Source organism: Rattus rattus, chromosome 3 (genome assembly GCF_011064425.1).
Source record: "Rattus rattus isolate New Zealand chromosome 3, Rrattus_CSIRO_v1, whole genome shotgun sequence".
NCBI lineage: Eukaryota > Metazoa > Chordata > Mammalia > Rodentia > Muridae > Rattus > Rattus rattus.
In genome coordinates, this window is record NC_046156.1 from 159,470,918 (window position 1) to 159,543,006 (window position 72,089).

The following is a 72,089-nucleotide window of genomic DNA, read 5'->3' on the forward strand; positions in this document are numbered from 1 at the left end:
CTTTCCATTGGGAAGGAAGTGAGTGCTAGCTTCATGTTATGAACTATGAACAACTCGAAAATATCCATTGAATACATGCCATTGATTTTATAACTGAGTTCCCTTGAATAAGAAAAATCAAAATGTTCGTTATTCAAACTATTTGCAGTTGCAGTTACTCCTATTCAAAGTTGAATAGAAAGAAAAATAAATCAAAATGAAAGCTTTTTAGATTTCTGCAAAGCAAATATAAATTCCTGTCTTATCATTGCATATAATTCAAAGGGAAAAGGAAATATTGTCTAGAATATTTGAGGGAAATAAAGTTCTTAAACTTCGTAATTGTACAGCTTGGAAAATGCCATAAATACTAGGGTCTCAGTTCATCAGCTTAAAAATTGACAGTACATCCAAGAGTCATGAGCACAATTAAGTGGGATGGAAACTACAGAGCAAAAACCAGTGTCCAACATAAAAGAGCCTAACAACAAATGTCATGTATGTTAAACTAGTCTCCTTTGTAAAATTAGATTTGATTTATTAATTAGAAGATTCCAGACTAAGTCAGAGGAAATACAAATCTTCAAAGAACTCACGAACTGATGAAAAGCAGCCTGACAAACTGATTCTAACTGCTATGCTTTGGTTTTCACAGCAACACTTTGAAATTACAGGCTCCATAAAGAAACATAATATGCTAACTATCCAAGGGAAGCAGAGTAAGCAAGAAAATGTGCGAGGTAGTTGACCGTGACTTTGACTCCTTTTGTAACACCACATATTAAAACTTTAAAAATAAGCCTCTATTTTTAATGAATACAAAAATCTAGAGAGAATAATACTCTTTAGTGTCTGAAGAAGAGTAACAGTGAAGGAATATATTTTTATAACAGCAAGTTAAAATGATGAGTTGGGAATCTTATACACTCTGCCTCCAATTTAGATGTGAATAAATGTTTAAATACACTTTCTTTCTATGGTTAAAAAAGAAAGATCAAACCCTTGAAAGAAAAGCCACTCATGAGGAAAATGAACATAGTGGCTAGTTGGAGTCCTTGCGATGGTCTGCCTTAAATTATGCCATCCTTTCAGTGCAATATTACATACATGTAAACATAGCCATAAATGTATAGTACTAGTATTAAATGGGTCTGTGACTTGTGAATTAGGAAATAATGTAAAAGGTAAGAAACTCAGCAAGGTATTTTCTTCTCTGCTCACTTGAATCCTTTGTTTAAAATTCATGTGAATAGAATAGCATTTGCTTTCAAAGAGCAGAATTTTTAAAAATGCCGATAATTCCAGTGTGTTTCAAGAGAGTGCACTTCACATTAAACAATGTGTGGAATGTTTTATCAATTTAATGGCTTGCAAGTTTTATGTGCTTGAAATTGAGGATAGTGCCAAGATGGCAAGACATACATTTCAAGTTGTTTTAAGTAGTAGTAGTAGTAGTAGTAGTAGTAGTAGTAGTAGTAGTAGTAGTAGCAGTAGCAGTAGTAGTAGTAGTAATAATAATTTTTATTATTCATACTAAACTACCTCACTTTTAGTTATGTCACTGTAACGAAATTCCTGCAATTTGTTTATTTATAAACAATGGTGAAATTTCCTACTTATGAAAGATGAGTAGCCCATGGTAGAGTGATCTGGTGAGAGTCAGCTTGCTGTGTTATCACATGGGGAAAGTTAATGAGAAATTATGCTTATCTCACAGCAAAGGAAAGATCCACATTCACTTTATCAGTAGCCTACACACACACACACACACACACACACACACACACACACACACACACAAACAGAGTAACTAATTCAGACTCTCTCCATTAATCCATTCTTGAGATAGATTATGTATAACCTCCCAATGACATGAAGCTCCTCAAGTCTTCGCAGTGTTAAATTATGGGTTAAACTCTTAGAGCTTGATCCTTAGAATACATTGATCAGAGTAGAGAGTGCTTACCTCTGGAAGTCTGGTATACACAGTAGGCAGAAAATAGTATTTACTTTCTTTCATTTCTCTATACAGTAGTTATTTTCTTAAGATTTGTTTACTTTTTTATATGTGTACCCTGTGGTTGTTATTAGATATACCAGATGAGGGCATCAGATCCCATTACAGATGGTTGTGGTTGTTGGGAATTGAACTCAGGACCTCTGGAGAGCAGTCAATCCTCTTAATCACTGAGCCATCTCCACAGGCCCTACAGTAGATATTATTATGGTAAATTATCTAAATTTGTCTATACTTAAACACTTTAAAGTATGACTATTTTTCCTAGATAATTATTGTTTTTAATAGTTCTTATTATGATTTTTAGCACCAGGTACAATATAAAAAATTTATAACACATACATAAACATTCATTGTGATTTGCAATATCCTCATGATGGAAGAACTAGAAATTAATTCGCTTCCAAAATCATAACAGACCATATTGTTGATATAACTGATATCTGATATAACTCACCATACAGAGAATAGATCAATAGGTGTATTAACTATATTGTGGTATCCCTGATCCTCTTTTGGATGTTTATTGTGGAAGAATTAAAAAAAAATTCTATGACTAGAAAGTAGAATTCTTTCCTTCTTTCTGTTATTATCTCTTGAAAATTTCCATACATTTTTTACAACCATAGACTGTGTCTTCTTTCCTTAGGCTCATATTGCATTATGCTACTGAGATGTAGATTGTATTTATTGAAGATTTATAAGTATCAACTGCTTAGTATTGACAACTTTACCATGCCCAAATAAGGAAGCCAGTGATACCAGAAAAGCTATCCTGAGCACCTCTGTGTGGATTTGAAAATGAAATATGGTGAAGGAAATGAGTGCCAGAGAGGCTGTGGATACAGACGTCTATGTAACCAGAACAAGAGAATGAACAAAGGCATGGAAAGACAAACAGCTCTTGATATGTCTCTTTTCAAGTTACATTGAAAGTTCCAATACTTGCAGTTAAAATATTCAAGTTGTGAATGTTTCTGTGTGATTAAACTAGCAGTGTGGCCTACTGTACCATGAACATCAGAAAAAGCAAGTAGCATGGAATTAAGTATGTTATGCTAAGATTTTCAGAAAACAATACATAAGAAATATCGTTTACATCAAATAGACACTTGGTCCATGATCTCTCCCACCAATTAAAACAGCAATGACAACAACAACAAATCAGAAGATTCCTTTGCATATGACATTAATACCACAACTAATTCAAATATGAACCTTAGGAAAGAAGCCTTTAGATTCCCTCCCATGGGATGGACTCTTCCCAGATGCTATAAATGATAGTCTGCTATACTTGCAGATAGGGGTCTAGCATAACTGTCATCACAGAGGCTTCATGCAGCAGCTGATGAGGCCAGAGAGGCTAAGCAAAATGGAAGATATAAGAGGGAAATGTGGTTCTCCTTGGGAAGGAGAAGTAAAAGAGCAAGTGGGGATGGGAAAAGGAGGAGCTGGTGGTGAAAGTTAAGGAGGAGATTACTGGAAAACAACTGCTATTGAGGAGTGGGGTTTTTCAGAAGGGAGGTAGAAAACTAGTACAATGGAAATTCCAGGCAATCTACAAGGGTGACCCTAGCTAAGACTTTTAGCAATGAGGGATTCCTAAAGGTGGGAGCAGTTGCCATCTCTGCATCTCTGTCTGCCTCCCAGACTGTTTTCCTCCTTTTTGGTTGTCTAATCAACCCGTGATCTGAGAATATGTTCCTGGGTTTATTTTAACTCATTGTGTCCTGTTTGGTTTATGTCCCTGGAATGCCTTCTGTTTTCTGGGGGGGTAGTGAGGGGTGGGTGGATCCAAGGAAAGGGAATGTGAGGGAGAAAGAGACTGGGAGAGGGGAAGGGAGAAAATACTGTCAGATTGTAATATATGAGTAAACAATAAATACAAAAGAAGATGTACGATTAGTGTACTTCCTCTTGTAGAAAGAAAAGGTGGAATGCAGTGCTTATAACAACTTCATCAAGAGAGACAGGGTTTCTAGAAAATGTGTGTGTGTGTGTGTGTGTCTGTGTGTGTGTGTGTGTGTGTGTGTGTGTGTGACAGTGCGCAGGCATGTGTATATTAAAGTTAGCATAGTGAGTAAATTTCCACATTATCTAATTTCTTCAAGAAAGGGAAATTATTATACAGTGATAAAAAGGGCCCTTTACAGAGTTAGTTTTGATCTTCTAATAAATGTGTGTTGGCAACCAAATTACAAGATATCTTTATTCTGCATCTACCTTTCCTGACAAGCATGTTTCAGTATGAATTGGGATCACTAGCCAAGGAACAACAAATTCATTAACAACAAAAGAAGTCAACTAATTGCTGAATCCCAAAATTCAAAGGTGAACATCCTGGCACATCAAGCTGTCTTGACGATTACAGGAGAAACTGCTGTTTACAATGTAGGTGAGCAGGAAGCCATGCAGATAAAAGCATGGAATTAATGAGATCCCATTCAGGGGAGGTCTTAGTGCCTTTTGGAAACAAGACAACGCATTGTTTTTCTTTATGACTTTGGAGTATATGGTCATGATACAGCTTGTCTGGGTAAGAGGGGTATGTTTCAGTGTTATATAAAAGAACAACAATCAGTGAAATCCATTGAAATAAACTGAAAAGATGATACATACTCTAGATAAAGGCAATGGAGGAATTCTACTGAAAAAATATGTATAAGAAAGAGAAAAGTAAAAAAAAAAATGACAATTTGAATGCACATTGCTTATCAATGTAAGAAAACATTCTGAAATGGCCAAACAGATACAATGTTGACTCACATATGTTTTATAACCTCCCTTTCCCCCAATATTCAGAAATAATAGTAATAAATAGAAACCATCCTCCTTAACCCTTCATACTCAAAATGTTATACAAATCAAGAGTCAAGAACACATGATTTGCCCAAACTTTGACTCTGTGTGTGTGTGTGTGTTGTTGTTGTTGTTGTGGGGGGGTGTTTATGTGTGCACAAGTGCTCTTTCTTAGCTAGAGAGTTGTAGTTAAGGTGCAAAATTTATAAAAGTTATGTTAAAACATGATTGCATTTGCTATATAGAAAGACATGATGGGTTAGTGAAGATCTTTCTTCAATCTGCAGGCTGTCATTTTACCCTACTGACAGAGACTTTTGCCTTACAGACAGCTTTCAGTTACATGAGGTCAAATTTATAAAGTCTTCCCCTTGGTGCCTGAGCTGTTAGTGTTCTGTTAAGAAAATTTTCTCCTGTGCAAATGCATTCACTGCTGTTTCCCACTTCCTCTTCTATTAGATTCAGTGTATCTGGCTTTACCATGGGGGGAATTGAGTTTTGTGAGGTGTGATTAATATGGATCTATTGGCATTCAACTACATGTAGACATCCAGTTAGACTAGCACCAATTTTTAAAAATGCTTTCTTTTTTGTACTGTATGGTTTTGGCTTCATTGTCAAAAGTCTAGTGTCTGTGAGTGTGTAAATTTGTTTATGGTCATTAGATTAAATTCCACAGATCTACCTGTTTTTATCTATACCAATAACATGCAGTTTTTATTTCTGTTGCTTTGTAAAATAACTGTAGGTCAAGGATGGTGGTACCTATAGGAATGCTTTTGCTGTTCAGCTCATTTTGGCTGTCCTGGATTATTTGATATTCCATATGAAGTTGAGAACTGTTCTTTCAAGATCAATGTAGAATTGTGTTGGAATTTGTTGGGGATTGTATTGAATCTGCATTAGGTAAGATGGTCATTTTCACTGTTAATTCTACTCATGTATAAGCAGGAGATCTTCATTAAGTCTTCACCTCACAGAGGGTTAATATCCAAAATTTAAAACAAACTCATGAAGATAGACTTCAAAAACCTAAATAACCCAATCAAAACATGGAATATAAAACTAAATAGTGAATTATCAACAGAAAAACCTCAACTTCCCGAGAAGCATTAAAGAAGTGTTAAACATCCTTAGTCATCAAGAACATGCAAATCAAAATGACCCTGAGATTCCACCTTACACCAATCAGAATCTCTAACATAAAAACTCAAGGAACACCACATGCTGGTGAGTATGTAGAGAAAGGGGGAAAGTCTTCCATTGCTGTTGGAATTGCAAACTTGTTTAACTACTCTGGTAATCAACCTGGCTGTTTCTCAGAAAATTGTAAATAGTTCTAACTGAAGACCCAGCAATACCGCTCCTAGGCATATAGCCAAAAGATGTTCCACCATACCTCAAGGACACATGCTTTACTGTGTTCATAGAAACTTTATTTGTAATAGTTAGAAACTGGAAGCAACTGAGATGCCATTTAACTCAAAGTGGATACAGAAAATGTAGTTCACTTACTCACTGGAATAATATTCAGCTATTAAAATACAAGAATATTATGAATTATTAAGGCAAATGGAGAGAACGAGAAAATCATCCTGGGGAAGGTTACCCAGTCTTAAAAAGGATATGTATGGCATGTAGTCATTGATAAGTTTATATTAGCCAAAAAATTCAAAATACCCATGTTACACTTCACAGACCCAAAGAAGTTAAACAAGAAGGAACAACTGTTGACACTTGAATCCCCTTTACTAGGGGGAATACGTAGTCATGGAAGACAGCAGGCAGGATGGATCTGGGTGAGTGAGGAGAGGGCTAGGGGAATAGGAAATCAGGAGACTAGCCTCAGGACAGACAGGGATATGGTGGAATACAATGGGGGCTGTTGCTGCACTCTCAGAGACAAAGGAAAGCGGGTGGGGGGGGGTTGGAGGAAGTAAGTGTGGCAACATATGGGATGTAGACCAATAAATAAGTAAGATAAACTAAGGTAAAGTTTTAACCATGACATTAAACAGCAAAAATTACATGGAGAAGTCATTTTGACTAAAAGGCTACATAAGTGCTTCCTCGTGATAGTACTCTGATAATGTGGTTTTATTATGATTTTAAATCTGACCCTTACCCTTCTCAATACAAAAGATCAGGCTTCTTTGCCATGTGACTCAAGTTTACACAGAATATCCACCTTTAACAAATAATCAGAAGTCAGTTAATGCTCTGATTTCTGCTCTCTTTTTGGTCTCTAATCTTCAGAATGAACTGGTTTATTTTAAAATGAGAATAACACATGGGAAAGCTTTTCATCTTATTGATAAAAGAAAGTGTTTGATCCAACCAGCATTAGAGTTCAAATACACAGATAAAAGATGGAATAAGAGATTATAGAAAAGAAGTTCCAGGCTATGTATTCAGAGCAAGTGAAAACTTGGGAAAAAAAAGATTTTATTATCAGCATATCCAGCATTGGAAATGCACAAAGATTTTAAGATATAATGCTTGAGCTTCTTATTTATTAACCTGAGAGATGTAACACATCGACTGAATTATATATGCCCAATTTTCGAAAGGTAAGTCTGCGTGTATTGTTTCAAAGCTATAAAAAATACATTATAAAAAAAAACTACGACATAATTTCATGACAATTCTTTATGCTTTAGGAAATTTGTTAGAGTCAATAAAGTAAGAATTGTGGTTCTGGTATACAAAAATCTCATTTTTTACTATAAAAGTGCATTGAATAGTTTCAAAGATGTAGCAAAGTTTATCCATGTATATTAAGCATAGGTAAGAAAAGTTTCCTATAGTTTTATCTAAACAGGAAGCCAAAACAGTCAAGTTTCAAAGAAAATAAGGTCTACTGTGGAGATTTTTTCCATGTGATTAGAAAAGTGTTTTTCAAAGTGCAAAACAAGAAAAATAAGAATCTGTTTGCTGCTTATCTACCTTTAACATTATTTTTTCTATTAGACATGTTTGCAATATTGAAGCTAACAAAGGTGACCAAGCTAGACTCTTCAAAAGTGTTTTCTACACAGAATTCTCCAGAGAAAATAACATTCTGTATAAAAATGCTTTGAGGAGGTCTGGTAAATATCATATTACTCATTATCAGCATATTAATAAGAAAATAACTATGATAAATATATATTAATATATTATACTTCCACTAAACCAGACAACATTAAAGAGTATAAGGAAGTTTGATGGTTTGAAAGAAAACGTCCTCCCTAGGCTCACAGAGAATGGCACTGTTAGGAAGTTTGGCCTTGGTGGGGTAGACATGGCCTTGATCTTCAAGCCAGGCCTACTGACTCACAGTCACTTTCTGCTGCATGAGTATCTAGGTGTAGAACTCACAGTTCCTTCTCCAGTTCCATGTTTTCTTGCATGCTGGCATGCTTCTAGCCAGGATGATGACGAAATAAACCTCTGAAACTGTAAGTCTGACCCAACTAAATGTTTTCCATTATAAGAGTTGTCATGGTCATGGTGTCTTTTCACAGCAATAGAAACACAAACTAAAGCAGAAGTTATTGGAAAAAAGAAAAGGGGGGAAGAAACACTGCTTAATGTACATGTATGTAAAGTAATTATTTTAGCTGGCTTCTGTAAAAGACACGGAATCCTGGCATGTTATTTATATGCTCTAAGCCTATTATGAAACCATATGCTCTATTTTACTTGCAGGTTGTGAGTTGTCCTGGCCTGTTCTCAGAACGCACTTCCCTGTGACCTGTCCATGGCCCATCTCCTCTCATGAAAGTCTCCTCCTCTCCCCATTTTCTCTGTCCTCCTCCCTGTGGTTTCTCTAGAGAGCCCTGGCTTGATTGTCTGCTCCAGGCTTCACCATTCTCCTATCACTATTTTTATATTGGAGAGCAAATTTACACAACACAGGGCAGCTCATCTAACTGAATGGCAACCATAGTTTGGGGTTCAGAATTTAGAATTTGTATCCATAGGAACAGACCAAGCCCCAGAATTTTTCCCCTAATTACATTTACTTTACACTGATAAAAGACCCTGGCAGAAGCAACTTACAGGTTAAGGGACACATTTTGACTAGGGCTTCACTCGGAAAAAGGCAGGAGCGAGGAGATAAAACATGGACAGAGCAGAATGATGGCTGGTTACACTGCATCTTCCCTCACACAAGAGTAAGTAGAAAATGGGGTTCTCAAGGCCCACTAGCAGTGGCACACTTCATTGGTATGTAAAGCCAGGATATGTTTCAATGTCATCTCACTAAGAAATGAAAAAGTATACATAGACTACAAGGGAAGAAACGACTTCTGTAGAGGTTTGTCCATTGTCATGTCCTGTAATGCTACAATCTATGCTGGAAGTCCTAGACCAATGAGTGACCTCTCCAATTTACAAGCTTTTATTGTGCAAATCTTGTTCCTTGATTTAAAATGACTGGTTAAATAAAATTGTCTACAGCCCATTACTGGAAAGAATAGAGAGGTATGCGGGTTTGGGGGAGGAGAGATCAGAGAAAAAAGGGAGAAGAACTCAGGAAACCTGGAAAGAGGATAATATTTGAAATGTAAATAAATAAAAACGTAAATAGGAACAGGTGTCCTGGTTTCCTGGGAGTGGGTTGCAGTGGAGGACCATGAATACTTAACCTGGAAAAACAGAAAGTAACTGGGGTACACTTCTGAGGAGGTAGACAGGATAACAGTTACAAGAGTAGATTAGGGATTATCCCCCTGTAATTGCCCAAGCCAAATTAAATAGCCATAGTCAGAGTCTCATTTATTTGTAAACTAGTTGGAAATTAGACTAAATTGGTTTATTAAAGGTAGCAATAGACTTCCTCGGAACTGGACCTTTCATGTTGTAATTTCTTTTTAAACAATCATGCCACTATTGCTGGTTTGCCAACTGCAGCAACAGTGGCAAGATTTTTTTTTAATTATTATATTTTTCATGGAAACCAAATACTCTCTTGTTTGGGTTTAAGTCTTACTTCACAGAAGATAATTTTTTTTTTATGTTGCACTAGTTGTGTTCAAAGTTCTCTGATAGAACCATCAAATAAGACAGAATATATTACTCTTATTTTTCTATGTTTGGCTTGTGTAAATGTCTTCTAAATATTTATATTTACATCAATAGATTTTTTTTCTTCTTCTGACCTCAGTCAGAGAAGCTTGCTTTTGTAATGGAAAGTGGTTAATACAGAGAACAATTATTCTTCAAAGTTTTCAGGAAAAGAAGTTGTGAATGTTTACCCATAGATGCATTTATATGCACTTCCCCCTCCTAAGATTCAGGAAGCTCATGGAAAGGGAGAATAAAGAATTGATGAGCTAGAGCAAGAGTAATTTGTAATAATGTCCTCCGGACACAACATGACTGTTGTACTCATCAATTTACAGCAGCAGTGGTTAGCTCCATAAGACCTGGACAAGATATAAAGAATTAAAATATTACAGCACGGAGTGGGGAGGGGTTATTGGTGCACTACAACTAGCCAAGGAGCTATTAGCAATTGATGGCAGCTAAGGGAAGGAAAGTCGCTTTTCATTGTGAATGATGTCACTGATGAGCTTCTCGTACCTGAGTGAGAAACTCATGTCCATATACATATGGGAAACTCGGTGTCTTAAATAGCAGCAAAATAATTTATTGAAAGGAAGCCATAAGGTGGAAAATGTCAGACAATGGAGTACACTGAATATTGTTGCAAGAGAAGGATCACAGGGGAACATCAAGACACAATGTACACATGTATAAATTTCAAATGATAAAATCAGTTAAGCACAAACAACAGTGAAGAAATTATTTAAAAGTTTACACATCAGGAAAGATAAGCTTTGTTTTAGTTGTTTTGATTTTGTTTTGTTCATTTGATTTTTCTTGATCAAGAAGGGACTTCCAAAACATTTTTTTGTTGTTGTTGTTGTTATTGGCCTAGGTTGACCCAGAGAAGTAGAAGGCGAGTCCCAATATTTCTGATGTAGGTCCTGGAGAACACTGAGCTGGATCTGAGCCTAGAGGACTCTAACTTCCATTGTATTAGAAGATGCCATGAGAACTTCCAGAGGCGGGAAGCAACCAAAGATCCCACTCAGCTCTGATGCCTGTGAAACAATAACAACCGGCATGACACAGTAACCCTCAGAGTGCTGAGGTGGCACATATACTTGGGTGGTAACCAACAGCATTCTACTTGGCCTTAAGACCCACTAAACTTGAGAGACACCATGCCTGGTACTAGAAACCTATCCTACTGCACAGGGCTGTTGAACTCATGATTCTTGGGAAACCTAAAACAGCACAAGCTTTAACTATGTAAAAAATATTTTACTCTCCGATAGTAACAGTCCACATCCCTCATCATGGAGCTTCTCTTTGCAGCTGACAGAAAGAAGTACAGATAAATACAACTAATCAAAGTAGGCTTTCAATATGTGGTTCACGGTTGCTTATGTATCTAGGGGAAATTAAGCGAAAGACTATTATGTGACCATACATATTGCAGGTTTGTTCACATTAAGGAACATATGAAATAAATGTCCATATATAAATGGGTAAAGGACGTGCTTCATAAAATACAGAATGGAATGTTACTAAGCCAGAATGGGTCTCTCTTATGTTGTTGTTAAAAATACACACCAAAATAATTATAAAGTAAGGTTATATTTTTTTTAATACAACATCACTGTAACATAAGCTTGGTAATTGCCTAAACTCATTCAGCATACAAGTTAATAAAATCAACATGACATTCTATTCTGTAAATCCATGGAATTTTATGGTGATATAAAAACTTAAACAAAAACTCAAATTTAACAAATTACAAAATCTACTTCTTTATGAAGTTGAAATGGAAAAGGAAAATGCTCTCAATACCTACCAATAAAAGACAACACTGATATCTCACATTAATATACACAAGGGAAAGCAAATTAAGACTGAGGAGGGGTTTTATTTGGTAATTTTTTTCCATAGAGGTACAAGCACTTCTCTATGAATCTCCTTAAAAACTCATGTAACGTCAGTTGTTGTTTCATGAAATTATAGTTCCAGTTCTTTCTAATGGAAGGGTAGATGAAATATATAGACAGAAGAATTGCTGGATGCTTCTGAGCCAGCCAGATTGACATTTGCTGTAGAAAAAATAAGTAAACCATGTCTCCAACAATGTAGAAGGAGAAGATTGACAAAAGTATTCACTCGCTCACAATTACATGTAAGTTATGCTCCCATGCATATGCATGTACATGTGCATGGACGCCTAAAATCACATTGCAGACATAAACCGATTAATTACAACAAAGGTAAAACATTAATTAAAAGAAAATAAAATAAGATATATGATAATATATGATATATTCTGTTATATATTTTATTTTAGCTTCTGAGGGAAAGAAACATTTCATATATTTTTATAGCCAACCATACTGTTGTTTGTAAATACTTGAAAGAAACAAAATTAAACCTTAAATTTCACAAGTGTAAAATGTACTCCAATTTCTAGATTCAGTATAAAAAAGTTCTTCCTCATAACATAAGCTCAGGAAGATATTCACTTTTCATTTTAATCTCCACCATCTGCTGACTGAGAATAAAATGGCGGTTATGGAAAAGCTCTTAAGCAGTCTCTTCACTTGCAGGTACCCTCGCATCTGTGCCTCAGTTGCATCATGCTTTCCCTGGCCACACTTATCCTAGTCTTTGTCATGAAAATTCTGAGATGACTCATCTGAAAGGAGTTCCTTAGAACTTACACACCACAAGGGCAGGAAGCAGAGTTATCAAAAGTAAGTTTTATACCCGAGTCACTGAGAATATTATTCATCTTTGAGGCCTCCTTTCACAAAAGTTTTAATGGGATTTAATGAAAGTGGATATATGAACAAGAAGAAAGTGGATCTGATTCATGCCTATACTAGAAGATGTTAAAAAGGATTTTAAAATATATGTCACACCTGGGATCTTATATCACCTTTTTGGATATTTTATTTATTTACATTTCAAATGTTATCCCCTTTCCGGTTTCCCCTTGTGAAATCCCCTATCCCATCCCACCTCCCCCACCCACACACCCACTCCAGCCTCACCCCCTGGCATTCCCCTACACTGGGGCATTGATCCTTCACAGAACCAAGGACCTCTCTTTCCACTGATGTCCAATAAAGATGTTTCCCATAATTTCTTTTAGCATTACAAGACACCTCGGGCCATATCTTCCTCAACTTGTATTATCTAACACGTTACTCAACTTCCTTATGTACATTTGCCTGTCTCATGTTTATCATTGAATATTTTGTTTCCTTCTATTAGAATATGAACTCTGTAAAAGAGGAGACATTGTACTCACTCTCAAATTCTTATTCTCAGAAAATACAATTTTGTGAATAAATTCCTGAAAATGTTTATGATTCCTTAAGGCATATGTTTTCAGTATTTATAAAATCAATCTGAACTTAAATATTTAAGTCCTAAAGTGGCCCAAACCACATACAATTACTTTTTCTGAGCTGTTCCTTAACTGTGTGAATAATTTATATAATAGCTCGTATTCCAGGAAAGATCTTAACCGCTTGAGTTAACTGAGGAAATGGAAGCAAACAATCAATTATGGAGATTGGTGGGTTTTATCGTATCAAACTCAGTATATAGTACTCTGTATATAGACAGTTTCCCACTGTTTCTTTTATTATTACTTTTAGTTCAAATTCATATGTTCCTTTCCAAGTGTGTACATCTTATAACATGTGGAGATTTTGGCCTGGCAGGTGACTGAATGTGTATGAGTGCTTGCTGCACAAGCCTCATCTCCCAGCTCTATTCCTGAACCTGGAACACATAGCGGAAAGAAAGACTTGAATACAGAAAGATGTCCCCTGCCTTCCACTCAGGTGCAGTAAGTCGCGTGTGTGTAAGTCCACTCGCATATAATTGTAATAATTGTGATGATGGTAAGTATAATTTAAATATATAAAAATGAAATTTGCAACTGGTCTTAGGGTTCTTATTCCTACACAAACATCATGAACAAGAAGCAAGCTGGGGAGGAAAGGGTTTATTCGGTTTACCTGCCACATTGCTGTTCATCACCAAAGGAAGTCAGGACTGGAACTCAAGCAGGTCAGGAAACAAGAGCTGGAGAGAAGTTATTTACTGGCTTGCTTCCCCTGGCTTGCTCAGCTTGCTCTCTTATAGAACACAGGACTACCAGCTGGGGAATGGGACCACTCACAATGAGTCCTCCCACCCTTGATCACTAGTTGAGAAAATGCCTTACAGCTGGAACTCATGGAGGCATTTCCTCAATTGAGGCTCCTTTGTCTGAGATAACTCCAGCTTGGGTCAAGTTGACATACAAAACCAGCCAGTGCACAACTTGAAATAGGATAATGTACAGTTTTAGTTTTATATGTCTTTTTCTTCTTTTTTTCCCTTCAACTAATCTGCTATTTTAGCAACAGGCCTTTTTTGGTTATTCTTTCCCTCTCTCTCAATCATTGAAGCAGGGTCACATATGACCTTTTCTGACTCAGCAGGACTTCAGCTGGATGCATTCATCAACTTGTCATCTGTGAATTATTCTAACAGTCAATGAATTGTTTCTGTCTTTGCTTTGCTTTTCCTCCCCAGGATTTCCATTTCATGTTTCCAAGTGTGTATATATCCCAGTGTTCCAGCTTGTAAGTAAATACATGCTTATCAGTAATATAAAAATTTACACAGGTTCTCCAAGACAGTCACACTGGGGAAACAACACCCTCTGAAATGTAGCTCCAGTGCCTAGTAGTAAATGGACCCAATAAAACAAGCCCAGTGGCATTTTTGGAGTTTATTTATGTTTTAATTTTGTAGTGGTTCTTTTTTCTTTTCTTTATCTCTTTCTGTCTTTTCTTTCTTTTTTGTTTTATAGTTAACTTGCATATATACATATATAAATATAGATTATGACTTTTGCTTTTGTGTTGTAATGGGATTCCTGTGTGATAACCTGTGTGTTTCTGTATTTATATGTCACTCTGAAGCTTTTCAATTTGGATATTTCTTCTGTTAGTATTTCTGAGTCTTAGTTCAATTGTATTGCTTTTGTATTACTACTACTACTATTACTACTACTACTACTACTACTACTAGTACTATTAGTGCTGCTGCTGTTATTATTATGATTATTATTATTATTGTTATCTTTTTATTTTCTAAGGATGGATAGAAAGGATCTGGATTCTAAGAGAAGGACAAGTGAAGAGGAAGTGGCAAGGAGAATCAATCAGAATATATTGGATGGAAAATGTCTATTTACAATCAAAGGAAAATAAAACTAAGAAAAATTAAAAACTAATAAAAACAAAGATAATTTCTACAATGTTTCTTAGCAAACATGCATACAACTTTGTAATATGCTATTAGTAGAGTGTTATTCACCAAATTTTATGTTTTTATTAAAATTATTTTCAGAAATTAAGTGAATTCAAATTAGGAAGTAAAAAAAGGAATACAGTAATTCTTTGAAAAAATTCTCAACAAGTTAAGATCAGTGTACTAACATGAATCGTGTTTGATTAATCATTCTGAAATAGCACAGCCAAGTGCCAGGCCTAGTTCTTATAGGAATGCTTCTTTCTGACTCACTGAGAGTTCAGCCTGTTAGTCACAGCTTCCTGAGGATTTGTCCTCAACCTTCAAGCTCTTGGCAGCAGTCTCCCTGGGCTTGTTTATCCTTCAGCCATCACTATTATCACCTGAACAAGGCTGATTCATTTTGTGACTATTTCCCAACTCTTTAAAGCTATAATTTGTCTTTTCTGGCACTTTGAGTCAGCTAAGTCCCAAGAGCTTCTACATCCCTTTATCCTTCTCCCCTAGGGCTGGAGATTGAAAGGAACTAGGCAAGAATTTCTTGCCCTCCATGATTAGAACTTAGAAATTCTAAGAGACCTCTGAACAAGTCGATTTGCTTTCAAAAAAAAAAATAACAAAAAAGAACAAGCTTTTAAAACCTTGATCCTATCAGATGGAAAGTTAAATTCTTCTTAAAAAGGGACATCCAAACTACATTATATTTATCAGATGTATAATAAGCTCACTGGCATTGGACACTGAATTTCTACTGTGGTTTTGAGATAGTTTTAAATCCTCAGCACAGAACAAAACATTATAAATAATACATTAAATAGAAGCATTTTAAACTAACACAAAATGGAGACTGTCACTCTTCTAACCAATTATTTAAAGAGCTTTCAGTTTTGAATTTCACATTAACTGATTTAAATAGAGGACAGCTTGCCTAATCGGAAGGAAACTATACTTACATTCAGTTCATCCGAGCTAGTTTATTCATAAGGAGACCAAGTATCTTAATATAATATCACAAATGTATTCTCTTACTTCAATCCATCATTTTGATAGATCTATTATAAAAAAATCCATAGACATTTTTTGGGTGGGGAAAATTTACTGTTAACAACTTCACGGATGGACAAGGGGAGATGTAATGAGTCATTAACTATGAAATTGTTATCATATCTCTTACTGTTAGGGCCTTAGTAGACAAGGATTCTCAGGGGCTGTTTGAGGAAGTGGTTAAATCAGTCTCATGGAATTAAAGGTTCCACAACTGTTCCCAGAAAATCAGAGAAAGACGAGTTTACTACTCTAAATAATTTCTGGTTAATACCACTCTGAAAGATATCCTTGCATAAAGGACTTTTCCTACTGGCATGCTAAAGTTTCCTTGGGACCAGACTGCAGTCCCTTCTCCTCTTTCTAGGGGATGGAATATTACTTTGATGCTCTAAACATCCTTGAAGAAATCACCAATGTGTTCCCAACATTTTGTGATTAAGCTCTCCTTTAATAAAAGGTCCTGTACATTTTATTGTGTTATTTAATACAAACTAAATAAAATGCATTGAAGACTGGGAGAAGATGGTCTTGTGTCTGAGGAGGGCAGTCTGGAAAACTTCAAGGGGTATGCTTGTGAAAACCTTACACACCTTGTTTATTTCAATTCAATTCCCTGGGCTTTCCCAAATTTTATGCTTCTATGTCTAATGTTTCTCACATCAGTTCAGCACAGCCAGTAGAGCAATGATGCTGTTTTCCTCCTAAAATTGTACTAGGCTTATTTAAAAGCACTTAGTGACCACATTTCATGTCAATTTCAGTCTATTTGATTTTTTTTAAAAAGAATTTCTAGCAAAAGATTAGTATAGTGAGAAACTTAATACTATTCACTAGTTTTAATTAAAACCACTTAAACTGTGTAAGGAAAAATGTGTGTGTGTGTGTGTGTGTGTGTGTGTATGTGTGTGTGTGCGTGCTCACGTGTGTACTGCTGTGTGTATGTGTAGAAATAGTTCAGGGTAATAAAAAGCTATTTTGAGATATTTGAAGATTGTTATTTATGCAAATGAAAATGTATCTATATTTAAGTGGCTAATTCACAAAGCTTATACCACTTGTCATGAAATTATATTTTCTTAAACTATACCCAGATAATATTTATGAAAGAAGTAAATACAAATATTGTTCACAATAATTCAAAGTTAAAAGAAAAGAAAATTTACTTAAACAATAATATAGGTATATTTATATAGCAATGTTTTCTATTTAAAACTTGTAAAGTATCCCTCCTAAATACATGATAAGCAATATTTGCCAAGTATACACTTCTAATTTAAAATGAGAATTTTGATATATTCATTTTCTAACAAAAAAGGATGTTGTTTTCAAAAACTACAAAGATCTCATAAAACATCTCTCTAAAATCTAAATTACATATGGAAGGGCAATTCAGCTTCATCGAGTCAAGGATCCTTGTGTAAAGAGTCACTGAATATTTTTATGAAGAGATCTTTATTGTGGATTTTTAATAACTTTCACAAAATGTAGGTAAATTCAAAGTGGATAAGGATTTTCTTCATAAGATGTAAAAAGGCAGAAGCAATGGAATTCCTACCTCATTACAGTGAAGCTAGAAAAAAACCCAGATGTCTTTCAACAGAGGAATGGATACAGAAAATGTGGTACATCTACACAATGGAGTACTACACAGCTATTAAAAACAATGAGTTCATATAATTCTTACGCAAGTGAATGCAATGGGAACATATCATACTAAGTGAGGTAACCCAATCACAAAATAATACACAGGGCATGCACTTACTAATAAGTGGATATTAGCCCAAAAGCTCGAAATACCTAAGATACAATTCACAGACCCCATGAGTCTCAAGAAGAAGGACAAAGTGCAGATGCTTCAGTCCTTTTTAGAAGGGGGAACAAAAATAATCATAGAAGGGGATATGGAGACAAAAGAATGGCCACCCAGAAACTGCCCCACCTGGGGCTGCATCCCATGTATAGACACCAAACCCAGACACTATTGCTGATGTCAAGAAGTGCTTGCTGACAGGAGCCTGTTATAACCGTCTCCTGAGAGGCTTTGACAAAGTCAGACAAATACAGAGGCAGATGCTAGCAGACAGCCACTGGATTGAACATGGGGCCCCCAATAGAGGACTTAGAGGAAGGACTGAAGGAGCTGAAGGGATATGCAACCCATAGGAAGAACAACAATATCAACTAACAAGAGCCACCCAGAGCCCCCAGGGAATAAACCACTTACCAAAGAGTACACATGGAGGGACCCACGGCTCCAACTGCATATGTAGCAGAGGATGGACTTGTCAGATATCAATGGGAAGAGAGGTCCTTAGTCCTGTAGAGGCTCCATGCCAAAAATTAGGGGGATGTTTGGGCACTGTGGAGGGAGGGGGTAAGTGGGAAGGGAAGCTCCCTCATAGAAGCAGGGAGAAGGTGTAGTGGAGGGGATTTAACTGGGAAGGGGATAACATTTGAAATGTAAATAAATAAAATAAAGAATAAAATAAAAATTGAAAAAAAGAATTATCACAAAACTATACACCTATGTTTAAAAACTATAAGTTAAACATGTAAAAGAACGATACAACTAAAACTGATAATTTATCAAAATATCAAAACACATCTCTTATAAAATTGTTCTAGGTTATAGAGAAGAAAACAAAAGTAAAAAAAATAAACATACAAAAGAACTAAACTGCCCTTGTTCCTCAAAGTAAAAGGATATTTACATATTGTCAATGAAATCTACATCAAATAATTTTGTAATTTGTAAAACACAAAAACAGATATAGAAGGTGGCATATTATTTTTTGCCACATAATAAATAATAAAACATTTCTGATTGTAGCTAATTTTTTGGGGGACAGAGAAAAAGACACACTTTCCAGCATTGTATCGGTGAGGTGTTGATCTCAGTAGACAGTATTTTCAAATTCTAAAATGCAAACAGACAAAAGAAAACGAACTGTCTGCAGGTGACCATCAACATAACATGTACTGTTACAGCCTAGAAGACCATAAAGATTATTTCAATCTATTTTTAATATTTTAAGTTTTACAGATTTCCAGAGTTTGTATGCTGTGTCAGTGTACGTTTGTCTTTGTGAGTATGCAAGTCTGTTTGTGGGAAATTCAACATGCACATTCCACAGTGGAAGTCGTAAGACATCCTGATGTGCCACTCCTCATAATACACTGTATCTGACAGCAGCTAACTCTCCTAGCAGCTAATTTAAACCAGCTGGCCTTTTAGACTCCAAGGGCAGTCCTTTGTCTGTCCCTTATATTTCGGTAGGAATTTCTGACTGCAAACATTCATGCTTTGTGTTGGCTTTTCTGTGAGTTGTGGGCAAGGTTTTTAAGTTTGGTTCAAAGGCTTATGATGAAATTTCTTTTACCCACTAAACTCATCTCCAAAGACATCTTATTTGTTTATTGTTTGTTTGTTTGTTCATTTATGTGTTTGTATACTTGTTTTTTAATGATCCAAAATTTCAAGGAAAATGCTCCAAAAGACACTCTTTATTTGAAATTATAGTAAGTTAACAGTATGGAAAAGTAGATAGTAGTGTGTACTCAAGATGAATACTCAGATTTCACTGTAACTTTATTTTAATGCATGCACACTTACACACAAATATTCACTGAGACTTTAATTTGATTTAAAGGATTGTGTTTGCTATTTTTCTTGTGCATAATTTTTACTTGAAATATATTTTTCATACATTCTATACTTATTACAGTATATTTTTATGGCCTCTTTTTCCCTTTAAGAGTTCGCATTATCTATAAATTAGAAGCCACTGAGCGATCAGCCTGTACATGGACATGGTTTGTGTGAAAATTAATGTGAATTTAAGTTCTTCATGTTCTTTGAGCTGCAGTACCCTTGCAATTAGTAAATTGTGAGAGAACACTGGTTGCAAGGATTTTAACTGTGGTGTGAAGCGAGCTCAGCCCCAGCAGGCTTTGTTATGTACGTAATGCTTCAACTAGAAATATGCATTCCTCCGCCCTCACAATCACCATCATTCTCCAACAGGCTTACCTGATGAACATCCTAGTCACATGCTTATTTCAAATCGACTTCGAAATAATATAACAGGAAACTTTTGAAATATTTCAAGTTGGGCTTGATGATAGTTCATCATGCTAACTTTGGGCAAAATGTCCCAAGAAAATGTAAATTTTAATATTGTGTAAAGATAAAGCTGCAAACTATTAGTCACATCCTTACCACATCTTGTGGAAAACCATAGAGATGTATTTGAGAATTCTTCTATAATACCCTTTGAAATTCCATTCAGCAAGTTACTTCACACGCATTATGAATGTCATTAATACAATACTCTATGATAGTGTTTATATAAGCATTATAAAATTATTATATGAACCAATATAGATACAGTTATTAAAGGCTTAAATAATATCTACTTTTTCTTCCTCCACTTTAAAATAACACAGGGTTGTGGCTAAGTTGCATCTCTAAATTTAAAGTCAAGGTTAATGCTTGTTCAAGTGCATTAAAGAAGGGGCAACATCTTCATGCTGGCACAGTTTTGTTGAACACGTTTGAAGATTTATTACTGGGAATCCTGCCCTGGGTAAACACATTTGATATGTGAACATGGCCTCTTGGCTTTGACATGCTCAGCTCATCTGTTATGTTGGCATCCTTCCTACTTACAATTTGGTTGGAAATGTGCCCCAAGGTTTAAGTGCCAAAATGCAAAATTTAAATAAGACAGTGCATATAGGGTCACCTGCTCTGGGCAAGATATCCCGTTACTGAATCTGAGCAACAGCATAAAATTAGGCTTTGTGATTCCACACAAAAGCCGGGCATGTGTTCAAGATGATACAATTACCCGATTCATTATACCCGCCACATACGTTTTTGTGATAACTGATTTTGTCTTTTAGTGAAGAAAATTACTTTGAAAGTCACACATGGGTATTAAGTTTAATATAGATTTAGTTTCTATATTGACATGTATATCACTTTTCTTTTTTTTATTGGATAGTTTTTTATTTACATTTCAAATGTTATCCCCTTTCTTGGTTTCCCATCCATAAACACCCTATCCCATCCCCATCCCCCTTCTTCTACTACCCCTTCCTGCCTCAAAGCCCTCACATTCCCTTACACTGGGGATGTCGAGCCCTTGGCAAAACCAAAGGCTTTCCTCCCATTGGTTCCCAATAAGGGCATCCTCTGCTACATATGGGTCTGGAGCCATGGGTCTGTCCATGTGTACTGTTATGGTGGTGGATTAGTCTTTGGGAGCTCTGGTTTGTTGGTGTTGTTGTTCTTATGGGGTTGCAAGCCCCTTTAGCTCCTTCAATCCTTTCTCTAACTCCTCAAATAGGGACCCCATTCTCGGATGGTTGGCTGTATTTGTCAGGCTCTGGAAGAACTTCTCAGGAAACAACTTTATCAGGTTCCTGTCAGTGTATAGTTCTTGTTATCAACAATATTGTCTGGGTTTAGTGGCTGTATGTGTATGTGTATGGGTCCCAAGGTGAGACAGTCTCTGGATGGCTTTCCTTAAGTCTCTGCTCCAAATTCGTCTTTGTATTTCATTTATTAATATTTTTCCACATTCGAAGAAGGACTGAGGCATCCTAACTTTGATCATCATCTTCTGGAGCTTCATGTAGTCTATGGATTGTATCTTGGGTAATTTGAGCTTTTGGGCTAATATCCACTTATCAGTGAGTGCATACCATGTGTGTTTTTCTGTAATTGGGTTACCTCACTCAGGATGATATTTTCTGGTTCAATCCATTTGCCTGTGAATTTCAAAAGTCATTTTTTTTTTTTTTATTAACTTGAGTATTTCTTATATACATTTGGCTGTTTTCCTTTCCCCGGTTTCCGGGGCAAACATCCCCTCCCCCTCCCTCACCCTTCTTTATGGGTGTTCCTCTCCCCCTCTTCCCCCCCTTGCCGCCCTCCCCCCAACCAACTAGTTCACTGGTGGTTCAGTCTTAGCAGGACCCAGGGCTTCCCCTTCCACTGGTGCTCTTACTAGGATATTCATTGCTACCTATGAGGTCAGAGTCCAGGGTCAGTCCATGTATAGTCTTTAGGTAGTGGCTTAGTCCCTGGAAGCTCTGGTTGCTTGGCATTGCTGTACATATGGGGTCTCGAGCCCCTTCAAGCTCTTCCAGTTCTTTCTCTGATTCCTTCAACAGGGGTCCTATTCTCAGTTCAGTGGTTGCTGCTGGCATTGGGCTTCTGTGTTTATGTATTCTGGCTGTGTCTCAGGGCGATCTACATCCCTGCTCCTGTGGGTGCACTTCTTTTGCTTCATCCATCTTGTCTAATTGGGTGGCTGTATATGTATGGGGCCACATGTGGCAGGCTCTGAATGGGTGTTCCTTCAGTCTCTGTTTTAATCTTGCCTCTCTTCCTGCCCAAAATTTTTTTCCACTTTAAAAGGAGTAAGCATTCACATTTTGATCATCTGTCTTGAGTTTCATTTTGTTCTAGGGATCTAGGGTAATTCAAGCATTTGGGCTAATAGCCACTTATCAATGAGTGCATACCATGTATGTCTTTCTGTGATTGGGTTAACGAAGTCATTTTTTAATAGCTGAGTAATACTGCAGTGTATAAATGTACCACATTTTCTGTATCCCTTCCTCTGTTCAAGGACATCTGGGTTCTTTTCAGCTTCTGGGTATTATAAATAAGGCTGCTATGAACATAGTAGAACATGTGTCCTTATCATATGTTGGAGCATCATTTGGGTAAATGCCCTGGAGTGGTATAGCTGGGTCCTTACATAGTGCAATATCCAATTTTCAGAAGAACCTCCAGACTGATTTCCAGAGTGGTTGTACCAGTTTGCAATCTCACCAACAATGGAGGAGTGTTCCTCTTTCTCTATGTACTGGTCAGCATCTGTTGTCACCTAAGTATTTTATCTTAAGCATACAAATCAGTAGTCTTTCTTAACTCTAAGGATAAACACGCTGAGAAAGAAATTATTGAAACAATACCCTTCACAATAGTCAGAAATAATATAAAATAACTGTGTGACCCTAGCCACGCAAAACAGTGAAAAATATGTATGACAAGTACTTCAAGTCTGCGAAGAAAGAAGTTGAAGAAGATCTCAGAAGAAGGAAAGATCTCTTATGCTCATGGATTGGCAAAATTAATATTGTAAAAATGACTATCTTGTCATAAGCAACCTGCAGATTCAATGTAATCCCCATCAAAATTCCAATGCAATTCTTCACTTCTTAGAGTTAGAAAGGCAATCTTCAAGTTCACTTGGAATAACAAAAAATCCAGGATAGTGAAAACTATCTTCAACAATAAAGGAACTTCTGGGGGAATCACCATCTCTGACCTCAAACAGCAGTACAGAGCAATAGTGATTACAAAATGGTATGGTATTGATACAGAGACAGTCAGGTAGTTCAGTGAAATAGAATTGAAGACCAGAAATGAATTCTATGGTCACTTTATCTTTGACAAAGGAGCTTAAACCATCCAGTGGAAAAAGATGGCATTTTCAATACATGGTGCTGGTTCAGCTGGAGACTAACATGTAGAAGACTGCAAAATGACCCATTCTTATCATTCATTCTGTACAAAGCTTCAGTTCAAGTGGATCAAGGCCCTCCACATCAAACCAGGTACACTCAAACTAATAGAAGCAAAAGTGGGGAAGAGCCTTGACCACATGGGTACTGGGGAAAATTTCCTGAACAGAACACCAATGGCTTATGCTCTAAGATCAAGAATCGACAAATGGTAGGTCATAAAATTGCCAAGCTTCTGTTAGGCGAAAGACATTATTATTAGGACAAAATGGCAACCAACAGATTGGGAAAATATCTTTAATAAACCTACATCTGATAAAGGGCTAATGTCCAATATATACAAAGAACTAAAGAAGTTAGACTCCAGAGAATCAAATAACCCTATTAAAAAATTGGTATAGAGAACTAAACAAAGAATTCTCAACTGAGGAATCTAATGTTAGAGAAGCACCTAAAGACATTTTCAACATCTTCAGTTATCAGGGAAACGCAAATCAAAACAACCCTGAGATTCCACCTCACACCAGTCAAAATAGTTAAGGTAAAAAACTCAGGTGAAAACAGATGTTGGTGAGCATGTGGAGAAAGACGAACACTCCTCCATTGTTGGTGGGATTACAAACTAATACAACCACTCTGTAAATCAGTCTGGAGTTTCCTCAGAAAATTGACCATTATACTACATGAGGATACAGCTACACCTTTCCTGTTCATATACCCAAATTCTGCTCCAGCATACAACAAAGAAATATGCTTCACTGTGTTTATAGCATAGAAAGAAGCTGGAAAGGGTCCAGATGACCTTCATTAGAGGAATGGATACAGATAATGTGATACATCTACACAATGAAAAAAATGACTTTGTGAACGTCATAGGCAAATAGATTGAACTAGAAAATATCGTCCTGAGTGAAATAACCCAATCCCAAAAATACACATGGTATGCATTCACTGATAAGTGGATATTAGCCCAAAAGCTTGAATTACTGAAGATGCAATGCACAGATCACAGGAATCTCGAGAAGAAGGATGAACAAAATGCAGATGCTCCCACTCCTTCTTAAAACGGGGGACAAAAATATTCATAGGATTGGATACTGAGGCAAAGTTTGGAGCAGAGACTCAAAGAATGGCCATTCAGAGCCTGCCCCACATGTGTCCCCTATACATACAGCCACCAAAACTAGGTAAGATTGATGAAGCTAAGAAGTACATGATGATAGGAAACTGATATAGATGTCTCCTGAGAGACACAACTAAAGCATGTCAAATACAGAGGCGAATGTTAGCAGCAAACCACTGAACTGAGAACAGGAACCCCTATTAAAGGAATTAGAGAAAGGATTGAAAGAGCTGAAGGGACTTTTACTTCAAGAACCAACAAACAGAGCTGAAGGACAAATCCACTACCCAAAGACTGTACATGGACTGACATATGGTTCCAACTGCTTATGTAGCAGAGGACGGCCTTGTTGGGCAGCAATGGAAGGAGAAGCACTTGGTCATGCCAAGATTGACTCCAGGGGACCAGAAGAGGAGGTGAATGTGTAGAGGAACACCCTTGTAGAAGAAGAGGAGGGTGATGAGATAGGGGGCTTAGGTCTGGGAAACCAGGAAAGGGAATAACATTTGAAATGTTAAAAAAAAAAAAACTAATTTAAAAAGAGAGCTAAACAATGAATTCTCAACTGAGGAATATAGAATGGCTGAGAAGTATCATTCTTATTTTCAAATAGAATATATCATTTAAAAATGGTATAGATTGAATACCCTTCCAAATATGCAACCTGTGTGTTTCCCAGGAGGTCCACTGTTACCAAGGATACAGTTGAGAATTTCACCTAAATAACTACTCCAGGTGGGACACCCACACAGCCCACTAGACTAGGGACCTACAGCCACCCCACTCCTGAACTTGACCTCCTTTCTGGTCCACTTTCCTACCTGGGCCCGACCAGTGACTCTATAGTTCACAAAATGTTACAGCCTGCAAGCTGTATGTCCACAATAACCAAGGGCAAAGGAGGTCCACAGTAACCAGGGAAAAAAGAGTCATCCTCTAAGTAGAGACACAAGAGGCCCATACTACAACACTGCCTGTCTCCAAGGAGAACAGCTCTAACTCAGGTCATTGAGTCATACCTTCCTCGAAGTAGATCTTTTCTAGTCAGAGACACCCAATCCAGTTAACAGCAGAGAGAACCAGATGGCCAGAGGCAAGAACAAATCATAAGTGACAGAACACAAGGCTATTTTGCACCATCAGAACTCTATTCTCCCGCCACAGCATGCCTTGGCTAACCTAACAGGCATGATAATTAAGATAATGACCTAAATGCCCATATCATGATGATGATTGAAGTCTTTAAGGAGGATATAAAGAACTCCCTTAAAGAAATATGGGAAAACAGGCAAACAGATAGAAGCCCTTAAAGAAGAAACAAATACATCCCTTAAAGAAATATAGAAAAAGAAAATCAAGTAGGTAAAGTAATTGGACAAAACATCCCATGAACTAAAAATGGAAATAGAAACAATGAAGAAAACACAAATGGAATAAGCCCTGGAGATGGACAAACTTAGGAGATAGATTAGGAGCTATAGATACAAGCATCACCATCAGAAAACAAAAGATAAAAGAGACAATCTCAGGAGTAGAAGATATCACAGAAAATATTGACAAATTGGTAAAAGAAAATACAAAGTGTTAAAAGGTGCTAACCCCATATCTAGGAAATTCAGGACACAATGAAACAATTAAACATAAGAATAATAGGAATAGAAGAGGGTAAAGAAACCCAGCTCAAAGGACCAGAAAACATTTTCCATAAAATCACAGGAGAGAGCTTCCCTACCCTAAAGAAAGAGATGGACATACCTGTACAAGAAGCCTACAGAACACCAAATACATTGTAGCAGAAAAGAAAATTCTCTTGTCACATAATAATCAAAACACTAAGTTCACAGAACAAAGAAAGATTATTAAAAGTGGTAAGATAAAAAGGCCAAGTGACACATGAAGGCAGACCTATCAGAATTCATCAGATTTCTCAACACAGACTCTAACATTCAGAAGATCCTCAATAGATGTCATCCAGACCCTATGTGTACACAAATGCCAACCGAAAATACTATACCCAACAAAACTCTCAATCATAATAGATGAAGAAACCAAGATCGTCCATGAGAAAACCAAATTTAAACAATATTATCTACCAATCCATTCCTACAAAGGATATTGGAAAGAAATCTATAACACAAGGAGGGTAACCACACCCAAGAAAACACATGTTACTAAATAGTCACCAAGAAACCCAAAAGCAGAGAACCATACACACATAATAACACATCCAGCAGCAAAAATAACAGGAAGTAACAATCATCTTTATTTAACATCTCTCAACATCAATGGAGTCAATTACTCAATAAAAAGACACAGGCTAATGTGATATGAAATAGGATCCAGAATTTTGCTGCATACAAGAAAGACACCTCAGTGAAAAACACAGACACTACCACATAATAAAAGGCTAGACCAAGGAAATGATCCCAAGAAACAAACTGGAGTTGCCATTCTAATATCCAATAAAAAAGACTTTCAACCAAAGTTATCAAATGAGATGGGGAACGTTACTTCATACTCATCAAACGAAAACACCACCAAGAAGTGTCAATCCTGAATATCTATGCTCCAAATGAAAAGGTGCCCACATTTATAAAACAGACTTTACTAAAGCTCAAAAACACATTGAAGCTCACAGAATAATACTGGGAGACTTCAACACCCCACTCAAACCAATGGACATGTTATTGAAACAGAAACTCAAAGAGATACAGTGAAACTAACAGAAGTTACGGACCAAATGGATTTAAGAGGAAATTACAGAACATTCCACCCCCAAACAAGAAAATATACCTTTTTCTCAGCACCTCATGGAACCTTCTCCAAAGGTACCACATAAGCAGACATAAAATAGGCCTTAAGAGATACTAGAAGATTGGAATAATTCTATGCATTTTATCAGATCATAAAGGACTAAGGGTAGACTTCAATAACAACAAAAACAACAGAAAACCAAAATACTCATGGAAAGTGAACAACTCCCTGCTCAATGATAATTCTGTTAGACATGAGGTAAGAAATAAATAAAAGACTTTATAGAATTCAATGAAAATGCAGACACACCAAACCAAAACTAAGAGGGTTCAATGAAAGCAATGGTAAGAGAAAAATGCATAGCAGTGTATTTATAAGGAAATTGGAGAGATACTATACAAGCAACTTAACAGCACATGAAGACCTAAATTTGTTTAGATTTTACTTTCTTAAAAAAATCACTGGAACTCAGGGAGACAGTCCCTGTCTGCCCAAGTTATACAGCCAAATTTCTTATACTTGAGGAAATCACAGGGGTCAGACCATCTCAAAGGAAATAGACAAGCCTTGCTCTTGTAAAACCATGATTATGATCGTGGTGTCTCCTCTCTCAGGTCGTATTGTACTTAGAGTTTAATATGTGAGTCTATATTTTTGGATTAATTGTTTTAAAGATTTATTTATTATATATAAGTACACTGTAGCTGTTTACTGAAGAGGCATCAGATTTCATTATCAACACATGTGGCTGCTGGGATTTGAACTCAGGACCTCTGGAAGAGCAGTTAGTGCTCTTAACCAATGAGCCATGTCTCCAGCCCCTTTTGTTTAATTTTTAAGCATATCCTATAACTATCATCTATTTAAATTAACACTTCAAATAATATTAAACATATAATTTTGGATTCTATGAATTATAATCTAGAGACAATGCAAAAAAGAAAATCATGTTTATAATAAATAATCAATGAAAATTATTAGAATAAGTAAAAATGTTCAGAAACATTAAGTAAACTGTTATCCAAAGACAATTACAGCTTATCAGTATCAAATAACCTGATAAAATCATTGTCAGTGGGTGAATTCCTTTCAAAGATACATAATTCCATACATGTGTCATATCACCATAAGAGAACTATGCCAATTATTTCACATGGCTTCTATAAATTATATTTGAAAACTAATTTTCAGAAATGCAATTTTGTCACAAATAAATTGTAAACATCTTCGTTAAAATTCAATGTTTGTTTAAAGAAAGACAGTGTTTTGCTTTGTAAAACTTGGTGGGGTTGTTATTATAATCTGGATAATTAAAAAATTGAATCATTGCTTTGTAATAGCTATTTCTTGGCACATGTTCACATTTTAAGCATTTTTGATCTTCATGAATGGCCATTTCTATTTTAGAATGAGAAATGAAGTATAAAATAGAAATTGGCAGGTAATGAATTTCAGGATAAAAATACTGCACTGAATGATGAAATGCTGTCCTATAAAAACTAATATCCATGCTTTCATTCATATGTGTACCTTGGCATAAAAATCTATTAGATGTGTTTAATATGGACTTCCAACAGAATTCAGTATAGTAAAAAGGGGGCATAATTAAGGAATGAGATAAAGATCATTTGGGAATAGGGGTAGTCGAACCAAAAGAAAAGAAAACAGGGACTAAGAGAGAAAGCAGTTGATGTGGGGAAAGGATGAGATAGTCAGAAAGTATGTTTTGAGTTGAATAATAAACAACAAATATATTTGAACAGGCCATTTGGAAATATAAGATAAAGGAGCTTAAATGGAGATACCCTATGTATCCTTGATCTGATTTCTTACTTGATTATTTCCCCTCTCATAGATACTGTATCATTACTTAAGTGAGAAAGTCATACTAGGATCAAAATGGGGTTACATAAACAGGATTATATATGAAGAAAGTTATGTGAAGAAAATCTGAACTTTTAGTATTTTACAAGGGTAAATCACTAGCTATTCAATAATAAACGAATGTTTTATAAGAACATGCTAGGTAAATATGTAGATACTCTCTAAAACTTAAAACTTAATAGGACTTATAAAATTTATTCAATATTATCTGTTGAGATTTGATTTGGGTCGATGGTTAACACAATTTAGTGCTGTCTCTGCTATTTCTCTCAGGCTTCTATGTCATATTTCATATGTTAGGTAGCCTAAGCAATGGAAACTTAAAAGTTAAAAATATGGATGAGGACAACTGAGTGACTGTTTATGTTTCTGCATTGTTAACAACCAATATGGAGGAGATGTATGGATAGAGAGAAGAAGAGACACAGAGTACAAAGGAAGGATAAAGAAACAGAAAAAAAAAAAAGAACTGTTTTGGTATCTTGATGCCTTAGACTCTATTCATGTTTAAGTTTGCACCAATGATGGATTTAATACCAGTTACATCTCAAACACCATCTCATTGGGTTGGTAGCTTTATTTATAATTCACGGTAATATATACATTCTTTGCCTTATAAAACTTGGCCCCTCACCATGGCAGTCCTACATAACCTATCATTGCTAACATAATTTAAAAATAATTTAGAAAAGCAACTATTTAAATTTTATATTCTACTTTGACATATCAAAGGTACAAGAACATCTATACAACCAGAATCAATACTTAGTTTTATTTGTTTATTCATTTTCAGTTACTTTCATTGATTAGTATAAGAAATTAAATGTATTACTACCAATGATGAGCTCAAAAATTTCTTTCCTCAAATTTCAAAATCAACTCAGAATTGCTGTGACAACATCTATACTCTAAAGAAATGTAGGCATGTTTACAAGCTGAGGATCTCAGCAGCCTCGGCCCAGTTCCTCCTCTTCTTTGATTCATGTCTTCTGATGAGAGAGATGTATCAGGCATTTGATTAATTGGAGAGTCCAGAGAGAGGAGGAACAAATTGAGGAATAGCTGCTCCCTTCTCCCAAGAGCAGACAGCAGGGAATTGGACAAAGGACAATGCTTATATTGGATTTGAGGGGTGGAGCTTTCTAAGGTGGAGATTTCCAGGGTAAGGTTCCTTTTCAGGGATTGGAGGGTTTCTTTGCTTCAGGATTAGTGGGATTCTGTGGAAAGTTCAGGGATTGGAGGGTTTTCCTATTCAGAGATTGGGGAATCTTCAAACCTTTCACCCCAAATTAGTATAATCTGGGGAGGGTCCTGTTGAAAGAATGGAGATGGCCTTTTTGAAAGTTACATAGGCTGGAAAGGATATTCTGACAGGGAGATCTGATGGAGGGGCCGGGCTCATGGAGCTCCTGAAAGAGGCCCTGGCCGCTTAACCTTGAGGGTTTACAAAGTTTACAATCTTTATAAAGTATACCAAGTTTTCAAAGGGAATCCAATGCAGGAAGGCTTCCCTGAAGCTTGATTGGTGGGAATAGTGTCCAGCAAACACCTCCTAACAGTCACACTGTGTTCCTTTACTTCATTTTTATTCATATTTTACTGAAGATGCATTTTTCTTCCTTTCCATCTCATTTAGACCAAATAGTCACAGAATCCTGATCACATTACCTTCTGACACACATAGTTTCACTAGAATACCAGATTCTAAATTCTAAGCAACACCAATTCTATGCTCAATGAAGGAAATTAATCTGTACTCAATGAGGGGAGATGTGAATAAAGTATGTATCAAATTTCAGAGAAATGCTGTAATCAAACTAAAACTTGTCATTTGAAAGCTCAGGGATCTTCAAGACACACATTTCCTTTCTTCTTCCCCTTCTCTTCTCTCATCACAAGACAGAATGTCTATAGTGGTGCCTGATAGTGCGTGTTTCCTTTCTCTTCCAATCATTCAATCAAGTCCGGCTTTCCAATCTTGGATGTATCTTTTCAACTTGTCTACTTTTGCTTGATTCAATTTTATTTCTTTTCATATGCCCTAATGATATATCTTTGGGTAATATATACTATTTGCTGAAGGACTAGATTGATTTCAACCTCCCCCCCCTCTCTCTCTCTCGGATATATATATATATATATATATATATATATCCAAAAATATGTAATTCACTAATTGGAAGTTTGAAAAATTGGCTGTTTTTCTGGGGCTAAACTGAAGAGTTTTGGATTAACTGCTTTAGTAGAGCAAATCTCAGAATAACCAAGCATTAACTGTGTTGTGTGGCTATTAGTGACTACTCTCAGAGAGATCTATAATAAATAGGAACAAGCTGAACATGGAAAATTTCAAAATGTGCATTTGGAGCACAAACTGGGAGAAGTACTAGGAAGTATAAATAGATTAATAAAACTCATGATCCTTAGAGAAATAAAGGAAGGGATGAACTCAGAGAATGACCCCACCCTGGTAAATGTTCAAACTGTTAAAAGAAATTAAAGAAAAATGATGAGGAATTAATAATTAAATATTAGAGATGGGTATGGGGTTCCATACCTTTAGTTTCAGAAACCATAAGGCAGAAGCTAGTGGATTTCTAAATTGAGGACAGCCTGGTCTGTGGAGGCAATTCTAGGACAGTCAAACTTTGGTAGTGAAGGTAACCATTGAAAATGGAAGGCGGGTAGCTGCTAAGAAAGTGAAGGAAGGAGGGGGCCATGTTCAAGTCCCAGCAACAGCAGAACCTGGCAGCTTCAGCCATGTGCTTCTGGCTTTACAGTCAAGAATAGAAGAAAGGAGGTATAGCATCTCTCTCAATGAGTAAGGAAAGCTGTAGCATCTGGAGTTGTTCTGGAACATAAAACAAAAATAAATGAAAACAAGCAAAAAGTAAATGAAAACAACAACAAAAATAAATAATTGGAAGGTTGAGTTTCTCTGGTGAACTTGGTATCTGGAGCGGGTTTTCAACCTGAATGAAAGAAACCCTTTCATCAGTAAAGACTCCTCTGGCAGCATAAAATGCACAGAATATTCATTTTGTGTTTTATTCAGAGAAATGCACAAGATAAATACAACAATGTTCCTGATACACCTCTTGGGAGAAGTAAGAAACTTAGTGTCTCCATGTATAAAATCTTTGAAGATTTGTAGAAAAATCAGAATGTCTCCTTTTGAATACTCTCTATATCTCTGTCTCTCTGTCTCTCTTTCTTTTTCTCTCTCATACACACACACACACACACACACAACAAAGACACACAAAAACACACACAAAATAAAGCTAAGTGATAAAATTATCCTGTCTCCTATGTATATAACATTGCTATGTGTGATCCACAAGATGATTTTCTTGCTAATAGCCACAGAGTTCAAGTTGCAGATAAACAAAGCTAAATCCTCATTATATAATTATCTGAGTCATGAGGCAAACTTAATCTCCAGCAGTTAAAGTAAAAAAAAAATGTTATTTTGTGATTTAGGATGGCAATGGAGAAGGATCCTGAGGGTGTTGTGAGGGTTGAATCATTGGATTCTAATAAACCCATTCTACCTGAGAAAATTACATATCCACTCTTAGCAGAGGATGAATTCCCATACCTATCTGTACCCCCTACAGTGTGTCCCTGTCAGTTCTTTTCAGGAGAACTAATCCTGCCTACCATGGAAAGCAGGCAATGACTTACCCTAAAGATGTCAGACAAAGCAGTGCAGAGCTCTCTTTGCAACCACAGAACATTGGCTCCTGACATATAAACAGACTCAAGGCTAAGTAGGCCCTTTCCGATGAGATAGAACATTGAACTACACCACTAACACAATTTATGAATTTGCTAATTCATTCAAGTAGAAGTCTGGAGATATGCTTGACATTGAATTTTAAGGGTGTTAGAAAGTAGTGGAAGCAATATAAAATGTGATATGCTGATTTTATGGAGATGGATTCATACAGCAAGATTTTAGGATTTATAAAACGTGGGAATCTCCTGAGCCTGAGAAGTACAGAGGCAGATGCTTGCAGCCAACCATTGGACTGAGAACAGGGTATCCAATGGGGGAGTTAGAGAAAGGACTGCAGTAGCTGAAGGGAATTACAACCCCATAGGAACAACAATATCAACAAACCAGACACTCCAGAGCTCCAGGGACTAAACCACCAAAGAGTACACATGGAGAAATCCCTGGTTCCAGCTGCATATGTAGCAGAGGATGGCCTTGCAGGGCATCAATGGGAGAAGAGGCCCTTGGTCCTGTGAAGACTTGACCCCCAGTGTAGGGGAATGCCAAGGCGAAGATGCAGGAGGGAGTGGGTGGGTGCGTGTGGGAGCACCCTCATAGAAGCAGGAGGATGGGATAGTGTGTTTCCAGGGGGGAAAGAGAGAAAGGAGATAACATTTGAAATGTAAATAAAGAAAATAAACCAATAAAAGACAAGAAAAAAGAAAAGACTGGATTTGAAATCTCAGAAGTCAGTATGTTTGATTTGCTGCATCTGTTTTATCTACCAGTTGGATGTCCTAGAAAATCTGCCCATCACTAATACTATACACTGTAAACCTTTAGAGATCCTTGACTAATACAGTTAAATTACTAAGGAGTTCCAAGTAACACACACACACACACACACACACACACACACACACACACACACACACACACAAAGAGAGGGAGGGAGGAGAGAGAGAAAGAGAGAGAGAGAGAGAGAGACAGAGACAGAGACAGAGACAGAGACAGAGACAGAGACAGATTTTATAATTAGTAATTTATCTCTAATCACTTCAATGATTAGAATTTTTAATTTACTTACTAGTGCTTGTGTAGAGTTAATAAATTTTTGTATAATTTCTACAAAGAATTTAATATAGAAGATTCAACTCTAGAAACACATTAGAATCATCATGGATTATCTGAAAAAAAAAAACATAGATGTCCGAGATTGACTTTCAGAGATTCTGAATTTATTAGTCTAAGATAGGGTAAAGGTAAAGTTTTTTGTTGTTTTTCATTGGTAACTTGAACTGTGCAAAGAGAAACTCAAAACTGCTGACGTAGAGCCATGGTTCAAAGAAAGCAATGTAAATAAAACAAAAACTAAGAATTTCTTACAACTTTAAATACTGGAACTTTCTGTGACCAGATGTTTATGTCACAAGTACTCTCCATATAAAAGAATAGTGTGTGTAAGAAAAGTGAGATCACATAACATAGAATGATTCTGTGTCTTTAAAATGGGCGTTTTGGTGACCTGGACCTCACAGTGGAGCTACACACTTTTAATTAGCTGATGATTATTTTAATTGTTGTCTGTATTCATTTAAAAAAATACCGTTCATGGTAAAGCTTTAAAAATTCAATGGAAATAAGTAGATGAGAAAGAGAAAATAAAACTATCTAAATAACAAATTAAAAAAGAAATGTGTGGGGGGGGGGTCTTCTCGGTGCTGTTAGAATCCTCTGGCTGGGGTTTAGATTCTCTCTGTTGGTTGTTGCAAATTTCCTCCACCCGGTCCCCAGCGCAGTGGAGACCTGTAGTATGTGATGTACCTACTGGGCTTGGAGCAGTGGAAGATGCTGTGCTTGCATGTTTGTGACAGAGGTGAAAGCTGACCCTTCATCTAAGCGGGAGCATCAGAAATTTAAAGTTTTGTTAACTGAAATTCCAAGTGAAAAGGCGTTAGATGCAGATGTGTACCATGCGGTTGCAATAGAAAAAGTGAATGGAACATGTTTGTTTCTATGTTACTTAACTACAATGGTCAGCTACACCTTTGGGCGCGACTAGGCAGAAAACCTAACGAGCAAGCTGACAAAAGATTTAAAAAATTTCTACATTCAAAAGAAAATGCAAAAGAGTTTCATTGCAAAACTGAGGAAGACTTCAAGCCTGTCCCAGAGTGCTGGATACCAGCAAAGGAAATAGAAAAACAGAACGGGAAGTCAGTACCAGGCAAAAATGGACCCATTCCTGGTTGGGTACCAGTAGGAAAGAACAGCAAGCAACATTGCTGGCACTCGTCTGTAGTGAGTTATGAGTTTGGAATTGCTCTGGTACTAAGGCACCATCCTGAGGATCTTAGGGTTTTGAAAATTAGTGCTGTTCTCTTGTCAGAGCTTTTAGAGCAAACTCTGGAGCTGATAAGAACGAATATCAATGGAAACCTGTATGGTAGGAAGCAAGAAATACCCATTACATTTTCTTACACCACATGGAGCATTCCAGGTCAGAAATCTGCCTACACTGAAACACAATGACCTGCTGTCCTGGTTTGGAGACTGCAGAGAGGGTCAAATAGAAGGGATTGTGTAGCAGTGCGGTAATGGATGTTTAATTAAGGTTCACCGTTACCATCTTGGTTTATGTTGGCCACTTCTGGATACCTACATGAAGTCCAAACCAGTTATTATTAACATGAACCTGGACAAATATGAATGTTCTTTTGATCACCAGTCTTCGTTTAATTAGTTTTCAAAAATAGATAAACAGAAATTTGATAGGCTCAAAGATATAACCCTTGATGTATAAAATAGAAATAATAGTTGGGACTATTGTGAATTTTTTTAATATTGAACAGTTTGCCATATTTACAGAGGTTAAAATCTTCAATTTAATTTTGATAGCTGCTTGACCAAACATATGTTAACTTCTAAACATGTTTCTAGGTATTTATAGAAATCATCGTTAGGATTTGAATATCTTAACACAAAAGTAAGTATAAAATAATCAATTTTAAATAGTAAGATCGTTATAAGCTTACCTTTATGCTTTTAGAGAATTTAAAATATGAAAATAGGAATATTTATCATAGCTCATTGTGTACTATATAGTCATAAATTATTGAAGTCTTCAAAAATATACTTTTCTAACAAGTTAAAACTAAATATGATTTTATTTTTAAGCCAAAAAATATACAATATTTTGAGAGGTAAATTCTGTAGGTCAGAGATTGCTTGATTTCTAGCTGAAACTTTTAAGTCATCAATAGTTTTAAATCTACAGCTAAATGAGGCCATTGATAAATCCGGTAGCTGTTAGGTCTTTGTCCATCTTCCCGCAATTCAAATTCAAATTGTTCAAAAAGTTTTTTTAACTTCTCTTCTAATAGAATATTTTTTTCACTTCTTCCTTATAATTGTACTTCAGGTCTTCAATTTCTTCAAAAAAAATGAAGGCTCAAATTTTTCCAGTTCTTTTTTCAGCTTTTTAATTTCCTCCTAAAAGTTACATACAGGATACATGCTTTTGATTTGAAATTTAGATTTGATTATAAACGGGAAAACTCAAAACCTTAAATATATTTCTTTATATTTTACTGTTCAAGGTTCCATTGTGCCATGTGCGTAATGTATAAGCTGCCATCTTTGGCTTAATTTTAAGATTGAATCTTTAAACTGCCTCAGATATTCTCAGACAAGCTCAAAGGACTTTGCTTTTTACAATATTTAAGAGTTTTCAGTATTTTTAATGTTTTGAGTTTTTACCTTTTCTATCTAATATTTATGATCATGGAAACTCTGGGAGTTGTAAGAGTTGAACACCTGATGAAAGGGAGTGAATGTGAACGGTATTTATACCAACCAGTGATGAGCAGCCAGGGCTCACTTCTAACCATGTGTTTCTGGAGTCTTAAGGGAGAGAACAGAAATGAGTTAAGGGAAAGATCCCTGAAAATAATTTCAAGGCTCTTAAACAACAATTTCCTACCATGACCCACAAATTAAAAAAAAAAATAAAGTAAAAAAAACACCTTGCTATTAAGAGTTATACATTGGTTACAATTTAAAAGTAAGAAAGAAGGAAAGAAAGACAGACAGACAGAGAGAAAGAAAGAAAGAAAGAAAGAAAGAAAGAAAGAAAGAAAGAAAGAAAGAAAGAAAGAAAGGAAGAAAGAAAAGTGATGTAGGACCAAACCACCCAATTTGAGCTTGAGGATTTAGAATGACAAATTTGTTATAATAATAACACTGAAATAATAATGTTTTCTACTTTAATAGAACAAAGCGAATTAATTTTATTTCTCAGTCAATGAAAGAAATGTTTCTAATTTTTTAAAAATATCATTTGGCTTTGAAGAGACCATGGTAATACTTGATAAATTTAAACTTTCAAATTTGAGCATCCAATGTTGGCATCAAAAGTAAAGTGATAACTTACAGTACTACACTGAACCAAACTGAGCCCATTCTCTGATGCCAACAGCAAGTGCACATTCCCAGCCCGATCCTTTTAGTTGGCTGGTGGTTTGGTACATCTTTTGCCCTCCATCTGTGTATTGTCGCTCAGCTCCCTAGTCAAGCATTAGGTACAGTTTCAATGACACAGATGATGTCCTGTATTCTCACATAATTTATTACTCTTTGAGTTTGGAGAACAAAAGCCATCTTCAGTTCAGGCCTATCCAACTATTTTATTTCTTTTGAGTTTCCCTTTATTTTATTATGCTTGACTTTTTCTTTTATCCTGGGATTTAGCTTTTGCTTAGACATAGAAATAAATCTTTCTCCTGCTTCTTTTCTACTTGCCCTTGACTGCTACGGAAACCAAACAGAGCTATACAAATACAGGGTAATGGTTTTATTCCCTGGTTGGAAGGTTGAGAAATTTTTCAAGATCTTTTGAATCTGATGTACAATTAAATGGCTAACAGAAAGAAAAAAATAAAAAAATGAAAGAACGAAAGAAAGAAGACAGATATTGCATACAATCTTACATTGAATCTAAATTGTCTTGGCAGTCAATCATCAGGCAACCAGAATTAGGGTGTCCTATCACATTTGCCTTACAACTGACATTATAAATATCTTACACTAATTGGAACCAAAAAAGAGAAAAGACATTAGAAAGACGAATGATGTTCTCTCAATAAAATGATATGAGAACAATTCACTTGACAACATTCTAGCGTATAGGTAAAATTTCTACATTTCTGTTTTACCATACAATGAGAGCTTGAAAAGACCCCAGCTGTTTTTTCCTTATTATTATTGTGACATTTTACTAAAATGTCATCTATAATATCTCCTATTGTCTTAGTTAATCTGAGATTACAGTTTTTTTTTTTTAAATTGGAATAGAGGCATTTTTGGGAAAGACCAATAAAAGAAAGCGTTGTAGTTTCCTGTTTTGAAAACATGAGCCCCTTGTTACTGTGCCAATTTTCAGTATCTTGACTTACTGGTAGTTATCACCTGTATCACTTGCTTTTTTGGAGTTAGTGAACCATGAGACTACTATAATTAATGGGGAAACCTAAGCAGAAGAAGCAGAAATCTAAGGCAACATTTTATGGAAATTTAACTTTAGTTATAGTTCACACCAAATCCAATGTGATGTTCCATAGAGATAATCTTTGACAAGCAAATCCTGCCAATAAAAAAGCTTATGGCCAATGAGCTGAGGGAGGAATTAGGAAACTGGACTTCTGGCAGGGATACAAAGGATTCTTTGAAATAGCCAGAATCCCTGGAGATTTGTCTTAGAAGACTAAGGTGACAGACATAAGAAAAGAAGAGAGGAATCCAGCTACGTAGCTGAGTTCAGGTTGGAATAGAGGGGAAATTGAGCTCTGAGCTAGTCAGAGAATAAGCTGAAGCTTGTGGCCTAAACATTTATTAATAAATAATTTGGCTCAGAGTCCTTACATGGGGAATAGAGAATGCCTGACTGTTCCAGAGTAGCTATGCTAACTGCATAGAAGTTCATAAAATTACATAGTCATTAGGTCTGGTAAAATTTAGTGTGAATATTTTTTATTAATTTATAATGTTTTACTTTTCTTTTCCTAGAAAATAGTTATTTTCTCACATAAGTATATTATGATCATAATTTTCTCTCCCTCTACTTTTCCCAGTTTCTCTGCATATCCCCATCCACTCTGATCTTCTCCCTTTTTTATTGTATTTAGAAAACAAAAACAGGAAACAGCCAACCGACCAAACAAACAAATAAACAGAAAGCCAATGAAATGATTCCTGACTATACCCTACTATAATCAGAGATTGGTGCCTAGCCCACACTCATCAGAGAGGCTTCATTCAGCAGTTGATGGGAGCAGATACAGAGACAGGCAAATATTAGGCAGAGCTCATGAACACTGCAGAAGAGCGGAGGAAGAATTCTAGGAGCCAGAGGGGTCTAGGACATCAGGACAACACAATACACAGAATCAACTAAGCTAGGCCCATAGGGGCTCACAGAGATGGAAGAAACTATTATGCAGTCTGTATGACTCTGTGATAAATCCCCTGCACATATATTATGTGTGTGAAGATTGCTGTTCTTTTGCAACACCTGCTAGGTGAGAATGGGGGTATCTCTGACTCTCTTTTCTGCTCTTAGGATCCTTGTTCTCCTACTGGGCAGCCTTGCTCAGCCTTGATATGGATATGTTGAAACTATTATTTTCCTTCTTAAGTTATGTTTGGTTGATATCCCTGGTAGCCATACTCTTTTCTGAGGGGGAATGGAGGAGCAATGGATCTTGGAGAAAGAGAGAAGATAGAAGAGTGGAAGCAGGGAAAATGTGGTTGGGATATGAAGGAAGAATAAATATTAAATAACAAAAATAAATGAAAAGATGTTAGAAAATAAAATCTTCTAAGGTATAACAACAAACTAAAACAGGATAATATAATAAAATATAGCTTAATATAGCTGTCTCCTTAAAGACTCTACCAGAGCATGATAAATACAGTGGCGAATGCTTGCAGCCAAGCATTGACTGAGAATCGGATCCTCATTGAAGGAGTTAAAGAAAGGATTACAAAAGCTGAAGGGGTTTTGCATCCTTGCAAGAAAAACAATACCAACCAACCAGAAATCCCAGGGACTAAACCACCATCCAAAGAATGCATATGGACAGACCCAAAGCTCCAGCTGCATATGTAGCAGTGGATGGCTTTCTTGGGCACCAATGGGAGAAGCCCTTGGTCCTACTAAGGCTGGACCCCCGAATGTAGGGGAATGTCAGGGCAGTGAGGCAGGAAGGGGTGGGTAGTTGGCTGGGGGAACACTCATAGAGGAAGGGAGGTAGGAATAGGGTGGTTTATGGATGGGAAACCAGGAAAAAGGAAAAGACATGAAATATAAATTAAAATATTAAAAAAGATAAAAGAAAAGAAAAGCAAACATGTCAGATTTTTCCATTTTAGTAATAAAGCACTTGAAGATTAAATAAATGAAAAACTTGCGTTTATTTTTATCATTCTTGGACTACTCATCCTTATAAATTCCTGTAAAAGTTATTTGAAAATTATTCACAAATTTTCTCAAGTTTTATGTTTCTTAATACTTCATTGTGTTGGTTATAGGATGCATGCTGAGTACATATGAATCGGTGTGCATGTGTGTGAAGCTGCACATGCGTGGAGCACATTCTTTGATCACAGGACAAACTCTCATGTTGATCGTCCCACCTTGATTAAGATAGGATTTGTATTGTTCACTACCATATAACTAGGTTAGTGAAACTTCCAATTCTTCTGTTATCTCTGCTTCCCATTTCTCTGTAGAAACACTACAATTATTGTCAAGAACTACTGCAGTTAACACTGTGTAGAGCCTGGAGGATTCAACCTTATGGCCTCATAAGTAGCAGAAGCCCTCTTCCACTAGTTATCTCCCCATTTACTCAAGCTCTTGCAATGTGCACTTTCTAAATGCCAAGCAACAATGTCAAAAGACCAATGGGAAATAAATGTGCAGTAGGTCATTTCTATGGTAAAAGCTACAGACCATGTGTCAAGCTCATTTCTAATCTGGTGCTAACAAGCATTTTGTGAACTGTCCTTTATCTATGTGCCTGGTGAAATTGTTGTAAATGAATAAATATGGTATGGATGACTAGAATAATCAAATAATATAAATAAGTCATTGGCACTATAATTGATGAGCCCTGTTACAAACTTCTAAGTGTTATGCAGCTATTGCCTATTGAAACACTTGCTCTTGGAGGGAGGAGCGAAGTACTTCAGATACAGGAAGTAAACAAAATTTAAGAATCTCAGAAAGCTTTTGTAACTACACCAGAAACCTCAGCCCTCAACAGGAATAAAAACAACAAAGAACTGTGAGAGCCTAGAGGATCTCTGACATGCTAGTGGAAAATCATGTGGTGAGCCGCAGGGTTGAAGGTTTTCAGAGTCATCACCCATGCTTGGGCAGGCATTCCCTGATGTAACTGTCCTTGAGTCCCCCATGCTTCTGTAAATAACCTCTCGGTCAACCATACCCTGGTAAGCATCCCAGTAGTCACTAAACTAAACTTACATGGAATAGTTTATTTGGTTTGTCTATGATGTGCTATCTGGAGTGAACATAATGATTGTTCCCATTTTCTCAGGAAAAGCAAGTATTTAAATACTCTTCAGAAAAAGTCCAAAATGATAGTTTTGTGTCTAAGAAACACTTTGACAAAAGTTTTATTTTTCAAATCGAATGAGATATATAAAACCAAATAATTACTTAATTCAGAGACTTTATTTTAACTGAGTGTGTTAGAGAATATTTTATATATGTGAACAGAAAGAGTACGTACCATGTTGTTTATCTGAGACCAACACCTACAATCACAGCCTAGGTATGGGTCATGTAATGTGCTAAGAGCTACAAACCCATGGCAAAGTCCTTATCTATGTACTAATCAGTTATAAGGGTATTATGGGTTTCTTGAGTCATTTATTTTTCTATTTTCAGACACTACATCCAACTGATGCAACTCATGTTCAATGCAGTCAACATTCATTAGAGTTCAGAATTAAAGTTCACAGTGAATCATCATCCGCAGAATGTATTGAACCTGGGAGTGATGTTTGAAGGGAGAAAGAGATGTGCTGACAAGCAGCCATGAACAGGTGAGACAAAACTGGTTTCTCATTTACAGAAGCACAGTTGACCCTCTAAATTAGAAGCTCTAAACCATGAGAAGGGGCCAACAGGTTCCCCCTTTTTAAACAGGAACTAGGTAACTGGGACTTGACACATATTCTTTTAGAATCACAGATATGTTTACATTTCTAGGTCTGTCTAGCATTGTTTAAGTTGTTTTTGTAGAAGCATGACATTTAGCTATTAGGAATTATCAATCAAATATATCCATATCCAAAATTTGATGTCCTCATAAGAAAAAGTTTGAGAAGAATTTAGATACAAATATTATTCCATAAGTAATAAAATAAATAAAATATCTTTTAAAATAAAATGCTATCAGGGTCAAAGACAATGAAAACTTATTAAGTCTCTCTTGCAACCACATGCAGTTTGTTCACAAATACCTTTGTTCTATTAAATACCTAAGACCGAAATAGTTTTACGTTTTTAGCGTTAGGATGAAGCACTTATAACTTGGTTATTTACATTTATTTGAATCTATATTACGCTTTTGAACTAAATTTGGGTAAAAAGCCTTACTCTGTAATACAATTCATCGAGTGAGTATTTACACATAATAATTTGCAAATGATATAATTCTGTTAAAAAATGACAAAACCTTCTCCAGCACTTTTGAAATTTCTTCCTCTCAGTTATTCTGGCCTGAGAACACTGTGCATTTATTTTCTTATGTTTGCTCTTTTAAACTCTCTATTGTATTTCTGAAACATGCCTGCTAGGTAAGAAATACTTCGTTGCAGAGGCAGCATTCATTTACCTCATGGGGTAAAATATGAGGATTAATCACATGCTGTGTGGAAAGCGGAGTTGAGGTGAGACTCGCAATAAAACTCAAGACTGATAGCAGCAAGCAAAAGAAAGAGCCCATGTATTCATCAGGCTCCTCGAGGGGCATCACTTAAATCATGACAAAAATTGTTTCTGACACAATAGAGACGACTACTAAAACAAACAATATCTCCTAAGACTTTCCCAGGATGTACTGCTCTCTGAACATGAATTTTCATTGTAAATAAAATCACTTTGATATTCACTAGAGACCATAGAGTTCCTGAAATGTAACTGAGGTGTGATTATTAACATTATTTAAGAAAAAACAATGTGTTTCTGATATTTAATTTATTTTGTCCATGGAGCATATTTTTTCTCTGTTGCACATAATTTTATATAATTACCCTTAATCTTCCCCCAATTTTTCTAACTGTCTAAATATTTTAAGACACTGAAGGAAGCAGAAACCCAAAGAAGTATTCAGTTCTGAGAGATGTGCTGCCTTCTGCAAGGGGAGGAATTGCTTTCTGAAATGATTTCAATGGACCACACAAGAGAGAATGCATATCTGGAGTCACACACATAAGGATTTAAAGGATGTGCACATTCGGTTATTCGTTCTGGAAATACAACCTCAATATTTACTGGAACTATAAAATAAGGACAAATTTATATCCAAATCTATGCACATACCAAGCTATGAAAGAGAAATAATTTTCCATAGAAAACATCACTGAAATTATATAATATTGTTGCTCTCTCTTTTAAAATTCGTCTGCCATTCTCTTAGCCTGGCCTCATAACTACCTTTCCCTCCTTCCTACTCTTCTGGTTTTTAAATTTACGATTTTTAAAATTTTCTTCTTTTACTTTTGTGATTATAATAAAATTATATCCATTTATGTACCTTTTCTCTTCTCCCTCCAAACCTTTCCTTTGCTACTTTTCAAATTCATGGAATCTGTTAATAAAATGACTATATATATAATATTAATATATAATATATATAATAATGTATATACTATATTATAATTTAGAAGTTTTAATAGATAATATTAGTATATTATATATTGATATAATAAAAATGCATGTCCTATATCAGTTTATTTATATATTATATATTATACATTATACATTATACATTATACATTATACTATATACTATATACTATATACTATATATCATATATCATATATCATATATCATATATATAGTATATAGTATATAGTATATAGTATATAGTATATTGTATATAGTATATAGTATATAGTATATAGTATATAGTATATAGTATATTACATATTATATATTATATATTATATATTATACATTATATATAAATTAGACTGCTCTTCTTGAGGACAACTCTTTCTCCTGTTCTAAATATTCATAATTGCCCATACATTTTGTTTTGTTTTGCTTTTGGTGTTTGTGTATAGAAGTACAGTCAAGAGACTTTTTCCAAACACTTTATCATGTCTCCTGTCACAACAGTAATAATATCGTCATTGTTCATGTATAGGCAACATGATGGTGACACTTTATGGATAGAGAATCTGATATTACCGGGTAGGATACATAGGTTAACACCAAAGTGTGATTGTCTTGCTCTGACAATTTTTCTGCTGCTTCTTTGGCAATGTTCACAGATTTAGAAGGAGAATTTCTTTACAGATGTACCCATTTTGTTTCAGTCTTAACCAGTATATGAAAACTGGAAAGACTGACCTTGGTGGTAAGAGAATATGTCCAGTGTCCTCTACTGTTTCCAGTTGCTACTATGTATTTTAAATAATTGTAGTAATGATATTAACTAGAGAAATGGTAAGAAACATTGCTAATATCTATCATCATTTCCTCCAATATTTATCAATTGATTACTACTTTTATTTTGAACTGTTTAGAATGCTGTTGTTTAAAATACGAGCAAGTGATAGTATACCATGAAGGAAATCAACATTTCTAAACCTCTAGCAAATTTAAACCACATACAGAAATTATTGTGAAGTTATAAATAAGCTAGAAAGAACCCAGATGTCCTTCAACAGAGGAATGGATACAGAAAGTGTTGGTACAGTTACACAATTGAGTACTACTCAACTATTAAAAAACATGACTACATAAAATTCTCAGGCAAATGGACGGAACTAGAAAATATCATCCTGAATGAGATAACTCAGTCACAAAAGAACACACATGGTATGCACTCATAGATAAGTGGATATTAGCCCCAAACCTTGAAATACCCAAGAAACAATCTACAGACCACATGAAGCTCAAGAAGGACAACCAAAATGTGGATGCTTCAGTCCTTCTTAGAAGGGAGAACAAAATATGGGAGAAAATACAGGGATCAAGAGTAGAGACGGTACTGAAGAAAAGGTCATCCAGAGACTGTCTACCTAGGATCCATCCCATATGCAGCCATCAAACCCAGTTACTACCACTGATTCTAAGAAGTCCTTGCTTACAGCCTGATATGGACATCTCCTGAGAGGCTCTGCCAGAGCCTTACTAAGACAAATGAGAATGCTTGCAGGTAAACTTCGGATTGAGCATGGGACCCCAATGGAGGAGTTAGAGAAAGGATCGAAGGAACTGAAGGGGTTTGTAACCCCATGGAAGAACAACGATATCAACCAACCAGATCTCCTAGAGCTCCGAGGGACTAAACCCCCAAGCAAAGATTACACAAGGGGGAACCCATGCACCATCTACATATGTAGCAGAGGATGACATTGTCTGGCATCAATAGGTGGGTGGTCCTGTCAAACCCTTGGTCCTGTGAAGGCTCATTTTCTCAGGGTAGGGGAATGACAGGGGGTTGAGGTGGGAGTGGGTGGTTGGGAGTAGGACCATCTTCATAGAAACAGAGGACAGGAGTAGGGGATGGAAAGGGGAGAAAAGGGGAAACCATTTGTAAAGTAAACACATAAAATATTTAAGAAAATTTAAGTGAAAAATGTTCATATTTGATTTCTTAAACACTTACCACAAAACTTATTTTATTAGTGAAAACTAGTTATATTAAAGATGCAGTTTTTGAAATCTAAGTTGTCTCTTATTTTCTTGAGGTTGAATGCTGTTTAGCATATAACATTCATGTTTTCAGTTGAGGAATTTGTTGACTGACTTCCTTTGTTTATAATTAAGGATTAAAAAGAGCTTTATATGACCTTCCAACATAAATAATAAGATGTTTTGACTTCCCATGCTTTCATTATTTATCGAGGCCAAGAAATACTCAAGGTATCCATTGACTGACCAGTAAGAATAGAGGAAATGTAAAACATAATAGAACAATATTCGATCATAAAAAGAATTAAATGCTCTAGTTTAACATAATATCTTTTCATTGAAACTGGTTTTCATAATTGTCAGTAGATTGGTGATTAAAAATGATTAAAGACATTGCTGAAATCTTTCTAAGGTGAACTAATGAGGCAGTAAGAAACATAGATGGTGTGTTTTACAGTACTGACATTTACCACACATTGCCTCTCAAATAAAACAGAAGACAGATTTTTACCATGAAGTGTTAACAAATTCTTGAAAATGGAGAGATGTTTTAACTCTAAATAACACTACATAATGGGTATATTTATTGTACATTAAGTGGTATGCTCTTTATATATACAGTTTCTATCATGTGACAGTTAAATTTAGTCCAATTAAAAAGTAAATGAGTTAATTATCATATACATTGTACACATTATATGTCCCATTTCATAACTGGCACCATGGAGCATATATGAATGTGAACAGAGTGGGAAGGACAGCAGAGTAGAGTGTCCTGATGCCTTCATTATCCTTGCAAATAATGCGCTGTGGGATTCCTAGCAGCTGCTCTCAGGATCTTCTGAAAATACAGATTTAACACTGTACTGGGAAGGAAAACACAGAATGTTTAAAATTTCTAACATTTATATTATCGCTAACCTTAGAGATAATTTTGTTTACTGGCTGCCTTCTTTTCTAATTTCTAAATTCAAGAAATTTTCAGAGACTAAACGACTAACTAAAGAGTACACATGGAGGGAGCCATGGCTCCAGCTGCTGCCTATGTAGCTCAGTATGGTCTTATATGATATCGATGGGAAGGGGAGTCCCTTGGTCCTGTGGAGGCTCAAAGACTCAGCATGGAGGATGGCTAGGGTGCTGAGGCAGGAAAGAGGGGGTGGTTGGGGTAGCACCCTATAGAAGCAGAGGGAATGGGAGAGGGGATTGGAGGTTTAACTGGGAAGGAGGAATAACATTTGAAATGTAAATAAATAAGATAACCAATAAAATTTAGTTTTAAAAAGAAATTTCTAATTTCATCTATATGTGATATTATATATAGGTGATATAGAATATTATATAATATATATGATATAGGATATATATTTATGAAATATACAATATTATACATAAATGATGCTATAATATTTTTCTTTCTTTCCTTCATCCTTCTTCTTTATTTCTTCCCTATTTATTTTTTCTCTCACATATTACATCCCAACCACAATATACTCTTCAGTCTTTCTTCTGTCTGTCCCTACATTCCTCCCAAATTCACTCCTGATGCTGAGAAAGCATTTGACAAAATTCAACACCCTTTCATGATAAAAGTCCTGGAAAGAATAGGAATTCAAGGCCCATACCTAAACATAGTAAAAGCCATATACAGCAAAGCAGTCACTAACATTAAACGAAATGGAGAGAAACTTGAAGCAATCCCACTAAAATCATGGACTAGACACTCTCTCCCTACTTATTCAATATAGTTATTGAAGTTCTAGCCAGAGCAATCAGATATCAAAAGGAGATCAAGGGGATACAGATTGGAAAAGAAGAAGTCAAAATATCACTATTTGCAGATGGTATGATAGTATATTTAAGTGATCCCAAAAGTTCCACCAGAGAACTACTAAAGCTGATAAACAACTTCAGCAAAGTGGCTGGGTATAAAATTAACTCAAATAAATCAGTAGCCTTCCTCTACACAAAAGAGAAACAAGCCAAGAAAGAAATTAGGGAAACGACACCTTTCCTAATAGTCCCAAATAATATAAAATACCTCAGTGTGACTTTAACCAAGCAAGTAAAAGATAGTACAATAAGAACTTCAAGCCTCTGAAGAAAGAAATTGAAGAAGACCTCAGAAGATGGAAAGATCTCCCATGCTCATGGATTGGCAGGTTTAATATAGTAAAAATGACCATTTTACCAAAAGCGATCTACAGATTCAATGCAATCCCCATCAAAATACCAATCCAATTCTCCAAAGAGTTAGACAGAACAATTTGCAAATTCGTCTGGAATAACAAAAAAACCCAGAGTAGCTAAAACTATCCTCAACAGTAAAAGGACTTCAGGGGGAATCACTATCCCTGAACTCAAGCAATATTACAGAGCAATAGTGATAAAAACTGCATGGTATTGGTACAGAGACAGACAGATAGACCAATGGAATAGAATTGAAGACCCAGAAATGAACCCACACACCTGTGGTCACTTGATTTTTGACAAAGGAGCCACCATCCAATGGAAAAAAGATAGCATTTTCAGCAATGGTGCTGGTTCAACTGGAGGTCAGCATGTAGAAGAATGCAGATCGATCCATGCTTATCACCCTGTACAAAGCTTAAGTCCAAGTGAATCAAGGACCTCCACATCAAACCAGATACACTCAAACTAATAGAAGAAAAAGTGGGGAAGCATCTCGAACACATGGGCACTGGAGAAAATTTCCTGAACAAAATGCCAATGGCTTATGCTCTATGATCAAGAATCGACAATTGGGATCTCATAAACCTGCAAAGCTTCTGTACGGTAAAGGACAATGTGGTTAGGACAAAATGGCAACCAACAGATGGGTAAAAGATCTTTACCAATCCTACAACAGATAGAAGGCTTATATCCAAAATATACAAAGAACACAAGAAGTTAGACCGCAGGGAGACAAATAACCCTATTAAAAAATGGGGTTCAGAACTAAACAAAGAATTCACAGCTGAGGAATGCTGAATGGCTGAGAAACACCTAAAGAAATGTTCAACATCTTTAGTCATAAAGGAAATGCAAATCAAAACAACCCTGAGATTTCACCTCACACCAATGAGAATGGCTAAGATCAAAAACTCAGGTGACAACAAATGCTGGCGAGGATGTGGAGAAAGATGAACATTCCTCCATTGTTCCTGGGATTGCAGACTGTTACAACCATTCTGGAAATCAGTCTGGAGGTTCCTCAGAAAATTGAACATTGTACTACCTGAGGACCCAGCGATACCTTTCGTGGGCATATACCCAAAAGATGCCCCAACATATAAAAAAAGTCATGTGCTCCACTATGTTCATAGCAGCCTTATTTATAATAGCCAGAAGCTGGAAAGATCCCAGATGCCCTATAATAGAGGAATGGATACAGAAAAAGTGGTACATCTACATAATGGAATATTACTCAGCTATCAAAAACAATGACTTTATGAAATTCATACACAAATGGAGGAATGTGATTGTTGCGGGGAGGGCAGTAATGGGGGGAGGATGGGGAGGGAAACACCTATATAGAAGGGGATGGGGAGGGTTTAGGGGGATGTTGGCCCGGAAATATCATCCTGTGTGAGGTAACCCAATCACAGAAAAACACAGATGGTGTGCACTCATTGATAAGTGGCTATTAGCCCAAATTCTTTAATTACCCTAGATGCACAGAACACATCAAACTCAAGACGGATGATCAAAATGTGAATGCTTCACTCCTTCTTTAAAAGGGGAACATGGATACCCTTGCAGGGAATAGGGAGGCAAAGATTAAAACAGAGGCAGAAGGAACACCCATTCAGAGCCTGCCCCATGTGTCCCATACATATACAGCCACCAAACTAGATAAGATGGATGAAGCAAAGAAGTGTAGACTGAGAGGAAATGGATGTAGTTTTCTCCTGAGAGAGACAGCCAGAATAAGGCAAATACATAAGCGAATGCCAGCTGCAAACTACTGAACTGAGAATGGGACCCCTGTTGAAGGAATCTTAGAAAGGACTGAAAGAGCTTGAAGTGGCCTGAGACCCCATATGAACAACAATGCCAACCAACCAGAGCTTCCAGAGACTAAGCCACTACCCAAAGACTATACATGGACTGACCTTGGGCTCCAACCTCATAGGGAGCAGTGAATAGCCTAGTAAGAGCACCAGTGGAAGGGGAAGCCCTTGGTCCTTCCAAGACTGAACCCCCAGTGAATTGGATTGTTGGGGGGAGGGCAGTAATGGGGGAGAATGGGGAGGGGAACACCCATATAGAAGGGGAGAGGGAGGGGTTAGGGGGATGTTTGCCTGGAAACTGGGAAAGGGAATAACAATCGAAATGTAAGTAAGAAATACTCAAGTTAATAAAGAAAAAAGAAAAGAAAAAAAGAAAAAGAATCCCATAAAAATAAAATAAAACGGAAAGATATATCCAAATTTAAGTTCAATGTCAAGAAGTTAAAGCTTTATAACTGTCCAGAGGCATTTAAGCCTGCTAAAGTTATTTCTGTATGTAAGGTTGAATAATAATTCATACTTAGGTGCTTAGTAAATAATGCAATATTAAAGAGAAGAATGTATGTGATTGGTTTGAGTAAAATATGTGAGTTTCTGATGGACTTTTTTCCCTAAATATTTGGAGAAAGAATGGCTTGCATTTGATTTAAAGGGAGAGTGAACCTTTGTTGTTACAGATTCTGACAGCCCAGAATCACTGTGTTGAATATGGCTATATGTCCTTCCTTTTGAACCATAAACCCTGCCCCATTGGCTGGTGACTGATGACCGTGGAATGGAAATACTTTATCAACTTTTTGATACTCATCAGGAATGTCTGTTCTGTCAACAATGTATTTGATGTTTCCATGGCCTAAGTGCTAGGACACTCTTCCCTTGTGGACCTTTCAGCTACAGGGACATGCATTGTAGTATATGCCCTGACTATGATGATATTTGAACAGTAATTCAATTTTATTTACAACATTTTTTAAGTAATGAAGGCTTTTTGAGAAGATTACCCTGAGCTTAGTCATGGTAGATGCCTTCACCCAAATTTCAGTTTGTTTTGACCAATGATAAACGTTTAGGTGCTTCCGTCCTCTTACTATTTTGAATGATGCTGAAAGAAGTATGAGGATGTGGGTATGATCTCGAGATTCAGGTTTCAGTTATTTGGGTTCAAAACCTAGAAATGAATACCTAGAACACATGTTATTTCTACCTTTGTTTGGTGTGAAAAAATACAGGTTTTATTTTCAATGGCTTTGGCTTCCAAGCTTTTTCTTTACGAATTGTGATACTAAGTCTGATCAGAAGGTGCAAACATCTGTGAAGTGTTTATATCGCTCATTTTATTAAATAATTCTATGATTTTTTGTAAACTATTGAACAGTATTTCTCTAAGTGATTTTTCTTCTTTTAGATTATAACCAAGTCAAGATATCCAGACATGGACCACATACTTCAGACATAAGCTTGACAATGCCTGTGTATCTGTGTGATCTGGATAAACTCTGGATAAAGAGCAAATACCAAGAGTCTTTGACACAAATCTAGGCAGCTGTCCTTTGTTACACTGAGTAGTCTTGATATAAATGTTTTGAGAGCCCAAAGCAAGCCACTCTCTCTGAAGAGAATGATGTGGAATGAGAATGTAAACCTTCTTGACAAGCACCATGTCAGCATGAGAGGCATGGGATTTCTTTAGGCTAAGCTGACAAGCTTCGAAGAATCCTGGTGCTAACCGGGTTCATGGGATTTGCAGAATAAGCAACTACACATTTTTGTTTCAAACTTCCTTGCTTATAAAGGAGGGGAAATATGGTGGTTTACAGAGTATTGCAAAATTTTAGCTAGCTAAGGATCACTTGCTAACACTAGTGAGGCATGAGAGATCAAGAGATAAAGATGAGGAATTTAGACAAAGGGATACAACCGTGTTTTGGATCCTGCGCTCCTGTGCACAAGTGCGCGGGCATGTGTGCGTGAGCGTGTGCGTGTGCGTGTGTGTGAGCGTGTGCGTGCATGTGCGTGTATGTGTGTGTGTGTGTGTGTGTGTGTGTGTGTGTGTGTGTGTGTGTGTGTGTGTGTGTGTGTGTGTGTGTAAACACTGCAGTATCACAAAATGTGAAAGGACAGGGCTCATGCTCTATACACAACAGGTTCAGATCCATCACTCCAATGTGGAAACTGATTAACTGAGTGAGAGGGAAAACATAGAAAATATAAAAACGTTGATGAAAAATATAAAAATTTCAAGAAATGTCTCAATCTGTCATTTAATACACATAATTTAGACACCGTTTTATTTATTTGCATTGGAGTGTGGTTTTAATCCATTATGAAAAAAAAGAGATATGTCTGTAGACTACGATTGGGTTCATTATGGATTCTCATGTATTCACCCTAAGGAAGGATATATAATTTGCACTGATTGGTTATTAACTTAGAATGCAAACTCCCAGAAGAGGGGCTGCTGTGTGCCTCAGCCTTATTTGCTGGAGCCTCAGTTCTGTGAAAAGGATGCTCGTTGATCTTGACAGCTGTGCTGTGGGTTTAAAGATAAATGACCTGTTTTCAGTAGAGAGATGTGATTTACCACTGAAGTTCTCCAAAGTCCAAAAGGAGATGGCAAGTGTATTTGACTACAGCAATTCACGGTAGAATGCAATGTCAACTTTCACAGGAATAAAACTATATTTCCATCACATATATATGTATTCTGCAAATGGTTTGCAAACCAAAGAAAAGACATATTTAAGGGACAGGAACAGGTGATGAAGTCACATATTCATTTGTTTCCCTTTACAGATGGTAAGACGGAAGCACACAGTTTCAACACTGTCACTGTGTGAACATATATGTGTAATAAATGTTAAAATTTGAATTCCTTCTTTTAAGAACATAACTTCCTTGTCATAATTAGCAATATATTACTTATACAAATAGCTATGCATATAATAGTCCCTAGATAATTAAATGTGAACCATTATTTAAGTCATTTTTACACATCTAAACACTGCTAAATGATATTTTGTCATGAAAAGTTTATTTTCAACTTAAAACATTTTAAAATTTTACTGTATGTCAGTTTATGTCATGAATATATGTGGACATACATATGCACACACATGTATATTCACATGTACCAATAGTATGCTATTTTTGTCATTTTTCTTTTTCCACATCTGTTTCATAAGATAATCATATAGTTTTTCTCACCTTGAATTTGCATATGCAAATCAGCAAACTTTTCTGTAAATGGCACACAGAAAATGTTTTCAGCCAAAAGCAATATTTTCTCATTCACAAATATTAAAATTCTTAGCAATCCAGGCTTCTAGAACCTCAACTGATCACAACTGACTGAGTACAAGCAGATGGGAAATTCTTTAGTTATTATTATACTTCTATCTACTAACTTTGGTCTATCCTCACAAGGAAAACACACCATATAGACTGCATTGAACACTGTGATGCTGTAATTAGAAAGACTGGTTTGGGGCTGCTTGTGTTTCCCTTTATCATATGGCACGTGACATCAAGTTTGCGAAGAATAACAGTACTCATTTAATAACATTGGAAACAGGATAAAAAATAGTCTCTATAAATATGCAGCATTTATCGGGGCTGAAGAGATTGCTATGTGGTTAAGAGCACTGACTCCTCTTCCAGAAAGATCCTGAGTTCAATTCTAAGCAATCACTGGTGGCTTACAACCATCAGTTATGGAATCCAATATCTTCTTCTGGTTTGTCTGAAGACAGGAATAATGTACTTCAATAAAACAAATAAATAAAAAAAACCCATGACATTTATAAGACTTAAGGTATAATGATATAAATTTGTATCTATAAATGTCAGTGTATAATAAGCAATAATTTAGTCATAATGTCAAACAATTGAATTTGTAATATAGTGCACAGATTTAGCTATTAAATTTCAAGAATAAATCTTAAAATTATAAATATCATAATAAACATTTTTATTTTATATTTATATCATATTTAACAAAATATGATATGTATATATATATAGAAGAGAAAAATACTAAGCTAGTTGATTTGACAAATAAAGTCATTACTATAGATATTATTTTTACTTTGATAATAGAATTATAATTTAAACCATATATGCAACCTGTATTTTGGAACTACTTAGAAATATAACTTATGAATTGTTTTTCATGTTACTGTGAGTCCTAAACTTCAGCTGAGGCAACTTTATAGATGTTTTACTATCAGTCCTGTCAGAAGGAAAGATAATGGAAGCCACATTGCACAATTAACTTTCTAAGGGAAAGATCATAAATTAATTATCCTAACATAAATTTTGAACTATGGATAAAACATTCAAATATCCTTTAATAATAATATGCTATGGTCTAAATAAGCAGTCATCAACCTGTGTGTCCTGACCTACTTAAAGTTAAATGACACTGGGAAAGGGCCGCATATCAGATATCTTGCATAGCATATATTTACATTCTGATTCATAACAATAGCAAAATTGAAGGTATAAAGTAATGATGGGATAAAATTTTATGATTGGGTTCACCACAATATAAAGGAATCAATTTGAAGGGTGATAGGATTAGGAAGGCTGAGAATCACTGGTTTAGATAGAACTCTCAGTGGTTAAGAGCATGTTCTGCTCTTGCTTAGAAAGAAGACTAAATCCAATTCCAATCATCCTTTTAGATAGCCTACGACGTCCTCAAATTCTAGGACTAGATGTTTTATGTCTTTGGCTTGCAAAGACTCATGCACTCACTTGCATCTAATTACTCAAAGACTTACATATAAAAATACACAAAATAAAAATAAATTAAATCCACACATGCACATACACACACACATACAAATACAATATGTTAATGAAATGACATATGTTCTGTCATTCATTTAACGTATTCAGAATTCATGTATATTTTTTAGGAAGGTCCACTGTAGTCAAAATGAATCCTGAACACTTATAGTTTAACTTGACAAAGCAAATGTCATATTGTTTTAGTTTATAAATAAAAACTAAAGTTAAATGATTTCAAACAGTCAAAATATGAGGTTTAACTAATACATCTCTTGGGTACAATAGAAGGTTATATCAACTGGCTACTGAAATTTGAGTGCATATTGGAAAAAACCCTTTTAGGTAAATTACAATAGCACATTGCTTATTTTATCTACCAACTCTCTAAAAACTATATTATTCCAAGTCATATTTGAAATGCATTAAAATTCAATTCAAACAATCACAGTAATCATATGATAACAATGTATCTGTTCAGTTTGTCCAAAAAGAAAACCAAATAAATGATTGTCAATTTTGATGTGAAACTCTCTCTGAATAACTTTAGTTCAAATTCTGTTACTACATTATTCAGAAGCTCAATCTATAAAACGGTCACGTTTGTCAAATGCCAAAGCACAATTACAATACTGTTCTGTGACCAGAGCAAAAAGAACACACTGCAAGGTTTGTTCTGTATAACAACAAGATTAACAGATTCTCAGAAGTGATAGGAAGAGCAATAGCAGAAAAAAAAACAATTAAACAAGCAAAAAGGACAAAACAACCTGTCACTCACTCCTGCTTCACTCATAAAGCACATCTATCTGATAAGACCATTCTTCTTGAAGGAAGAGGTAATACAAATACCAATAAAACAGATTACGAATTAAACAGCTTAATATTCAATATGCTTATACATAGCTAATTGATTGTTTTTCTGGATTCTCTTTTTCAGTAGATAAAAGGAATGTACCATAAATAAATGCATGATAAAATGTAAAACTAACTTACATTTACATTTAAAGTGTTGGTCAGTGCCAGAACAAGAATTGAATTTTGAAGACATAATGGGAATGGAAGATTATTGATAAAACATGAATATACAGGCTTGTTGTAGCCACCAATGAGAAACTGACACAGGGGAAATAATAATTATTTGGTAAAATAAATTCTTAAACTTAATAACTGTGTTTTTCATGAAAGGTAACTCTTCATTGATGCACAATTTCTGCTCTTAAAGAGTTAATTACATATGGTAAAACAGGTCAAAGGAGAGTCCCTTGTTTCCAAGCCTAAGGATCAGAAATTTCCCCCTTAGATACACATGATTGCAGGAGAGAACCAATTCCTATAATTTGTGTTCTGACTTCCAAATGTGCTATGGGATGCCACCCATAAATAAAGAAATGAATACGTGTAATAAATGTTTTAAATAGTGATCACCAGAGGTTGAGTTCCTTTAAACATAGTATGATATACTGTCTAACATTTAGAGACATATACTATAATACTCTTCATGGCTCAGCTTTTTATCCATAGACAAAGACATTTCTGAAGACTCCTCAGGGAAGCATCTGTTTGCAGTACATGATAATTAAAATGGGGATTCACAACTAGCCAGGATTCTGAGAGATAGAGGTTGTACAGAGATTAGCCCTAAAGTGAGTATATTACTAGCAGTAACCCCTTCCTAAAGGTTTATAGATCATTACTGCAGACTGGGCAGAAAGATAGTAAAAGCTAGAGGTCCTGGAGGAAAATAAAGATACACCATCCTCAGGACACGGCAGGATAGTTAGCTTCCCAAATCAACATATGGCGATCAGGTAACTCATATTTCATATTTGTTAACTTCCACAAACCACATGAAAATATAGGCTATCTCCATTTACTTCACTTTCATAGAAAGCATTCAACTATCAATTCAATTTCTCTAATTCTAATATATATATATATATATATATATATATATATATATATATGGGAAAACCTCATTTATTTGATTTGCTAAGACTCACCAAGTGTCTTGAAATCGTTTCTTGGGGATTTTGCACAAATTAATGCTTTGTCATTTACACAATTTAAATTGTAATGCAATAAAAATGCATTAGAAAAGCACAATCGGGTCATTAAGTTAAGTATTAATTTCAATTTGGTAAAGTTCTTAAAATATAAGGAAAAATCTCTATACTAGGATTACATTGAATTCCACACAGCTGAAAAGCTGTGGTATAAAAACTATTTCAAAGTTATATTTTAATGCATATTTATAGTAGTTTTATTGCCAAAAGAAAAACTAGTTGTTATTTATTTTTTCTTTTGTTTTTGAAAATATTAATGTGATAAATATATCACTTTTTCCATGTACACTCAAATATGAGAATAAATAGCTGGGAATACACTATTGGTATAGTAAAATTTTTTATTTATAAATTACATTATAAATGAAAATTGATAAATATATTTATTGACATTCAATTATTTGAATTAAGCATAGTGTAATCTCACTTATGACAGTATCAATGCAATTATTTTCTAGTTTTGCAAAATATTGTTTATAATACAGATGATGTAAGAGAACTGTAAATCGGACAAGCATGGCAATTCAGAACCCTGTTGCACCAGAAATTCCCTGTAATCTAATAGTAATGCCTCTGAGTAATGTGAGCTACAGAGCCTGAGCTCACCATTTTTTAACCAGATGACCCTCTAAGCAGAAAGACTGGGATATAAACCAAGTCACAAATCCTTCTACTATAATCTTCCTGCCTGCAAGATATGCTGGGATAAAGGCAGCACAAACATTGCAGGTGTGGCTAAGCAGTGAGTGACTGGTCAGTAGCCTAGAGACTGAGTATTGAACCAAATAAGACTGGCAAGGCAATAATAATAATAATAATAATAATAATAATAATAATAATAATAATAATAATAAATGAAATAAGCCCTAGTTCCTAGTATATTTTTCCTCAAAGGGGGTATCATTCAGCAAATGGTGAGAGCATATTCAGAGACGCACAGCCAAACACTAGGCATAGCCAGGAAAATATCACAGAAGAGGGAGAAAAAGATTGCAGGACACAGAGGGGTTGAGAACCAGGAGAACATGGCCCACAGAATAAACTAAGCAGGGTTCATAGTCGCTCAAAGAAACTAAAGCAACCATCACTAATTCTATTTGAGTCTGAGGCAGGTCTCCTGTTTATACCCTAAGCATGTAGGACTCCCAGCAGTGAGAATCCATGCTGCCCCTGACTCTTTTGTCTACTCTTGGGATCCTTTTCCTCTTAGTGGACTGCTTTGTGGAGCCTGAGTATGAGGATTTATGCTCAGTTTCACTGTCTTTTTGTTTCGCTGTGTTTTTTTGATATCCCTGGGAGGCTGTCTCTAGTTTTTGATACTATCAAATAGACTGTGGAGAGGAGGAGACTTTTAAGAAAATAACCAAATATTTTGTTAGAAATTCAGTGAAGTTAGTTAGTAGTGAACGTAGAAATAAAATGAAGATTTTGGACTTTATTAAGGCACTAAAAATGATAGATGCAAATTCAGTGTGAGAACTTAAGGGTCGGAAGGACTGTTCAATTGGTAAAGTATTTTCTTTGTAAGTGAGACGATTCTTAACACTACCACAAAAAGACAGATATGGTGGTGTTTAATGTAATTCCAGTGCTGGGCAGACTGGGACAGTTTCCAGAACATGACTGGCCTGATAACCTACACTACCATTAAGCCCTGTTTTCAGAGAAAATCTCTTTCACAATAACTAAAGAATGCAGCTACTTAGAAATAAGCCACGAGATTGAACTCTGGTCTCCACACACAGGGTCAAATATGTCCAGAAGCACTTCCATATATTGAAGACAAATTAAAAGAAAAATTATACTTCATTTAAAATGATTACTTGTTCAATTTCTTTTGTCTAAATGTTAGGAAAATTGAAAGAAAACAATTTACAACCTCAAGAGGCCAGAGAGAAAACTACTGGAATTCCATTATTTCACAACGTAGCATTACCAAGTATTAGAGAAGAAGAAACATGGACAGGAGCCAAGGAGCAGTAGCGGGAGGACCCTTCCTTTCAGCTGCTGCCCTCACAGAGAGCTGAAAGCCAGCAATCAGGAACTTGAGAGCAGAGGTAAGGTCAACTTTTCTGCTCCAAGCAACCTGCCTCGTACACTCAGGACACACAAAGGCAGAAGCCCTCTGGAATTGGGCACTTCAAGTTTCTTGCTCTGGCCCTAACTTCGCTGATACCAGACCACAGCTTCCTGCTCCCAAAACCATGGGAGAGAGAGCTAAAAGCCCAATAGTGTGGGCAATCCTGAGACTGCAGGGCAGGAGAGACTGCCACTTCTGCCCATCTTTGCTCACGTCCCTGGCCCAAGAGGAAACTGCATAGTGCCTCTGGATACAGGAACATAGGAACAGTCAGCTGCAGGAGCCCCACAGTCCAGATCTGCACCCGGATCTGAACTGAACAGTTCAAACAGCTCCCTGCACCCAAATCCCATAGGGGAGAGAGCTAGAGCCTCAGAGGTGCAGACGCCCCTGAGAATCCAGAGGAGACTACACTCTGCTCACATTCACTACTCAAGAGGAAAATACCCAGCATCACCAGTGCCTCCTGCACACAGGGACCTAGGAGCAGTAGGGACAGGACACTTCCTTTCAGCTGCAGCCCTCACAGAAAGCAGAAAGCCAGCCGACAGGAGTAACTACACGCCTGAGAGCAGAATACTCTATTCCCATAACTGGCTGAAAGAAAATAGGAAAAGAGGTCTACATGAGTGCTGGCACACCGGCCCACAAGAAGGTCAAGCCACCATCAGAACAGCAAGAACGACTAACACCAGAGACGACCTGATGGCAAGAGGCAAGCACAGGAACCCAAGCAACAAAACCCAAGACTACTTGGCATCATCAAAACCCAATTCTCCTACAAAAGCAAACACTGGATATCCAAACACACCAGAAAAGCAAGAACTAGATTTAAAATCACATTTTATCATGATGATGGAGGACTTTCAGAAGGTCATAAATAACTCCCTTAAGGAATTACAAGACAACAACAAGTAAGCAAGTAGAAGTCCTTAAAGAGGAAACACAAAAACCCCTTAAAGAACTACTGGAATAAAAGAACCAAACAGGAAAAGGAAATAAACAAAACCATCAATGAGTTAAAAATGGAAATAGAAACAATAAAGAAAGGGAGACAACCCTGGAGATAGAAAACCTAGGAAAGAGATCAGGAGTCATAGACACGAGCATCTCCAACAGAATTAACGAGATAGAAGAGAGAATCTCAGGAGCAGAAGATACCATAGAATATATCGACACAACTGCCAAAAATAATGTAAAATGGAAAAGCTCCTAGCCCAAAACATACAGGAAGTCCAGGACACAATGAGATGATCAAACCTAAGGATAGCAGGTGTAGAAGAGAATGAAGACTCTCAACTAAAAGGGCCAGTAAATATCTTCAACAAAATCATAGAAGAAAACCTCCTAACCTAAAGAAAGAGATGCCCATAAACATACAAGAAGCCTACAGAACTCCAAATAGATTGGACCAGAAAAAGAAATTCTTCCCGTCATATAATAGTCAAAACTCCAATTGCACAAAACAAAGAAAGAATATGAAAAGCAGTAAGGGAAAAAGGTCAAGTAACATATAAAGGCAGACCTATCAGAATTACACCAGACTTCTCACCAGAGACTATGAAAGCCTGAAGATCCTGGACAGATGTCATACAGACCCTAAGAGAATACAAATGCCAGCCCAGGTTACTATATCCAGCAAAACTCTCAATTAACACAGATGGAGAAACCAAGATATTCCATGGCAAAACCAAATTTATACAATACCTTTCTACAAAGCCCAACACAAAGAGATAAACTACAGCCTAGAAAAAGCAAGAAAGCAATATCCTTGCAACAAAATCAAAAGAAGAAAAGTACACAAACATAATCCCACCTCCAAATAGAAATTAACATGAAGCAACAATCATAATTCCTTAATATCTCTCAATTCCCCAATAAAAAGACACAAATCAAGAGAGTGGATATGTAAAGAGGAGCCAGAATTTTGCTGATTATAGGAAAGACACCTCAGAGACAAAGACAGACACTAACTCAGAGTAAAAGGTTGGAAAACCAATTTCCAATCAATGGTCTGAAAAAGCAAGCTGGAGTAGCCATTCTAATATCGAATAAAGTCCACTTTCTGCCAAAAGTCATCAAAAAAGATAAGGAAGGACAATTCATATTCATCAAAGAAAAAATCCATCAAGATGAACCCTCAATCCTAAATAACCGTGCTCCAAATACAAGGACACCTACATACATAAAAGAAACCTGACTGAAACTCAAAGCACACATTGTACCTCACAAAATAATAGTAGGAGATTTCAACACCAAACTTTTATCAATGGACAGATCATAGAAACAGAGATTAAACAGAAACATAGAGAGACTTACAGAAGTTATGAAACAAATGGACTTAACGGATCTTTACAGAACATTCAAACCTAAAACAAAAGGTTATACCTTCTTCTCACCATCTTATGGTACCTTTTCCAAAATTGACCATATTGTCTGCCACAAAACATGTCTTAACAGATACAGAAAGATTGAAATAATCCCATGCATCCTATCAGACCACCATGAGCTAAGGCTGGTCTTCAATAACAACACGGAAAGAATATCCACATATACATGGACGTTGAACCATGACAACATGGTCAAGAAAGAAATAAAGAAAGAAATTAATAACTTCTCAGAATTTAATGGAAATGAAGGTACAACATATCCAAACTTATGGGAAACAATGAAAGCTGTGCTAAGAGGAACACTCATAGCTCTGAGTGCCTGCAGAAAGAAACAGGAGAGAACACATGTCAGCAGCTTGACAGCACATCTAAAAGCCCTAGAACAAAATAAAAGCAAATATACCCAAGAGGAGTAGAAGGCAGAAAATAACCAAATTCAGGGTTGAAATCAGCCAAGTAGAAACAAAAAGGACTATACAAAGAATCAACAGAACAAAAAACTTGGTTCTTTGAGAAAATCAACAAGATAGATCAACCCTTAGCCAGACTAACCAAAGGGCACAGAAAGTGTGTGCAAATTAACCAAATCAGAAATGAAAAGGGAGACATAACAGAATCAGAGGAAATTAAAAAAAAATCATCAGATCATACTACAAAAGCCTATATTCAACAAAACTGGAAAATCTGGAGGAAATGGACAATTTTCTAGACAATTTCTAGACAAATACCAGGTATGAAAATTAAATCAGGAACAGATAAACTATATAAATAATCCCATAACTCCTAAAGACATAGAAAGAGTCATTTAAAGTCTCCCAACCAAAAAGAGCCCAGGACCAGATGGGTTTAGGGCAGAATTCTATCAGACTTTCATAGAAGACCTCATACCAATACTATCCAAAATTGAAACAGACGGAACACTACCAAATTCCTTCTATGAAGCTACAATAACTCTTATACCTAAACCACACAAAGATCCCATAAAGAAAGTGAACTTCAGACCAATTTCCCTTATGAATATTGATGCCAAAATACTCAATAAAATCCTTGCAAACCGAATCTAAGAACACATCAAAATGATCAACCATCATGATCAACTAGGCTTCGTTCCAGGCATGCAGGGATGATTCTACTAGCAGCCTTATTCATAATAGCCAGAAGCTGAAAAGAACCCAGATGCCCTTCAACAGAAGAATGGATACAGAAAATGTGGTACATCTACACAATGGAATACTACTAAGCTATCAAAAATAATGACTTCATTAAATGCATAGGCAAATAGATGGAACTAGAAAATATCATCCTGAGTGAGGTATCCCAATCACAGAAAAACACACCTGGTATGCACTCATTGATAAGTGGATATTAGCCTAAATGCTCGAATTACCTAAGATGCACAGACCACATGAAACGCAAGAAGGAGGTCTAAAATGCAGATGCTTCATTCCTTCTTTAAAAGGGTACAAAATTATCCGTAGGAGGGAATAGGGAGGCAAAGTTTGGAGCAGAGAATGAAGGAACGGTCATTCAGAGCCTGTCCATCATTTGGTGAGCACACACACAGAAACACACACACAGACACACACACAGACACAGACACACAGACACAGACACACAGACACACACACACACACACACACACACACACACACACACACACACATATATATATATATATATATATATATATATATATATCTCCACCAAAAGTAGATAAGATGGATGAAGCTAATTAATGCATGCTCAGATTTCTCTTGAGAGATGCAGCCAGAACATGTCAAATACAGAGGCAAATGCCAGCAGCAAGCCACTGAACTGAGAACAGGACCCCCGTTCGAGAAATTAGAGAAAAGTCTGAAAGAGCTGAAGGAGCTTGCTACCCCAAAAGAAAAACAATGCCAACCAACCAGAGCTTCCAGGGACTAAGCCACTACCCGAAGATTATACATGGACTGACCCTGGGCTCCAACTGCATAGGGAGAAATGAATAGCATTGTTGGAGCACCAGTGGAAGTGGAAGCCCTTGGTCCTGCCAAGGTTGGGCACCTGTTGTAGGGGAATGTCGTGGGTGGGTAATGGGGGAAGGATGGATAAAGAGGGGTTAGGAGGCTGATGGACAGGAATCTGGGAAAGGGAATAACATTTATAATGTAAATAAGAAATACCCAATTCATTAAAATTAAAGAAAAAGTACAATAAAATGATAAGATAAAAATACTCTAAGAAAAAAAGAAAAATGTACTTTTTATATATAGGCTAATGTGTCTTAGGAATGATCAAGTTTATAAAATTCTGTGAGGTGGGTCTGAGTATGCAAAAGAAAATGACTTAGTTTCTTTGCCACACTATATAACATTTTAGATGAATTTCCTCAATGGAAACACAGAAACCAGCAGAGACCTTAGTTACAGTACAGTGCACAAAACCAGCCACATTGAAATGGGAAGGAAATACTGTTTCACTTCTCAGTATTGTCCAGTCACAAGAGATGTTGCTTTGTAATAGGGATAATAATAATTAGTATAAATGAACACACAGGCGAAAAATTTTACTTGGCTTTTAAAGAGAAAATGACTGTATGATATAGGAAATTATTGATGAAATTTAGGGACATAGGCAAAGCTAAAAATGGATATAGAAAACAATAAATAATTTCATCTCCTGCTCAAAGTACGTGATTTTGAATTTTCTTTTCTTTTCTTTTTTTTTTTTTTTTGTTTCTTTTTTCCGAGCTGGGGACCGAACCCAGGGCCTTGTGCTTCCTAGGCAAGCGTTCTACCACTGAGCTAAATCCCCAACCCTTGAATTTTCTTGAATCTAATAAAAACTATAAGAATAGAGACATAAGGAGAAAAACTGATAAGAATTTATAATTATAAATCATAATCTATAATCTTAATAAAACATTCTCATAGAATGAAGGAGTACTTTAGGTGGTATAAATTTTAAAATAAAGTTAAATAGTCAGATTTTAGCTTTAGTTCTGCAGAATTATTCATGAAGAAACGGCTCCCTCAGCAAAACTAGATAGTAAAATACCTGAACATCTTTTCAAATATTCACTGAGAAAGGTCCAGTTTTTAAAAATGTCCCCATTTCAATCTATATAGGTAGCATAAACATAATGAAAATATTAGAAATCTTGAAATTCAGAGTTGTACTCTGAAACATGGATAGTTCAACCTTAGTTAAAAAAATTTACATTGTTTATCTTACAGGCAAAAAGCAAAAAAGCAGATTAATATTCCTTTCCAAATGAAACATTTTAACAGATGTTACTCTAGGGAAGAATACTAAACTTAAAAAAATTAATACAATTAATTTAAAAATGTAATTGTACAAGTAATTTTCAATTTCATGTAGTAAGCCAATTAAGTTGGCACAAATTCTAGTCTTTGTGAGTTGTGGGCAAGAAGATGCTAGCTTCATCTCAAAAGGAAGTCTGAGGCAGAATCTAGGTTACATGAAAATGATTCAGGGTCAGAAAGAAGCAAAACAAATATAATCAAACAATATAAAATGCATATTTGTATAAGGGAATCTGAATCACACACTGAGTTCCTCAAAATAATATGGAAAATTACAATTTAATTTTTAATATCCAGATGCTAAATTAACACTGGGGTACCTATACTGAAAATAGAAATGAGTATTAAATTACATTCTTATAAATCTTTATCAGCTACCCTAGAATTTAAAGATAATTTTAGTTCATGATAGATATGTAAAATTATGCTTTTATTTTATATCAAAATATGTGCTGCAATTATAGATAGCCCCATCAGTAATCAGTAATACAGTGGTTCCTGTGCTTTTGAGGTAACCAACAATCATTGAATTGTACTTAGGTCTGCTCAGTAGAAGAAATCAATGTCTGGTACTTTAAGTCTAACCAATTACCTGTAGCTGGTGAGAAGACACTAGTGCAGAATATATTGCTGTTACTTTTCTAAATCAATGTATTTTCTAACAGCACTCAAAGTATTTAGTCTTATGACAATAGATAAGAGTAACTCTCTCCACTTCCCAAAGAGGCTTCTTTTTTGTAGCAGGTGAAAACTATAAACAGAATTACAGCCGGTCTGTCTCCTAGATACATTTTCTCTTAATGCTAGAGGAATATTATCAATATGGTCAAGGAAACAAGAAAATAGCATCCGTCGACTTTACAACATGTATAGAGTTATCACAAAACATACACTTAGATGTGATATATTAATATACAATATAATTATATAATTACATATAATATAACTGGGTCTTTCAGTTCTTACTATCATTCTGCTTCATTTCCTGAGATATTAATGAAGCAATCAATGGAGGGGATATATATATATATATATATATATATAATTTAGTTAGGATTTAAATTTTGAACTCTGTGTACAAATAAGTAAACACTGAATGTTACTGAATATTCTAAAATATCCCTGACACTCTCTTAAAATTTTATATGAAATTGTCTTCCTTTCCTCACAAACTTACTTGAACTAAAATGACATAGTAAAGGAAGTAATGCTATAGTAAAATATGTTAGGATTATCAGCCATATTAATATAGAGTGAGAAAATGATATGATGTGTTCACAAAATAAGCACAATTTTGTGGATATTGAAATACATAGTTGGGCCTGATGCTTGACATCAAATTATTGTCAAATAATATATTGATTAAATATGCCTTTGTTTTGTAAATCAAAGATTTCAGAGACAGGAATTTGGATCAGCTATTGAAATCTTTACTGTACACCTTAAGAAATAAGTTCCACAGTCAGCATACATGTAAAAGTAGACCATGGTGTCTTGTGGCTATAATTCTAGTACTGAACAAATGAGGACAAGAGGATCAATCTTGTGGCTCTCTTGACAGCCAGTGGGGCTGAGATGGCATGCTCCAGCAATAGTGGAAACAACACTTAACTAAAAACTGCAAAATAAAGACTTAAGATATTGACTGTTCTACTTCACACATGCATACACACTCTCACTCACTCTCTCTCTCTCTCTCTCTCTCTCTCTCTCTCTCTCTCTCTCTCTCTCTCTCTGTGTGTGTGTGACAGAGAGAGGGAGAGAGAGAGAGAGAGAGAGAGAGAGAGAGAGAGAGAGAGAGAGAGAGAGAGAGAGAACCCTTCATAACAAAGTTGGTCTTTCATATTTTTCCCTTTGACTTTTCTTATTTTTAATTGTCATCTGAACTATTCCTGGGAAGGTGAGTGAAGTCTATTCATTCCAACAAGAGTATTAAGGAGAGACTCAAGAAAGCATCTCACTAAGTCTAGCTAGGGAAATCCTTGAGTTTTAATTATGGAACATGGATGATGTTGTTTCTTATGAACCAAGAACAAATTGAGAACAGCTAATCCATCAAAGAAAATAAACAAATAAACAATCTTTCCTCATCGGGGATAAGTAGGCTGCCTTAGATACTCTGGAAACACTTGCCTTTGTCCTCTGAGACTCTCCCATCCACAGCTATCCTTAATGCTCTACACATACATGGGAAAGGGTGGGGTCTATGATGTTCTTTCTTGTATTATAAGTTAGTGGGTTCAACCCTCCTTAGGTTATGCCAGCTGTAGAGGATTTACATATGTACTGGCCATACCATGACTGAATAATGGCATACTATAGTACTGTTCTTGCTGACAAGGACCCAACCCTAAGAAACTTAGTATTAGTTTTCATTTTATTCCATCTTTAATAACTGGGAGATTTAAATGACTGCTTCTATTTCTTTAGGAGTTATGGGGTTGTTTAAATGGTTTATCTGTTCCTGGTTTAACCTTGGTACCTGGTATCTGTCTAGGAAATTGTCTACTTCCTTCAGATTTTCAAGTTTTGTTAAAAATATGCTTTTGTAGTAGGATCTGATGATTTTTTGAATTTCCTCTGATTCTGTAGTTATGTCTCCCTTTTCATTTCTGAATTTTTAAATTTGGACACACTTTCTGTGTCCTCTGGTTAGTCTGGCTAAGGATTTATCTATTTTGTTGATTTTCTCAAAGAACCAGCTTTTGGTTCTGTTGATTCTTTGTATGGTCCTTTTTGTTTCTACTTGGTTGATTTCAGCTCTGAGTTTGATTATTTTCTGCCTTCTACTCCTCCTGGGTGTATTTGCTTCTTTTTGTTCTAGAGCTTTTAGGTGTGCAGTCAAGCTGCTGATATATGCTCTCTCCTCTTTCTTTCTGCAGGCACTCAGAGCTACGAGTTTTCCTCTTAGCACAGCTTTCCTTGTGTCCCATACTTTTGGGTATGTTGTACCTTCATTTTCATAAAAATTCTATGAAGTCTTTAATTTCTTTCTTTCTTCCTCGACCAGGTTATCATTGAGTAGAACATTGTTCAACTTCCATGTATATGTGGGCGTTATTCCCTTATTGCTATTGAAGACCAGCTTTAGCCTGTGGTGGTCTGATAGGACAAATGGGATTATTTCTATCTTTCTGTATCTGTTGAGGTCTGTTTTATGACCGAATATCTGGTCAATTTTGGAGAAAGTACCATGAGGAGCTGAGAAGAAGGTATATCCTTTTGTTTTAGGATAGAATGTTCTATAAATATCTGTTAAGTCCATTTGGTTCATGACTTAGTCTGTCTATGTGTCTTTAATTTCTGTTTCCATGATCTGTCCATTGATGAGAGTGGGGTGTTGAAATCTCCTACTATTATTGTGTGAAGTGCAATGTGTGCTTTGAGCTTTAGTAAAGTTTCTTTTATGCACGTAGGTGCCCTTGTATTTGGAGCATAGATATTTAGGATTGAGAGTTCATCTTGGTGGATTTTTCCTTTGATGAATATGAATTGTCCTTCCTTATCTTTTTTGATGACTTTTTGTTGAAAATCGATTTTACTCAACATTTGAATGGCTATTCCAGCTTGCTTCTTCTGCCCATTTGCTTGGAAAGTTTTTTTCAAGCCTTTTATTCTGAGGTTGTGTCTGTGTTTGTCTCTGAGGTGTGTTTCCTGTAGGCAGCAGAATGCAGGGTCCTCATTGCATATCCAGTTTGTTAATCTGTGTCTTTTTATTGGGGAATTGAGTCCATTGATGTTGAAAGATATTAAGGAAAGTGATTGTTGCTTCCTGTTATATTCTGCATGTGTGATTTTCTTCTCTTTGTTTTATTGCAAGATGATTAGTTTCTTGCTTGTTCTAGGGTGTAGCTTGTCTCCTTATGTTGGGCTTTATCACTTCTTATTCATTGTAGGGCAGGATTTGTAGAAAGATATTGTGTAAGTTTGGTTTTGTCATGGAATATCTTGGTTTCTCCATCTATGTTAATTGAGAATTTTGCTGGATACAGTAACCTGGGCTGGCATTTGTGTTCTCTTAGGGTCTGTATGGCATCTTTCCAGGATCTTCAGGCTTTCATAGTCTCTGGTGAGAAGTCTGGTGTAATTCTGATAGGTCTGTCTTTATATGTTACTTGACCTTTTTCCCTTACTGCATTTAACATTGTTTCTTTGTTTTGTGCTTTTGGTGTTTTGACTATTAAGTGACAGGAGGAGTTTCTATTCTGGGCCAATCTATTTGGAGTTCTGGAGGCTTCTTTTGTGTTTATGGGCATCTCTTTCTTTAGGTTAGGAAAGTTTTCTACTATGATTTTGTTGAAGATATTTACTGGTACTTTGGTCTGGGAGTCTTTACTCTCTTTTATACATAATCCTTAGGTTTGATCTTCTCATTGTGTGCTGGATTTCCTGTAGGTTTTGGACCAGTAGCTTTTTTCTGTTTTACATTATCTTTAACAGTTGTGTCGATAATTTCTATGAAGTCTTCTGCTCCTGAGATTCTCTCTTCTATCTCTTGTATTCTGTTGGTGATGCTTGTATCTGTGTCTCCTTGTCACTTCCTTTGGTTTTCTATATCAAGGGATATCTCTCTTTCTGCTTTCTTTATTGATTCTATTTCCATTTTTAATTCCTTCACCTGTTTGATTATGTTTTCCTATAATTCTTTCAGGTATTTTTGTGATTCCTCTCTATAGGCTTCTACTTGTTTATTTATGCTTCCCTGCATCTCTAAGGGAGTTCTTTATGTCTTTCTTAAAGTCCTCCATCATCATGATCAAATGTGATTTAAAATCTAGATCTTGCTTTTCTGGTGTGTTTGGATATTCAGTGTTTGCTTTGGTGTGAGAATTGGGCTCCAATGATGCCATGTAGTCTTGGTTTCTGTTGCTTGGGTTCCTGTGCTTGCCTCTTGCCATCTGGTTGTCTGTGGGGTTACCTTGTTTTGCTATTTCTGACAGTATCTAGACTGTCCTATAGGCCTGTGGGTCAGGAGTGCTGTAGACCACTTTTCCTGTTTTCTTTCAGCCAGTTATGGGAACAGAGTGTTCTGCTTTCAGGCGTGTAGTCTTTCCTGTCTTCTGGTCTTCAGCTGTTCCTGTGGGCGTGCGTCCTGAGTCCACCAGGCAGGTCAATTGGAGCAGAAAAGTTGGTCTTACCTCTGTCTCAGGCCTGAAGTCGCTCCAAGGATGCTGCGTTTCAGCTCTCTGTGAGGGCAGCAACCAGAAGGGCCTGCCCCATCTTTTCTTTTCTTTTTTTCTTTTTTCTTTTTTTTTTTCTTTTTTTCGGAGCTGGGGACCGAACCCAGGGCCTCGCGCTCGCTAGGCAAGCGCTCTACCACTGAGCTAAATCCCCAACCCTGCCCCATCTTTTCTCGGGTCTCTGTGCACGGGGTTTCCAGATGGCAGTAGGTGTTTTCCTCTAGAGTCAGGAATGTGGGCAGAGTTTAGTCTCTTCTGGCTTCACAGTTGTGTCTGCCCCTCTGAAGGTCTAACTCTCCCTCCCACGGGATTTGGGTGCAGGGAGCTGTTGCCTGGGTCCCTTCAGATCTGGGTGGTGTCTGGACCACAGGAGACCTGCTGCTTGATTGCCCCTATCTTCCCATTCCCATAGGCCCTATACAGTTTCCTCTTGGGCCAGGGATGTGGGCATAGGTGGGCAGTATTGGTGGTCTTTCCCACCCTGTAGTCTCAGGAGTGCCCACCTGTCTGGGCGGTGAGCTCTCTCTCCCCCGTGGGGTTTGGGAGCAGGGAGCTATGGGCTGGGATTAGCGAGGTTCAGGCTCCAATTAAAAACCAAAAGTGTCTGGTCCCAGAGGAATTTTGCCTTTGTGTGTCCTGAATCCACCAGGCAGGTCACTTGGAGCAGAAAAATTGGTCTTACCTCTGCTCCTGGGCCTGAAGTTGCTCCTGGGGGGATGCGTTTCAGCTTTCCGTGAGGGTGGCAACCAGAAGGGTCTGCCCCACATTTTTCTGGGTCCCTGTGCACAGGTGCCCAGATGGCATTAGGTGTTTTCCTCTAGAGTCAGAAATGTGGGCAAAGTGTGTCCCAGGTGTGTCTGCCCCTCTGAAGGTTTAGCTCTCCCTCCCAAGGGATTTGGGTGCAGGGAGCTGTTGGCTGGGTCCCTTCAGATCCAGTATTAGTTTTTAAAAGAGGAAGATTTCATGCAGATCTCTCTATATACATATTCATCATAGGAATGTGAGTTAAAAATAGCTAGTTGATAATTTCCTTAATGCTAACTAGGAAAATGACATACCTTTTATGCATTATTCTTTTGTACAGAACATATGTGTGCATGATGTATTACAATATTGAGATCATTTAGCCCTTATGATTTATCATATAATTCTAAGTTGTCAAGGAAAATATAGAATGGGAGAGCGATATGAAAGTGAGTTGCAGAATATAATTTGCACATGACCTAGATGATAACAGGGAATTCCGCATAGGGAGCTATGCACACTTTTAATCAGTGAACACAGAATCTTTCTTCATTTCCCCAGGGACAAATCTATAAAATATTGACGCCCTACAGGGGAATGCTAAAGATCATGGTTGTTTACTCTCTCATACCTTTACTGATTGCAGTATTTCTTCTTTTTAAACATGTTCTCATCCAGAATCTCTCCACTAGGGAGTCTAATAGTGTGTCCTCAGTTTTTAACTCATTTCATTCTCTTCATAAGATTTATGTGGAAGTCACCCTGTGTTTTAAGCGGGTGTACTGTTCTGGTAGTCCCCAATAACTTTTCTACCTGGAGTCTTAGCAATTTAAAATTTACAGTATCAGAAAAAGAGTAAGGAAAATAATTTTATAGCTGTCAAAATATATGATAATGAAATTTCACAAACTGTAACAGTATCATCTATGTCTAATATCACTAATGGGACCAAATAAAGTATTAACCCCCTAAACATCTGTAATAAGCAATGATAATATTAATTATGTGTGGTCAGCCCTGAGCTACATAATTTTGGGTCTATTTTCACAAGTTTTTTTTCTTTGCTCTTGTAACTTCTTTTGGAGTTTGTAAATAAAAATAAATAAGATATAAAAGGATGTCATTGTGTGCTTTTTCCATCCCAATGATGTTGTGAAAACTGGAAGATTCAGAGACTCAAAAAAAAAATGTTGTTTTCATGAGCTTCAGCATGGCCAGTTTCTGGAGCAATAACAATGTATCTTTATACACTAAACCAAAAAAAAAAATGGCATGCAAGTTTACCGTAAGAGGAATGACAATGATCCAAATTCAAAACTAACATAAGGAAATTATTAGGATACTAAAGCCATTTATT

General features: G+C 36.2%; 2 pseudogenes; one reads left to right on the forward strand and one right to left on the reverse strand.

Moving 5' to 3' along the window:
- Positions 1-28,070: 28,070 nt before the first annotated feature.
- LOC116897608 lies at positions 28,071-28,223 on the reverse strand (annotated as a pseudogene).
- A 6,845-nt stretch (positions 28,224-35,068) lies between these two features.
- On the forward strand, positions 35,069-36,010 carry LOC116897105 (annotated as a pseudogene).
- Positions 36,011-72,089: the final 36,079 nt, after the last annotated feature.